The following is a 72089-nucleotide window of genomic DNA, read 5'->3' as shown; positions in this document are numbered from 1 at the left end:
CCTTGAGTGAGGTACTCAGCAGTGATATGGATACTCTCTCCCAACACCTGGAGGAAATTATGAAGTCGTCTATAAAAAAAAAAAAAAAAAAAAAAAAAAAAAGAAATGATGAAGAGGGAAGAACCCGAACCTGGACAGTTTGTGGACGTGACGGGAAGCCACATCGTTTAAGGACAAGTCAGATAGAGCCTTCAAGTCCGCTGAAGTAACGACCTCGTGAGCTCTTTCCACAGCCAAAGACTCGTCATCCCATATGGTGGACGGACGAGTATCAGTCTTCTCCTTTCCTTTGCCAACCACGCGCGGCCTTTTAGAGCCAGGAGTAGGAATCTCTTCTATTGAAGCGGTCGGGGAGGCAGTCCTCGTCGTTTCAGAGGCTATGGAAGGAACAATGCTGAGCGGGATGGAGGCAGAACCCTTCCCGGTAACTCGCACGGTCTTCTTCCCCAAATTGGACAGGGGTTCGTCCTTCTTTGACCTCATCTTTGCATACATGTCCTTGTTAAACTTGGTCGTCATCTCTGCAAGAAGAAAGTGTGTCAAAGAAGTGCTTAAGTGTACAGAAGATGAATCAGCATTGACGAAGTTAAAACTTACTCTTTTTTCCTTCAATGCCAAGCTGACGAAGAACGAAAGGAGATGGGTCAGGACCAAGGTTGTAAAACGCAAGAGATCGAGGGTCAACCAGCTCGTCCCAGCTCTCAATCGTCTCAGCGTACCCGATGGCGGTCTCTATACGTTCCTTATATCGTCTCTTCAGCCCAGGCCGTCTCTTAACTATACCAAACAAAGAAACAAAGAAGTCAGCAAGATCAGAACTTGAAAATTGGCAAGATTGAAACAACGGGGAGAAATACTGACGCACCTAAGGTCGGGGTTCCCCACCGACGGAGTAACCTCGGGATATCACCCCAATCACTGCTAGATTGGGTCTCGAAGTCGTCCCCAGACACAAAGAAAAAGCGCGACTTCCAATACCTGAATGACGAAGGCAATCCCTTGACGATTCTAATCTTTCTCTCCTAAGGGACTAATTCGTAATATCCCCACTCTTTAGACTCTTTCAAACGATACAGGTAGGTGAGCTCACCTATCCTGATCATATCCCCGTTGGAGGCCAACCATATTTGCATACAGTTAATGACGATCCTCCACGAGTTTGGCATGAGCTGTCCAGGGGCTATACCAAAATGATTTAAAAGTTCCATCAGGAACGGGTGGACGGGGAACCTAAGCCCACAGGTGAAGGCTGACTCATAAAAACATATTTCGCCTGGAAAGAAGTGACAAGCCCTATCTTCTTCCCTGGGACGACGAACACGAACCCTAGACGGAAATTGAAACCTATCCTTAAATCTATTCACGGTCTCGTCATCCAGACCACAAATCTCCCTAAGGGCATAAAAAGCCCTAACCTCTCGAGAACCAGAGACGGCGGTATCTCCTTCAGCCGGGCCACCACTGGACGATAGCCCAGTCTCGAGGTCACTAGACCTAACCTCAGACATTAATCTTCTCCCTCCTAAACCCTCAAACCAATTTAGCGATTGACGGAGCAACGGTAACAACTCACTCAAAACGACACTCAGACTATTGCCTTCGTACACAAAATTTTCCAAAAAAGGGTAAGTACCCAAAGATCCCCCTAGACGCGCAAAAAGGAAGGAGATCGACGGGCAAGCTGTCCTAACCTCTAAGCTATCAACCATGGAAAATACAGAAACCAAAAGGAAAACAAAGCACGAAACTGAAACCCCAAAAGAAAAGCAAAAGCCAACACCAGAATAGAAGCGAAAAGGGAATAGCAAATCAGAAATTATACAGTAAAAGAAGAAAAAGAAGAAAGAAAAAGGAAAGAAGAACATACCTCCAATGGCGGAACGGCAGAAGCAGCACAAGGCAGATCGGAGAAGAAGGAAGCCACAAAATATTCAGAGTATCTCTAAAAAACTGGTTTGCTTTTGCTCTCTGAGAAATAAACGAAGAGTTGAAAAGGAGAAGTTTTAAATGTGGGCCAAAAAACGATTGAAAAACCAGCGGGAAACCCAAGGGTCATGCCATTAATTCCACAGACCATCAAGCGCCACGTGGCCATGATTGCGTGTAACGCCGCCACTAAACATTAAAGGCGGAACAGAACCCCAAGAGTCACAAGAAAAACTTTTCAGCTTCTGTGATCGTCATGACAGGTCACCGACGACCCCAGAACCTGGGGGGCAACTGACGGGAATGACAACTCTACATACCGCTGACGAAGATAACATTACTGACGAGAGAACCATCCATGACGAAGTGAGCAGAAACAGCGAAGGAAGCTATCATCACCGACGAGGCAAAGAGTTATTCGATGCGATCAATCAATGATCCGAGTAGTTACCAAATCAACCAAGAAGACCGTTGGAGGGCCTATTAAAAGTCTCATTACTGGCCAGGTGCGTTACAAAAGAAAGCATTAACAGCCTCAACGGCTAGCCCTGATGGGCTCAGGTATAAAACTCTCACACAACCAACAGAAGGGGAGAGGCAAAAATATTCTGAAACTATCTATTCTTTTCTTTATTGTGTTTAACTGTGATCCTAACTTTGGCATCGGAGACTTTGTGGCAGGCGCCACACCGGTGTCTCTCGACGAGCAAACCTTCACGCCTCACGGGTGATTCCATCTGCACATTCACTGACGGATTTGTGTTCCATCAGTCTTCAAGATTGTCTTCATCTTTAAGATCATCTTTGTCTTCAAGATAGTCTTCGTCTTCAAGAAGTCTTGTATTGATCATCTTCAAAGCAATCTTCAAGATTGTCTTTGTCTTCAAGGTCTTGTGTAGATCATTTTCATCTACAAGACGGTCATTGTCTTCAAGATTGTCTTCATTTTCAAGGTCTTGTATGGATCGTCTTCGTCTTCACGGAAATCTTCATCTTCAAAGATTGTTCTTGTCTTCAAGATCTTCCATAAACAATTTTCATCTTCAAGGTCTTGCATAGACAATCGTCATCTTCAAGGAAGTCTTCGTCTTCACTATTGTCTTCGAGATTGTTGCATTGTTAGCTACTTGGCTTAGGGGAACAAAATAAACTCTTGCAAGTTCTTCGTAGTGCCAATAAGTCATCATATGAACTGTTCTATACGGAGGCGAAACAATACAAAACAAAAAAAGAAAAAGAAAGAAAAGAAACGGATATGTAAAAAATACACAAGTGAGGAAGCAAACAAGAATTTACCTCCACGGAGTTGCACAATAGCCTCCTTTTGAAGCTGGACAGATTTGTGTAATTGAAATCTGAAGAAGCTTGATGGAATTGTGAAGTTGAAATCTTTTGAAGCCTAACTTGTGAAATCTTTTGAAACCTAACTTGTGAAACTTATTGCAAAAGTCTTCAAGGACAGTGGGCTTTGAAAGACCAAATGCTGCGTAAGATAGGCAAAAGAATAATTATCAAGAAAATCAAGTCATGCTACACATAAAAGTGAATAAAATAAGAGTTTCAAATTGGTGTTCAAAAAGAGAACAGCTTCATAAAACAAGTTTCATTAATTCTACTTGTTCGATATTGTGACAAAAAAATGAGATAACACATGATTCCCTTAGAAATATTCATGTGAGTGGATCCGTGGTATTGTAAAAAAAGAAAAAAAGAAAGAAAAGAATAGCATGCATGAGACAAAACAAGGATAAAAGAAGGTTATTATACCTGATAGAGAGAAAAGCACCTGCCTTCTGTAATTAAGATACTGGCATTGGCATGGAGGATTTCAAGAAACCTTGAGATTAAATCTGGAACAGCATAATCAAATCAGCATATTGTGCCAAAGAGAAGAAGAAAATAAAAGGAGAGACCTCATACCTCTATTCGACTTGTGAAAAAAAAAATAGTGGGGATTTGCTCACCGAAGTCTTGCTTTTATAGTGGTCACTTTGTTATGAGGCATTACACTTCTAAGTCAAGAAGGTCTCTAAAGTGGAGATAAAGAGCTTGACCAGCTTGGAGAGTGCTGATATTTCAGTCAAAATATAATATTAGAAAGTGCTTATATATCACTTGGCCTCTTCCACGTTTGAATTCTTTTCAAACAATTCCGATTTGAATAAGAATTCTAGCTATTTGATTGCACTCGCTTTGAAGAGGCCAAGTGATGATACTATCATCACATTAAAACTCCTTGAAGTGTGGGTTATCAAGTCACTCTCCTGTTTGGATTTACCCAACCTACGGACTCCACCTTGCTAAATGTTGGTCACACGATTCCAAGGAAGAAGCATGGTGTCAGACACTCTGGAATAATGTACATGGGGAACTTCCTATCATATTGGAAATTATATGGGTTCTAAATTAAGTTTGCTTCCAAATTTTCAAGATTGAAAAAAATATATGTGAAAGGTTTTGAAAATAATAGCATCAAAGCATGAAGTTGTCGAGACTTGACCATTTTCCACACCCAAAATTGTGTACATGTCCAAGTCTCGAGGAGGCATTTGTAGGAGGCAAAAATTTGTCGAGCCAATTACAAAATGCCACATCAAAAATTTAGTGACAAATTCCAAATTAATATGTCATTAAATTAATTAAGTCAAATAATGACATGTGTCATCCAAATTGACATCGCATTGGCATATTAAAATTTACCATGTGTCATTTGGCCCACAAGATAAAGATAAATTTTCTATTCAAAATTTATGGATAATTATCTTTATTAAAAACAAGTAAATAAAATAAAGATAAAATTCCTATTCAAAATTGATGGATTATTATCTTTATTAAAACAAATAAATAAAATAGAGATAATTATTTATCTTTGTTGATTATTATCTTTATCAAAATAGATAAATAGAGATAATTATCTCTAAGAAGAATTTGGGCTAATCAAAAGTCGACTACATACTTTCAAGCATATCAATTCAAAGTGGAGCTTATTCTCTGAAATCACTATAAATAGAGGACATTCTCTCTCATTTTCAAGACCAAGTTTTCAAGAGGCCTAAGCTCTAGAGAAAATTGGTCTCAAGAATCTTCGAAGAACTTGAAGAATCTCTAAAGCTCAAAGCCAGAGATTCGTTGTGAAGACCGTTCAATCCATCTTCTAATTAAAGTCAAGAAGATTTCTTGTTCAAGTCAAGTTTAAAGAAGATAGAATCAGAGAGTATTTTTTTGTAAAAGAATTAAAATAGATATTGTACTCATTATTCATCAATGCAAATTTACATTTGCAAACCATATTTTTTTTTCAATTGTTTGATTTTCTACAATAGGGAAATTTTGTGTTTACACAAACTACTTTAAAAAATGTTGATAAGAAAAATTAAGAAAAATAGTTAATAAAAAATAATTAATTTGTTGTTTCTATCTAAAACATTGCTAATATAATTTAGTAGAACCACTTGACAACTAAGTAGCATATTCATTTGGCATAACCACAAATTTTAAGTACAAACTTTTTTTATATTGTATATGATATGATATAATATTATCTCAATTGTGAACTCTCTCGTTTGTAGTCTGATGGCACAATAACCTCCCAATTTCCAAAGGAAAGGTCAGCCTCTGTGCAACTTTAAAGACATGGCAACCGCCTTGATAGCCTAGGCATAGAACCAACAAGGCAACAATATCGATAGTCGCCATCGTTGCTCCGATTGTTGTCTCTGTCGTGCTATTCTTTCTTGCCTAATGTCTGCCAGGTAAGAAAGTGAGAAAAAAAATGTAGTATAATGCTGTAGAAGGAGAAAATAGTAAGATATGAGCAAATTGGTTATATAATTTGGTTATATTCGTTCTTGGTTAAAATACATTTTGGAAAGTCCAAATTTAGTTTTGCGATCAATTTTCTTAGTATAGTATCTTAGCATTGATTGTGCATATCCTTGATTCATCTAAAATGAAGGACAATCAACACTCCATTTGTTTCGAAGTAAAATATTTTCAAATGTAAAATATGATACACGTAAAATATTTTACTGAAAATATTTTCATTTTACCGTGTTTGATTGCGTGTTTGATTGCGTACAAGGAAAATCATTTTCAAAATTTTTTTAAATATAAAATGTGAACATTTTTCTAACTCACAACCCTCCGGATCAGTGCATTTCTGACCAACCAAATCAGAGAAATCTATTTGGAGCTATTAGAGGATCACCAGTAAATACAAAGCCACAAACCCATGGAAAAAATAATCAAGATCTGCTACAATCATCCTGAAAAACAACGGTAACCCATGAGCAATGAGAAACAATTGAAATCTACCACTAAAATGAAATATTAAGACCCATCAAGCCACCAGATCAAACAACTAAGACCCAAAATCCTTCAAACAATTGAGACCCAAAATCCATCGACCAAAAACTGTACAATCTCATTACTAGATCCACCTCCGATACACTAAAAGCAAGCCCCACCGCAACCCAACCTCTAGAAACCCAACTAAATAATCTTGAAGAATGAACAAGATTGACAATGGTGCCGAGAGATCTTGAGATCTGCTAGTGGCACTGACGACATGGAGCTGGTGATGGGTGGCGATGGTTAAGGGAGAGCCAGTGATGGGTGGTGTTAAAGTCAGTGGAACCGGTGAAGGGTGCTAGAGAAGGGCTGATGGTGGGCTGGGTTGTGGAGAGAAATCTAAGAAAGCATAAAAGTGAGAGAGAGGCAGTGCATTAGGAACAAGAGAGTGCAATAAATGTAAAATATTTTACCAATATTTCAAGTGTAAAATATTTTACACAAATTTGCCTTAGTTAGTTTAATTGACTGAAAATATTTTAATTTTGACTAAATATTTTACTTTAAAAACAAATACCATAAAATGTGAAAATATTTTCCTTCATTTATTAGTTTCAAACACTCAATGAAAATTCAAGGATCCCTTATTCCCTTAGGTCAACTAGTCTAGGTCCTACATATACTGCTCCCTCTCTAAACAAAATACACATGATATATATACAGTAAATACACAAAATAGTTTATTTTGAAATTTCTCTCTATCTTTGTCTCCGTTCCTTCAACAAATTGATCTCTAAAATTCGAATTTAGATGTTTCGATCCCCAAGTATGTTTTTGTTGTGGTCAGTCATTCTGTATAAATCCATTGATTTATTTATCCTGTTAGATGCCATTTCAGTCCAAAAAACTGAGTGTTTCGATGAAAAATCCATAAAAAAATTAAAAAAAAAAAAATTATGTGATAAAGCTCTAATAGACTTGATCTCATCATGTCTTCCGCATCAATATCTGTTGGAGCATTTTAATATTATTTAATTAAAATGAATAAATTTGATAATATAATTATAATGATATGGGAGTTAATATAAAAGATAAGAGATTAGTGAAATGTTTAATCCTACATTAAAAATAAGAGAGACTATTTTATTCTTTTTAATTATGATAATTAATGGGCTGATATGTATTGTTTTAGATATTGGCTAGATACATTCAGAATAAATTTCCATATTTATTGGAGAGTAAATGACCTTTTTATTATAAAAAATGAAGAACCATTCACCCACTTAATGGATTAGCTGTTAGCCTTTTTCATTCTTCAAAAACTCCTTATCTCATCCATTAATTCTGTAACTCCAGCCCATCAGGTTTATGTCCAACAATTAATCTTGTAACACCCACTACATTATAATTATGGACCTAATTAATCATATTAATTTGAGTAATAATTTCATGAGGCCCATTGAGCCTATAAAAAGTCATATTCAGACCTAATCCAAGTTACTGCAATATTACAAAGGTTCTTGGCAAGGAAGGATGTTCTTTCTGGTGGAGATTTGGGCTTGAACACTTTGTGCAAAAGTTATTCTAGTTATACGACATTTGCTGGACTATTGTATTTTGGAGGAGACAAATCAGAGAAGGTTTGCACCGATTACAAAATTTATCCAACTAAGGACTTGAATCTCCTTAAAGAGAACGAGCATTGCGCCTCAATTTAAATAGTGTTGCGTAATTTTTCTCTTCAAGTTAATGATATTCAGAAATATTATTTAGTTTCTCTATATTATTTCCATTATCATTGTATTTGCACTAACAATATCTTCTCTTTCTATCTATAGAATGGAGAGGTTGGAGATTCTACCACCCAAGTAGGGGTAACAAACTAGGCTACACATAAAGGTATATAGGGAAGCTCTAGACTTGATTTTTTTTTTTTCTTATAAAAAGTTTCTAAAAATATTTTATAAATCAATGTCTTTAGGAATAAGATGACTTTTCATAAAAATATTAGAGACCAATTGTGACTAAAATTTAGGGTTGGCAAACTAGCTATCCATGGCGAGTAGAGCAACTTTCATAAAGTCAGTTTCTTCTCAATACCTTTGTGGTTTTTTTTTTTTTTTAATCAATACATACGAATGTTTTTCGAACTTCTGTCATACCTATGACTAAGAGTATATGTGATAGCATTGACCAAAGCCAAAGATCTTTCGTGTGGAGTAGTACTAATTCCTAGCTAAAAGATGTTGGGTGCATGGTGGCGTTGTGGTCCAGCCCAGACTGATTAGTAGGAATGGCAACGGGTCGGGTTCGGGCCGGGTTTTTTCATACCCGGACCCGACCCGCGGGTCTTAGCCCGAAGCCCGAACCCGGCCCATTTACTAACCGGGTTTTTTTCCCGGGGCCCGAACCCGCCTCCTCCGGGCCCTGCGGGCCCCGTTAAGCCCTGCTAGATTTGGGCCCAATCCACAGCCCAACCAAAAAAAAAAAAAAAAAAAATCCAGGCTTCATTCAGAAATCACAAATCATAGCCAAGCCATTTTCATTAATGCGTGATAAGCTAGTAACAAATCACAAGACCCATGCTTTCATTTTCCACACTTCACATCACATTACAGAATTTATCAGTTATCAAACCAAAAACAATACAACCCAGCCCAATAACAGAAATCATGTAAGAATTAGGAAATTAACCCAAAAAAAAAAAAAAAATTTTGGGAACGAACCCAGAGAGGTGGACGTTGGCTTGGCAAACCCAGGAAATTTCACTCTCACGGTCTTACGGTGAGCGGTGACAGATCAGAGAGGGAGGAATGTTGGCTTGGCGTCGATGGCTTAAGCCAAAAACCTCGGGGTGGTGCCGGTGGGACTGAGAGACGGAGACGAAGTGGAACACGACGACGAAGAGATTGATTTTCTGGTAGGTTTCGGCGGCGAGAGAAACGCTCTGATCTTCAGAGACGAGGGAGGGAGGGAGGAGTGGGTTCTGAGTCTTCTGACTTTGAGTGGGTGCTGAAGAACAGAAGAAATGAAGATTAGATTTAGGGTTAGATTATAAGGGTTATATATATAGGAGGGGTATTTTTGTAATATACAGTACCGGGTTTTTATCCGGGTCGGGTTTCGGATTTTTTAATAAAACTCGGACCCGACCCGGACCCGCTTCGGGTTTTTTTTTTTAAAATCCATACCCGACCCTATTCTTAATCGGACCGGATAAAATCCGACCCATTAGGGTCGGACCGGACCGGGTATCCACGGATCGGGTAAAAATTTCCATCCCTACTGATTAGGCACCTCATTAATCAGGTTGTCGGCAAGACACAAAAGTCTTCTTGCCATTTTCTTGGACAGAGACTTTGAGTGTCTCAATAAATGTTAGCTCCACAAGTCAAAAGAGTGATTATACCAATTCAAAATATTATCTAATGCTTTGAGAAAACCAAAAGCTAGTGTACTCTTTTGACCAAATTTACACAGCATTTATATTGAAAAAGCAAAAGGCAAGTCTAGGGAAGAGTAAGTATAGAGAACGGAAGTTACAAAACAGAAGAAGCAATCGGTCATTGTTGAGTCCTTAAAGAAGAAGATTTTTTTTTTTTTTTTTTTTTTTTAAGGTAAAGAAGAAGATGGTAAAAGAAAAATGTGAAGAATAATGAAGTCGAAGTTTTGACGAAGAGGTGATTCTAACTTCATTTTGCAAAGTTATTGTGCATTTTTTTTTTTTTTTTTAACTTACTCAGATTTGCACCATCCTACCCTTAAAAAAATGCCATAATTACCCCAAAAAAAAAAGTAAGCATTTTGTGTTTTGGTCCGATATCCATTTACCGGCCGAAACAGGCGGATTTCGCTGGTACGGTTGATATTTTTTCCGGTACGAACAAGAAGGGTGTGAGTACACAACTTGCCATTAAGCAGTTTTTGTCCACTTTGGGGAGCCAGTCCCTCACGGTTTTGTCCTTGTCTCCGAGTGTGGTCAAGGGTTTTGCCATGAAGTGATTTACACCTAGGCTCACCTTTATCCCACATCGGTTAGAGAACCCTCCCACTCAAGGTTTATAAGCTTCTGGAGCAACCAAGAGTGTACCACTACTACACATGTGTAGTAGTGGTACACTCTTGGTTGCTCCAGAAGCTTATAAACCTTGAGTGGGAGGGTTCTCTAACCGATGTGGGATAAAGGTGAGCCTAGGTGTAAATCACTTCATGGCAAAACCCTTGACCACACTCGGAGACAAGGACAAAACCGTGAGGGACTGGCTCACCAAAGCGGACAAAAACTGCTTAATGGCGAGTTGTGTACTCACAGAGGGTATTTGTACCGGTTTACTAAATTTAATTCTCATTTATGTTGATTTTCCTTACAAAAGAAGGGGGGGGGGGGCTTGGAATGACAAATTTAGTTATAAAATTAATTGTAGCATAAGACTATAATCTTATTCAATATCATTCACATTAATACATATTTTGAAAATCTAACTATTGAATTGCATGTTCTTAACACACATATCAAATTTTGTGTCAATTAGATATTATTTACCATATGATCTATAAGTTACATTTTATGCATAATTTTGAACTGCAAAAATTTACAATTTAAACAATTTATTGATGACATAGTTGTTGATCTTAATTTTGCAAGCATGAAGGATATAAGAAAAAAAATGTAATCCAATGGTAGATTTGTCAAAATATACTTCTAATAAAAAAATATTGAGTAAGGTTGTAATATTAGGTTTATAGTTAAACTTTGTCCGGCTTGAAATTAGGCAAAGTCCTACGAGTAACAATGCATTCATATATTACAAAGATATTATTTCCTACATGTCATTTCTTATATTGCAACAGCCAGGCTTAAGCCTAAAGCCTTCTATACCTTCAAAAATATTACAAATTAGCTGTTGACCCGTGCTTCGCACAATTTTACTTTTTAATTTTTAAATCTAATAATAAGTATTAGTTGTCATTAGATATTTGGTTTAATAAGTCTAGCTTACATCCATATATTATCAAAGAACACAATTCTTTTAAACATTCAACCTAAAATTAAGAAATGCAATTTTTAAAACTTAAACAGATTTTAATCTTTCATCATTTGAAAATTTATTTTGGTAAAATTTTGCTTTGTCAATTGCATTATCAGGAAATTTAAGATAATTCTTAAAATTTTAGATTATTAGATAAAAAGTTATAGAGGTTAGCATATCTTGTCAATGGATCATGATCCCACAAACGGATGTAACAACCAAAATTATAAAAATCTTTAAAACCATGTATTATACTTTTAATGAGTTGGATTATGACTCAACTCTACCACAATCCACATTCTATGTCCTCAAATGACAAAAAAAATAGATTGAGCACATTTAGTTCAATTTCACTACTTTTAAAGAATATCCAAATATCATTTTCCATATAACATATGCCATGAACAAAAAAATTTCTACTTTTTTTTAGAGCAAATTAGATCTTTTTCTACTTTTGGGTACCAAAACAATCTAACAATTTATATTTTGATGATCACTAAATGAATGTTAAAAAAAAATCAAGTCAATCAATTGTTACAAAACTATCTCCCTAAATAAATCTTTTTGCATTTTTTTATTATTTTTATTATCAAAGTATAAAGAAATTAGTCTATTGATTGTGTGTGTATATATATATATATATATATAATAAAACAACATTAGCATCCTCATCTAAAACAATTCCTATCCAAATTGTGAATGTTTCATAAGAGATTAAAAGAAATTGTTAGTCGTAACTAGTCAACAAAGACTACTTATTCTTTTGCCATAAAACCTAAATTTTTGGTGTTCCAAAAAAATGGTTTTAGTACTATGAGAGAGAGAGACAGAGACCATATAAAAAAAAAAAATAAAAAAAAAAAATAAAGAAATAAAGAAGGGTTTTGGCAATAGAAATTTAAGTGAGGGTAATTTTGTAAATCTATTCCTAAGATATTTGTAATGAGGGATCCAAAACCCCCCTCCCCTTAGATCCACATGTTATCTCACTCTATCCCTCTCAATCGAGAAATTATACAATTTTCAACTAAAAAACTCTCACATGTTTAAAATTATTGAATTAGCTTATGATAATTTTTTTTTTTTTTGTAAAACTAACTCAGAAATTTTAAATAGGTGAGAGTCTTTTAGTAGAATAGTGGACAGCTTACGTGGTCCATTATGAAGATAGTATAATTTCTCATTTTGGTCCCTACATTTTAGGGTCACAATTAATTTGGTCCCTACATTTTGGTATCAGTCAATTTGGTCCATGTTATTTTAAAAATACTATCAATTTGATTCATACTGTTAACTTACTAACGGAAAATGCCTACTGTAAGGACGCGATTTGTAACGACCCGTAATAGTGTTGGGTTCGCACGTAAAAAGACCCAAACAATATCATTTATAGAGCGTGGGTTTGAAAGGCTAGGCCCTAGTCACCAAACGGTGGGTTTTTCGTGGTGTTCATATATGGTTTAAATTGTGTTCGCCCTGGGAGTCTTTCTCCTGGAGGCGGGCTGGGAGGCTCTGGTTTTTGGCCATTTTTCCCAGCCCCTGCTCTGGACTGCTTACTTTTCCTTTTATACTAGCATGTGTTCCTTATCCTTCGTCCACGTGTATGATCGACTTTCCAAAACTGATACTTGTCCCATCAGCCCATACCCAGAGTGGTTGGGGGTGGTTGTAAAAGCTGAAGGGTATGGCTCTGTCAGGTGCAGAGTATTGAATGGCAGTAAGTGCAGCTTTCCCTTTGTCCTTGGTCGTTAAACTATCCAGGGTGTCCTTCCCTATTGACATAGATATTTTTAGATATATTTTTTTTAGACTGTTTATGTTCCGTTTTTGTCTTTCCTTCCAGGGGGACCTCGGACATGCCAAGGACTGAATCGTCCTCGGCTGTGTCCCAGGACTATTTTGTACTTGTATTACCTATCCTTGGCTATAACCTTCCTCGGCTTGGGCCTTGGGCCCCAATGAATAAATGGGCCAGGGCCACAGATTATCGGGCCCTACAATAGCCCCTCAAAATCCTGCTGTCCGACCTCTTGGTTGGAGAGGAGGGTTTTGGTAATGCCAAGCCTTTATTGCGGCTCGTTTAACTTTGCCCTTCATTAATATTGGTATCTCTTCATCTACCCAGGAATCATACCGGGCTACGAGACATTCCTTCTGAATTCATTCACAATGCGTTCCTGCCGTTTCGTTATCCAAAACGCGCCTTTAATGATTTCCCTTTATAAGACCATTTAAATTCGACGGTATTTGTCGGTGTGGGGAAGTGGAACGGGTATATTCTAGTTTACAGGTTTTCTTGGAAATCTAGACAGATTAAATACCTCTCGTTTTGCCCTTCATATAAGAAGAAAGGCATGAGATTATTTCTTTCATATAGAGACCCTTTTAATCCTTCTGAAACCAGAAACCCTTAGCCACCTCCAGAGTTTACTTTATCTGCTAGTTACACCTTATATTGTGATACGTTCAAGATAGGAGTGAGTAATGAAGGAACCATACCCTTCTCAGAAATACCATGTTCTTATGAAGCTAAAAATGGCTCGGTCAGGATAGGGATGACAGAGACTCAAGATACTTCTCACCCTTCTTTCAGCCAAAATCCGAAGCAGGGGCTCGTCGCGTAAAACTTTCGGCGCGACTGAGCTGGGGTCACCCATTATCAGTACCAGCCACTCTCTCATGAGCATAGCTAACATGGCACCAGCGTGTTAGGAGTCAGGACTGACGCAGGGACTAAGTGTCCCTGCTTCTTTCTCTCTTCGTTCACTAGTGCCTCATTTTACCTCTCTTTCTTCTTCTTTCCACCACCAGATCCATCTTGGTGCTTTTCCTTATTCCTCTTCTTCTCCTCCTTCTTTCTCTAAAGAAGGTCCTCCTCTCAATATGGGCGTTACTGGGGCAGAGTTTGAAAGGACTTCATAGACGAGTTTAAAAAGACATCTGATTGTTTATTTGTCTTATTGTTGTTGTTGTTGTTGTTGTTTTTTTTTTTTTTTTTTTTTTTTTTTATTGTTTTTGTAATCCACCTTTTGTATAGGCTTGTTTAAACCCTTATTTGTACGTTGTAATACCTCTTTATATTAATAAAAGTCGTTATTGCTTTATTTCACATGTTCTATCTCTTTATTTCTGAAATGGTTACGTTGTGAATAGACATACTATCTTGTGAATTCTTTTTATTTTTACACTTTGACCGATGCCTAGGATCGAAACCCTAAAAAGAGCTTGCTCCGTGCTTATCGAAGTTAGTCGGCGTAAGAATGCTGATTTGAACAAATGACACTTAAGGCAGAAATCCTTACTAGGAAAAAGAAAAGTATATTATGATGGGTTTATTAGAGTTATCTAGCGTAATAATGCCGACCCAAGAAAACGATACTTAGGGTCGAAAATCCTTACTAAAGATAAAAGATACTATTATAAACGTATTGGAGGTATTGTATATAAAAAGACCGACCTGAAAATGGGTTGCATGCCCCAAACTTAAACGAGGTGATGGCGGAATGCCTGATGCCGTGTAAGAAATAATCACCCGAGGATACCCGAAATGAACAGCACCTGCAGGTTGCTGAATAATAAGGCGTTTTGCCATCTTCCTAATAACTTTCGTAGCCTTAACCTTTTTCTGGTGTTTGATCCAAGGACTGAGTAACTTAAAATTCTCCTCGAGTAGTTGGTTTCCCCATAGGTTTGAGTCCGAGGACCATGCAATACCTTGGTTCTGTCCAAAACTTGATTTTGATAAGTAGTTGGTTTCCCCAAAGGTTTGAGTCCGAGGACCATGCAATACCTTGGTTCTGTCCAAAACTTAATTTTGATAAGTAGTTGGTTTCCCCATAGGTTTGAGTCCGAGGACCATGCAATACCTTGGTTCTGTCCAAAACTTGATTTTGATAAGTAGTTGGGGGAATTAACCCCTCGGCTATGGCATGTGACCTTGGTTTTGGGGGAATTAGCTCCTCAGCCAAGCCCCTAGAATCATCCGTGCGGCTGACGTTTCAAAGCGTAGCCCCTAGTAAAGAAACATAGCCCTTAGTGGAACTTTACACTAGAACACTACAATCGGTTGTTGGAAATGATAAAGGGACCCTCTTGACCTACCGCCTGTGCCAACACACAAGCCTTCCCCACAGACGACGCCAATTGTAAGGACGTGATTTGTAACTACCCGTAATAGTGTTGGGTTCGCACGTAAAAAGGCCCAAACAATATCATTTATAGAGCGTGGGTTTGAAAGGCTAGGCCCCAGTCATCAGACGGTGGGTTTTTCATGGTGTTCATACATGGTTTAAATCGTGTTCGCCCTGGGAGTCTTTCTCCTGGAGGCGGGCTGGGAGGCTCTGGTTTTTGGCCATTTTTCCCAGCCCCTGCTTTGGACTGCTTACTAGCATGTGTTCCTTATCCTTCGTCCACGTGTATGATCGACTTTCCAAGACTGATACTTATCCCATCAGCCCATACCCAGAGTGGTTGGGGGTGGTTGTAAAAGCTGAAGGGTATGGCTCTGTCAGGTGCAAAGTATTGAATGGCAGTAAGTGCAGCTTTCCTTTTGTCCTTGGTCGTTAAACTATCCAGGGTGTCCTTCCCTATTGACATAGATATTTTTAGATAGATTTTTTTTAGACTGTTTCTGTTCCGTTTTTGTCCTTCCTTCCAGGGGGACCTCGGACATGCCGAGGACTGAATTGTCCTCGGCTGTGTCCCAAGACTATTTTGTACTTGTATTACCTATCCTTGGCTATAACCTTCCTCGGCTCGGGCCTTGGGCCCCAATGAATAAATGGGCCAGGGCCACAGATTATCGGGCCCTACACCTACATAAGAAACAGTTTGTACTGTTGTTATATTTAATATTAAAAAATTGGATGAAATGCTAATATGTCTAAGTTTTAGTAGCCATGTCAACACTTAGGTGGCAAAAAAAGCCACATCAACTTTAAAAAATAATTTTGTTTTCTTTACCAATTTCATTTTTTTTTTTTAATTTTTTCTTTTCATTTTCTCACAATTTTCTTAACTTGATAGAATTTCATTTTTATTAAATTGATTTTGGTTTTTTACCTTACTTGCAATTTCTTGGTAACCAAAAAATAATTTAGTCCAAAAATCTTAAATCAACACAGGTCATGTTGTTTCTAGCCCCAAAATCCTAACAAAAAAAAAAAAAAAAAAGACCCAAATGCGGATCCACCAAACCCATATTCAAACTAATTCTAGAAATTTCATGCAAAATCCCAAAATTCAAAGTTTCAAACTAATCCCAAAATCCTTTCCTACAAACCCAAATCTACCACAATCCCAACCATCCAACACCATCCTAAACCTAGATCCACCACAAAGCTCGATCTGTAGACACAAACCCCAAAGCAAAACTAGATCCATTCGATCCCGAACCATTTGACTCGGATCTCCTCGTCTCAAGCTCGACTAGCATGGACCCAGCCTTGGTTCTAACTAATGGCTGGTAAAATATATTTCCCCGATATTAGTATAGACTTCCTTAGTCAAGAGTTGGTGAATTCCATAATGATAGATGCATCACCAATTTTGCGAAAGAGTATGCAAAAATTTATCATCCCCTTCTCTCTTTCAATTTATTTTGCTAAATTCTATTTCCAAAAATCTTTATAATTCGGACCACCTTATTAAGTAAACCGGTTTGGAGTTTGCTAACACAAATTCACACAATATAAAAGGGTAATGAACAGTGATAATGTAAATTTTCTAAGTTGACTTGCTTGAGATAAATTTCCTTATTATACATAAAAAGATTTAAACCTAAGGCATTTGTTTTGTTATGAGTACTCTTAATAAATTTCTTTATAGTGTTGGCAAGGTTTGAACTTAAATTTATGTTTGATAATAAAAAACTTTACTAGTTGAATTTATGGAAGCATGAGATAAACTTCTATTGATACAATGAAACTTGGCACGTTATATCTGTAATGAATAATGACTTTCGGTTCAATTCCTTCTGTATTGACTGGATCTGGGTTTGGTTGACAAGTTTTTCAATAAAATTAAAAAAAAAAAGTTTGGTTGGAAAAAATATATATATATATATATATATATTTGATGAAATAAAATATATATTTGCCAACCAAACCTTTGGCAAATATATATTGAATAGGTGCTTACTTCTCAAGATAAGTAAGTGCATGGAACCTACATGTCATTGAGACATAGGTCTCATGGGACCGTCTCACACAAGAATTTTCCTCTCTCCAAATATATTGATACAATGAAACATATTGCAGCAAGTAAAACTTTCAAGACATACACACTTATTCAATTCTAACCATCATCCAAAGAACACTACCTGGGATACAACTCGGTAATTGAAACCTCATACTTAGATACACTGGAATTAATACCCTGTTGTAAGGATTCGGCTGATGGAAGATTTCCCTGCAGGAAGCTTGCAGGTTGTGTAGGTGAAGGGAGATCGACAGAATTGCTATTAAGCATGAGAAGTACCGAAGTCATGTTGGGTCTGTCAGCAACATTTTGTTGAACACAAAGCAGCCCAATGTGAATACATCTCATCATTTCAGCTATTGGACCGCCCCTTAATGTGGGATCTATGAGATTTGAAGTTGTCCCCTCCCTCCAATTTTCCCATGCTTGTAAAAATATATCGATGTCAAAACTAAAAATTGTACCAATTTTTGTTTTTCCTGATTCTCGAAATCCCCCCCACCCCCCTTTCACACAAAATATAGTACCAATTGATATTCATACTCACATATGTTAGAAGGTATTCAATATTCTCTTCATCACGAAAACGAGTAATTTTTTGGCCGCTTACAATTTCCAGTATTAACACACCAAAACTAAAGATATCTGATTTAATTGAGAATTGTCCAAACATTGCATATTCTGGAGCCATATATCCACTGCATAATAATATTAATAAAATTAGTTTGGTTAAAGAACAATCATAAATTAGTCTTGATTTGAAACGTAATAAACCATTAATGATTATGACTTGTGACCATATGATTTAATTCCCATCATTGTTATGCCCTTGGTGTTAGTTCCATTATAATTGAAATATTTAAGTCAATTATCCAAGGCATGCATAATTGTAGCTTTTAGCTCTAGATTGTTGTGATACTTACTAGGTTCCCACAATTCTATCAGTGCTACCTTCAGTTTGATCCACTACAAACATCCTTGCCATGCCAAAATCTGAAATTTTAGGGTTCATTTCTGCATCTAATAAAATGTTGGCAGCTTTGAGGTCACGATGAATAATTCGAAGTCGAGAATCCTCATGTAGGTACAAAAGCTCTCGAGCAACACCTCCTATGATTTTATAACGCCTTTCCCAATTTAAATCTGCACGCTTCATCGAATCTACATTCATGAAACCATATTGTTACCAAATGAAATTATTTTGATTACAATGTACAATGTATAAATGGAAGTGCAATGGTACCAAATATGTAGTGATCAAGGCTTGTGTTTGGCACAAACTCATAGATTAGAAGTCTTTCATTTCCTTCCAAGCAAAATCCAAGGAGCCTAACTAAATTGCGGTGTTGAAGCTTGGCTACTAACAAAACCTCATTCTTAAATTCTTGATCTCCCTGTCCAGAGTTCCTTGATAGTCTTTTCACAGCTATTTCTTGTTCATTGGGAAGTGTACCCTGAATATATATATAAAAAAAAAATAAAAAAAAAAAAAAAAAAAGTCAACTTCAGGAAATTAGAAGTCATCATTTAACACATGATTAAATTATTTTATTATATCAAAATGACTTCCTACCCTGTAAACTGCCCCAAATCCACCTTTACCAAGCTTATTTGTATCAGAAAAGTTGTCAGTGGCTGCTCTAATGGTGGCGAACTCGAATTGCAAGGATTCTACACTTGTTATTTTGTCCACAGCTTCACAAGAGAAATTAACAAGTTAATATGTATATTTTTAAATGATACAGGTGCGTTCTTATCTCCTTGCCTTTTCCTCAACGTACACACAATTGATGTCTATACTTATAACCGCAAACATTTTATGGTGATTATTCAAAAAAATAATAATAAACATTTTATGGGGAGATATGCATAGCCGCCTAAGGATCACATGCCAAATTTATGGGGAATGAGATCATTTGTAAAGAAAAGCATTTTTTTTTTTTTCTCAAAAAACACCAAATGCCGTAACCTACAGTTTTTAAAAAAATGTGAATTCCTACGCTTCACAATTTTAGAAATGTTTTCTTTTTATATAACAGAATACTTTTCTCAAAAGAAAAAAATAATGAGTTAATCCTATATTGAAAAATGAGTGTGATTTATAAAAGTTTAAAACTTGTATTGTGTATCCAAGAGTTATTTGAATATACATCACTTTTAGTTTCTTTAAAACATTCCCCTCCCTTTCCTTGTGTGTGTTAAAATACTTAGTATTATCACAAAAAAAAAAAAAAAAAAAAAAAAAAAAAAAAAAAAAAAAGCAGAATACTTTTCAAATAACTAGCAGCAATTGAACTAAATTTAACTTACTTTCACGACTATCAATTGGCTTTGCCGCTCTTAAACAGATGCAAATGCTGAGGACAAGTATCAAGGCAATAATACCTAGAAGAGCCATGATAATGGCAATTCGAGCTGTGACACAAATTACAACTTATCACCACATAATTAAGGAAAAAAGGAGTTGATAGTGATACTGCAACACACACATATATATATATATATATATATATGTTGCTTTGCGTAGAAAAGGAAAATTATGAAAGAAAATAACAACACATAATACTTTTGAACTTCATAATAGCCTGGATTAAATTGAACAGTGTCAACTAGCCCACTCATAAATACCCTTCCCAAGACATACTTGTAAGAGGGGCAACAAGTACCATGAGGAGAAGAAATAATTACACAAAAAATTCCATGATATATTGTGTTTGGCCTATAATAAAAGCATGTTATCAATAGACAATAATAAGCTTAGGTGAAACTATTGTGAAAGTAATAACTTAATTACTATCTCAATAAATTGTGAAAGAATTTGTGAAATTTTGTGTGTACTGTGTCCAATTTACATGAGAATTACCGCACCTTTTGCAAACATGGGAGGATAAAAAATTGGTGATGGTGGCAGGGGCGGCTTGATGCATTTGGGGGCCTAAGGCGAAAATTGATCATCTTATTTAGATGCAAAATTACTACTAATTAACATGAACTACATAGATTTTTTTTTTTTTTTTTTGAATTTTTAAGACAAAAAAAATTTGACAAAATTTTTCATACTTGTTGATGTGGTAGATTGATAGTGGTAAGTAAAACAGTGGTGTTAGTGGTAGATTTAGATGAAAACTAGTAAAAGTTTGCTAATTAAACTCTTATTATTATTCTTTTTTTTTAGAAGTGCAACATTCATAATATTTTTTACAACAAATCCTAGATTTTAAACTGTATTTTTGTTTTTTATTTGAAAATATCACTATAATTATTTTTTTGCCATCAACAATAGGCTGTAATAACTTGCTACTTAGCATTAGTTGTACAAGTGTTGTGAAAAATATTGTGGATAGTTGTACAAGTGTTGTGAAAAATATTGTGGACGACGTTGCATTTTTCTCTATTTTTTTTTTTTTTTTATCTAATAAAAAAATTTATTTTATTTATTGATTATAAATAATCCTATTGGTTAAAATTTAGGGGCCTTTTTTTTACTTGAGGCCTTAGGCGGTTGCATTTTTTGCTCCACCATAGAGCCGGCCCTGAATGGTGGCAAGGTTGCTTCAGCTCGAGGTTGAAAAAAAAGATAGGTGTCAAACCTAAAATTGCAGCTTGGTGTGTAAAATCTACCACCTCCCTTTCCAATACTATACAGTGGAAGTTGTGAAGAAGTCATTTCTAAACAATTATTGCATTGTTGCTCGGTCAAGTCAGGAGTGCACTGCACAAACCCATACAATTTGCACAAGTCCGGGGCGACTGAGGTCTTGGTAGCAAACTTGAGATTACTAGATGCAGCTTCACTTATCATACTATCTAACAGGGACTTGACCGCTTTTCCGTAGCCATCTACATCCGACACGTTATTTCGGTTATACCTATAGCAAGAAGGAATATCATCCTCGCTGCCAAATATGGAGTGGTTTGAGAAGCGCAAAGTGCAATTGTCGTACCAACCTATTGCCTCCTTTTGATTGGGACAAAGTTGTATGAGAGCAAGTGTGGAGTCATTAAGGCAACTTCGGCAAACATCTTGATTAAGATCTCCTCTACAGAGTCCAATTGCATAGACTTTGTCAGGGTCCTGGCCATAAGAGGCACTGTAAAACCCATTGTCAATTGCGGTGTTGGAGGAGAAGGATGAAAAAACATGGTTAAGGTTCGCTGCGTAGTTACCGTTAGTGGTATAGTTACCCAGGCCAGGTGAACAAGTGTGGCATATGAAGCTTGGCTGAGTAGTGGCTTGAGGAATGAGTATGAAAATCAAACACAGTGAAAAAATTAGACTAGGAGAAACCGGTGCCATGTTTTCATAAAATGGATGGATTTGTGCCTAGAGGCTTTACTGAGAAGGGTGATTTTAGTTTGCTCATTGATGCAATCAAGTTTGTGTTGTTGGCATGGTGTTCAAAGCAAAGGAAGACGCAATGCAATGCGTTTAGGATAAGACCATAAGTGATCTGAGGTTGATGCCAGCCAGTCAACTCTAAAGGAGAGAGAATAGGAAAAAGGAAAGCCAAAGAGACACGAGTTTCTGGTAAAGACTTTTCATCTCCTCCCATTTTCCATACCTAGCAAACAATGGAAAATTCCTCCCCAATGAATACTCTTTTCCTTTCTCCTTCCTCTATCGCTTTCTTTTACTTTTTGCCAAAGATTGCGTCCCAAATTTGATCAGAACATCATTTTTTTTTAATGCATAAATAAATACAAATTACCTAAACAAATATAAAAAGAAAATTGTGAAAATTTTTGTTCATAGGGAAAACGTAATCCATTTAACCACAATTTTTAAAGTTCTTCCCATGTCCAATTCCAATAACGCAAATTCAACTTGCGTGGCTTTCTTGGTTTACCTGCTACCGCCTAAGTTTCACCATCACCAACCACTACTACTTGTACCTAGGGTTGTGTTTGTTTCTACGGATATTAATTTCTGGAAAATATTTTTTGTATTAATGGGTGTTTCAGGTGACTGAAATTATTGGTATAAAAAAGACACCACAGGCAAATAATATTTTACACTTTTATTTGCGATCTTTTCATTTTCCACCTCACCAAAAACTTATCAACCAAACCTCCACACTCCACTATTAGCCACCCAAACATCCCCCCACTAACATCCCTGGTTTTTGTTTGCTGATCATGAATTTTTTTTTAATCTAAAATTTTTCTTTAAAAAAAAAAAAATTATATATGTGCTTGGGAGATGAAAAGATTTGGGAAAGTAGTAGAAAATTTCTTTTCTATAAAATTTTTAAGAATGCAATCAAACACTTGAAAATATTTTTCAGGGCATTTCTAGGAATGCAACCAAACACTTGAAAATTTTTTTTTCCCAAAAAATATTATTTTAGTCTTCTAATATTAATAGGAAACATATAATTTGATTTTGTGAATGTACTTCCTCAAATTTTAAAATTTAGTCTCCTATAAAAAAAAAATTAAAATTTAGTCAATTTCATACTTAGATCTACTATCTACATAAATTTTAAGGAAATTAACTTTTTTTTTTTTTTTTTTTAACGTTTTCTATAATAATATTTCAGAGAATTACACTTTAAATCCAATAGCTTATGGGTGAAACAAATTATACTCTATAATTTCAAAAGTAACAAATTAAGAATAAAGTTTGACTAAAAAATTAGTTGTAGGCTTAGATTACAACCAATAATAGGAAGATATATAACACGTGTACCTGTCATGTGCATTACACCACACTTGAATGTTTGGATACAATTGTTTTAAGTAAGTCATGTGCATTGCACTTGACATGAATATGTGTCATTTTCCTATATTATTGGCTATAACCAAGCTTCTTACCAAACTTCATTCAAAAATTAAATCTCAAATAATAAAAATTAAGTAATTAAACATTATAGTTTCACAAGTATTAAAATTAAATCTCAAATAATAAAAATTAAGTAATTAAACATTATAGTTTCACAAGTATTAAAATAAATCTTAATCTATTGGAAAAATATTGAGTTTGGGGTTTAATATATGATAAAGATTTAATTTATTACATTTTAAAAAATTGATAGACTAAATTGACTCAATGAATATTTGAGGGACCAAATTGAACTTTACATTATAATTAAAAGACTGATCAATTAGTAATTTAATCAAAGAAGAATTTAAATTTAATTGATACAGCAACTAGATTCTAGAAATGCAAAAAACCTCCATAAGTGTCTTTTACAAATTGATAAGTTGTGATTGTTGCACGTCACTTTCACATGAATTCACTTTGTGAGTTGTTATTACTCTTTGTACTCTGATCACAACATAGTATCTCAATACTCTAAAAAATTATGTAATTCTTTTGTATTATCAAACAAAAGAAAACCCAAACTATGATCTTGACCTTTCTGCTTAGCAATGCAATGCAAGTCAGTCAACACTAAAGCAAAGAGAATGGACAAAAGGAAAGCAAAAAAGACACGAGTCTCTGGTAAAAGACTATTCGTCTCCTCCCATTTTCCATAGCTAACAAATAATGGAAAATTCCTCTCCATCGGATATTCTTTTCCATCCTCCTTCCTCCATCCCTTTCTTTTACTTTGTACCCAAGATTGCGTCCCAAATGAACAATAATCATCTCGTGTATCAATCAAATGCAGAAGATAACTTTACCACACAAACTTAATATAAGTTGGTTTCTATATAAGATAATTAATTTCACGTCCTAAGAATATACTTTCAATTTTGATGAATAAGTTTTGACATAATACATTCTTTTAAAAAATTAAAAAATTTACTACTAAGGAGAGTTAGTTAACAAACAATGAAAAGAAGTGTGAAGTGGATTTTCATGGCTAGAAAAATACAAAATAGATTCCTTTTAATTTTACCAAACAAAGGCTAATCAATCGTGTAACTCAACCAATTAAACAAGCAATGAAAAATTTCCACCTTAATAATTACATGAAAATTCTCTCTTTTTAATTAAAAGAAGCAAAATATCATTTCTTTCAACATTTTTTTTTTCAAAATTATGCATTTTGAAGTGAGGTTGATTTGAACTTTAACTATGGCGATTAATAAACCGAGTTGTTTATGAACAAAAATAGCTTGATCTTGATTCAAGAACAAAAAATTATATTTTTTTTATTGGCAAATGAACTACGCTCAAGTACTCCAAGTCCAAGTTTAAACTCAACTATTAAAAGAGTCAAGTTCAAGCCCAAGTCAAATTTTAAATTTGACTATTAACGAGCTAAACTCAAATATAATAATATATTTATAAGCAAATTCATGAATAGGGCTCTTAATTTAAGTATATATAATGTTATATGTTTTTAGCAAAGACAAATTACAATTAATATGACACCATTTAATTTTATATTTCTTTTTCATTTTTTGAGAATCTTATACGGCTTGCCTATATTTATCAATTTTTATATTTATTTTTTGACCCTTTTTTTTGGAGAAATTATTTTATGACTTCTTAAACTTATCTTTAGAATTTTAAAAATATTGTTTTTTATATAACTATGGACTTTAACTAGTGACTCACCAATTAAACCAATGACCCAATAACCTTGACTTTTAAACCAGGTTAATATCTTGTCGAGATTTAATAATTACTGTATTATAGAACCCTCAAGTTGCAGTACGTACCCTACACGCAAATTCAAGTTCCTGAATTGCTTTCGTTGTCCGGAGCGTTAAGCAGACCTCTTGTTCTAAAGCTGCCTAATTAAGTTTGCATCATCACCGCTCCTCGTTTCTAAGCCTCGTAAAAATGTCTTACTTCAGTCTTCCAATACTGCTTCTTTCCATGCTAAGCATCCTCAGCCGGACCTCTCCCTCATATGGCGCAAATTACCTTTATCACTTCTGTGCAAACACCACTATCCCCAAAAATAGCCCCTACAAAGCCAGTCTAAGCTCCCTATTCTCTTCCTTCTCCTTGTACGCCAACCACAACGTAGAATTCTACAGTCCCAGCAGCAGCTCCCTCACGTCATCCCTCTCCTCCAACGCCATCAGCAAAATCCAAATCTCTCTCAACATCTCGGACCCTGTCTATGGCCTCCACATCTGCCGTGGTGATGTCACTGCCCAAGTGTGCAGAGAATGCGTGGAAGCCGCGGCAAAAGACCCAATGTGCATGTGTGAGAGAGAGATAGAGAGAGCAAAGTACCTACGGCTACTCTCATCATAACGAAAACCGGTTGAGCGAATCTGGACGGTGCAATCGGAGGTGTTTTTAGAGGTAAGTGGATCGGATGGCCTCGGCCGGTGGATTCGACTTTAGAGAAGGAGATAAAATGATCATAAGCATTGCCGCAGTGAAAAATCCAGAGAATCTCATAATCCAATACATCATCACCGAATAAATCCCCCTCCACTTCTTCTTCTTCGACTTGAAATCGAAACGCCCAGCTGGAATCGAAGTTATGAACGCTAGGGAGGCATGTGTGAGAGAGAGATAGAGAGAGCAAAGTACCTGTAGGTAACGGTTCAATATTGTTAATGCCACTCTACGGCTACTCTCATCATACCCAGCCAGGCTAGGTTGTATGCGTGGCATTATCCTCCCCGAATTCATGGAGCGCATATTCAGTGACAGTTGATATTTCAATCTATCTTGCCAGACAGGATTGGCTGAGGGAACTTCTCTAATTCGGGTACCTTGCAAATCAAGTTCCTTCAAACACTTTATTTTCCAAACGCTGTCTGGCAGTTTGACAAGACAGAATGTAATGCATACTAGTACCTGAGGAATAGCCTCGCTCTCCGCCTTGTTGGCATGGGCAGGATCCTCAGTGGGGATTGACTCCTTGTGGACATCAGAGTGCTTGGGCTTCCCCGCACAGCCCCCCATCTTATGAATGAATAGCTTTGTGGGGAGAGTTGTGAGAGTGGCTGAAACACCAATATAGGATTTTATATGCAAATTGTGATCAAATAAGGATGTTCAATGAGGCTGAGAAGGGCTATAGGAGATGGTGATTTATAATATAGCCGGCAGCTGCAAACATTTAGAGCAGCTGTTAATTTTGGCAAAACCAATGGCATAGCATATTCTGCCTGGCAAATGGGTTTGTGGCTAAATCTTTGGGTGACTTTGTCATATGGACAGCAAACGTTGTTTCCAAACGCGGGTTTTGGTGCTAGTTTAACGCAGAAAAGACAAAAAAAATTTGTCAAAAAAAGTAAAAAAAAAATCTTAAATAGTACCTACAAAACTGAAAAATGACATAATCTGAAGAAAAAAAAAAAAAAAGATAAAAATTGTATAAGGAAAAAGTGTGATTAACGGGCACCACCATTAACGCAACCCTTTATCTATATACAAAAACTTTTCACTTTTTTTACTCTCTCATATGTGAAAAGCGGAAATTATGACAACAAAACTTTCACATTAATCTTCTATTTAGAATGAGAAAGTATACCATGTTTTGATAATATAAATTTAATATCTATTTCTGTATTTCCTATTTAATAAATGAGTGACATCTGTTTCAAAAAATCACATCAGACTATTCTAATAAATTAATCACAATCTTCTATATTATCGGGAAGATAAATTAATCATTTATTAGAGTAATCTGATGTGATTTTTTAAAATAGGTGTCACTCATTTATTGGATAAGAAATACCAAAACATATACTAAATTGATATTACCGAAACATATTATATTTTTTTTTCGTTTAGGACACTTCTATTCAGGGACGGACCCAGGAAGGGGCCTAAGGGGGCCCGGGCCCCCCCTGGGTCCAAAAAATTTTTTTTTTAGTAGGTAAAGTTTTTCAAAAAACAAAAAAATAAAGGACTTGGCCCCCCCTATCCCAGCCGGCCGGCCCAGTCAAGAGCCCATCAGCCCATGTAAGTCTAAAAAAAAAAATGTAAAGAAGAAAAATTGAAAACCTAGCAAAAGGAACAAACGGAACAAGCGAAAACCGAAAACGAAGGAAAAAAAAGAAAAGAAAAGAAAAGAGAGGCGAGATTGAGAGGCGAAACAGACACAGTGAAAAAAAAGCTCATGCCGCCGTTCACCGGTTCATGCCACCGCTCACGCCTCACGCCTCACGCCGCCACCATGCCTCATGCCTCACGCTGCCACCGGTTCCCATCGCATACCCAAACGGGAAATGGCCACACCAACGCCACCACCGTCGCCATGCCCACGTGAGACCCATCTTGATTCTTGCCGCCGGTTGCTCGATCTGCCCAGCCCAGCTTCATTGTTCCAGCTCAACTCACAAGTATTTAATCTATCCTTTCCTAGTTTCTTTCAAAACCTAATATAATATTTGTGAATCTCAAAATATAACAATCTGTGCTTGTGGACTTGTGGTGTTTATTGATGAGTGATGAACTGAGTTGTTGATTGTGAATTGAATCTGTGTTTTTTTTTCTTCTTTTTTTTGGCTTTTTGACTTTGTGACTCTGTGTTTATGATTCTGTAGAGATTAGAGAATATATTAGTGTAGTGTTTGACTATTTATTGACCAGTTGTTGGGCAATAATAGGGACTACTGAAAAAAGAAAAGAAAATGATTCTACTAATGTGTGGGGTACACAATAGTAAAACCAATTTTTGAAAAAGTTTATTGAAAATTGACCCAATAAAACTTTTTCAAAAATAGATTTGTTAAGGGCACATATTAACTAGACAAAAAAAAGGGTAAAGTTAGGAAAAGTTTACACAGTGTCGATAGTGGGATTGGGTACAGAAAAGTTTTTGTTGCTATTGTAGAATAAAATCGTGGTGTTAGTAGGGGGATTGGGTGAGTCCGTGAGTGTTAGAAATATGGAGACAAGACAAAGACAAAGAGATAAATAAAGGAAAAGACAAAAGACAAAAACAAATCATATAATATAGAAAATTGTCATACAAATTTAAGAAAATAACAGTGATTCACTTGCGCTTATTGTTAACTCGTAATGCTAAATTAGATAAATTGAAAATTGAAAATAAGTGAGAAATACTAAATTTATAATTTGTTTTTTTTATAGGTAATAAGAATATTATTAAAACAAACTGCAAACAAAAACAAGCCAATACAAGGTGTTCATGATGGTGAACACAAGGAAAAGCAACAAACACACAAACAGCAACAAAGAACAAGAAAAAACTTAAAGAGCAATACTTAGAGAAGAAATAAACTCGAATATAGTGGAGCAATCCGAAAAGCCCCAACACCTAGACCAATCAAATAAGGTCTTCTGTCTGTAAATTTATAATTAAATGCATCATGCATATTACCGTTTGTGAGATAATATATATGATTCTTATTTTATTTGTAGATCATGAAAAAACCAACTACAATGTTAGATTTTGTCAAAAGAAAGGATTCAAATTCTTCAGAAGTCAACGTAGGATTGCCAATAACTAATCTTGCTATTCCAATTCCAGAAAATGTGGATGTTCCAATTCTAGAAAATATTCATTTTCCAATTCCGGAAAATGTCGATGTTTCAATCCCAAAAAATATTCATTACCCAATTCCAGATGATTGTATCTTAATAGTGTTTCGTGTGTTTTGTTTTTGTTGGTAGATGATTATATCTTAATATTTGTCTTGGTTGATAGTTTATTAATACTATATGGATGCGTATTTGAAAAAAAAAATTTTGCTTATCTCCGGCCCCCCCCAGCTTGAAATCCTGGGTTCGTCCCTGCTTCTATTGTCTTCCAATTCAAAGATAGGACTAGTACGGTTTTTTTTTTTTTTTTTTTTTTTGGGGAATGGGCAGACCTAAGCTAAGATCAAAGAGAGCTGTAGCCTCTGTCATAACAAAAGAAATGGTCAGAGGAGAGGATTGCGTCCAATGCATAGAACATTTTCTAAAGGTGGATGGTCTAATGTGGCCCAAAAAAAAAAAAAAAAAAAAAAACTTACAACATATATATAAACATTTTCTATAAAATAAATTTCTTTTTTCTTTTTATGTTTTAACTGTTTCATGCAACTAATATTGTTTAGTAAAAAAAAATATATGTTTCCTAATCAGGATAAATTAAGGAAAAACTTAAAAATAAGAAGCTACAAGGCAAACTAAAAAAATGTTTCGAGCAATGTCATTCATATTTTCATGTGTTGGAGCTCGTTGTACTAGGCAAACTTCATTTGAGCACCTCCTTCAAAATGTAAAATAAAATAAAATAATTTAATATATATATATATATATATATATTTTGTTGAGATCAAAGATGTTTAAAGCATGTTTTTGTTCTTTGTTCACCTACAGTAGCTTCCGTTTGTGTTTGTGTGTTAGGCGAAATCACATTTTCAGATTTTCTCCTCTGTGGCTATGTTATATAGTGCATAACTTTTAAATTTGGGTAAATTGTAAATTACACTCATAAAGTTTAGGGGTGTTTAGATTTTATATCCTGAAGTTTCAGAATTTGGAATTTACCACTTAAAATTTGAGAGTGTTTAGATTTTATATTCTGACGTTTTAGAATTTAGATTTTATCCCCTAAAGTTTGGGAATATTTGGATTTTACACCCCCAAATTGGATGTAAAATCCAAATATTTCAAAACTTTAGAGAGTAAAATTGAAATACCTCTAAAATTTAGGAGATAAAATCCAAATTCTGAAGTATTAGAATATAAAATCCAAACACCTTTAAAATTTAGGGGGTAAAATCTAAATTTTAAAATTTCAGAATTGTAAATTCCAAACATTCCAAACTTTAGAAATGTAATTTGTAATTTACCCTTTAAATAAATAATCGACTTTCTAAGACTCTCAAGTCTCAACTACGTACTGGAAACTGATATTAAAATTATCTGTATAATTGCTTGGATGCTCTAGCATACTTGAAACGAGGCAAGATTTGGAAAGCTTAGGCCTTGCCCAGATAGACTCGTTCAGGATGCAATTGCTTCTGCTACAGAGTATCTGAATATGAGGCATTCACCCTTGTCCTGAAATCACAAAATTTTCATAGACATTCTTGTTTCCGTTTTCTTAGCTAAAGGGTTTTTACCTCTTGTGATGTGCATTTGTTGTGCTTGTTGTATAATCTCCTATACTGTTTAAAATAATTTATCTGGCATTTTCACCTAAAAACACCTACAGGTCCTACACATTCACTGAATCATTTTCTAGAAAGCACTTTTCACCGTGGATCATTGACTATAAAGCATGTCACTAAGCCAATATGTTGTTTGTGCAGGTACAAGCCAGATCCCAGCAGTAAAGATAGTCGACATTGTTGCTCCAATTGCTGTCTCTGTCATGCTTTTCTTTCTAGGCTAATGTCTGCCATGTAGAAAAGGAAGAAAGAAAATGTAGTATAATGCTATAGAATGAGAAAATAGTAAGATATATATGAGCAAATTGGTTATATACATTCTTGGTTAAAATACATTTTGGCAATTCCAAATTAATTTTTTTTTGCTATTAGTTTGATCTGTAGAATTTCAAATTTAGTTATTTTGATCCATAAGTATATGGGGTCATGCTAACGAGTACCCTTAGGACACTGGTTAATAATCCAGTTAAGGAAAGTTTTTATGGATAAATAAAAAAAAAGCAATTAATGTCCTGAAAGCTTTTTTCATTTCCCATAAAAGTAATGTTAAATTTTTTCTAAAATGGATTCTTAATCAGTACCCTAAGGGCACTCGTTAGCATTTCCCTTTTATATATTTATGAATGATAGTTTTTCATTTTATCTAGACAATTCCTTTATAGAGTTGATGCCACTGGCAGCTCTATGTACATGTATTTTAGGGTGTTCATTGCACCCCAAAAAAAAAAAAAAAAAAAAAATTATACCTGCAAATTAAAGTTTATATACGTTATTATTTTTAAGCTAACACATGTACACCTAAAAAACAATATTGAACACACAATTGAAAATCTCAAGAATTTGGATTCAATAAAAGTAAAGTAATGCTACGTCTATGATATTTTTACAATAAATTCTACGTAGTAAACTATTATAGGTTTTGAACTAGTTTCACCATTGACATCCCTTTTATATTCATTCACAACAATTTGCCACCAAAAATTGTTGTGAAATATTGTAGATGGTAACATTTCTTGGGCCCACAAACATAATCCTTAACTTCTTAAAATATAAATAAATAGAAGTCCAAATAACAACAATTAAAATTAGTCCAAATAATAGCAAAAAAAGCTCACAACAAGAAGATTATGCCAAACAACAATAATTAAAAAAATATTTAGCAAAAAGTCCATTCAAAAACAAAAATAAAAAAATAAAAACCTCTAATTATTCAAATTCATAACTAATTCAATCCATTCCATGTATAAAAATAACCTATAATTTCATTTCTTTTTTTTAAATAGTACTATGAGAGATATTGTGGCCGTGAATTCTCCTAGATGATGCTGTAGTAACAACAGCTTTGCCTTGCTTGGCAGTTTGGCTCATGGTCGCAACAAGTATCATTTATCCATTGCTCTCTGTCTTTCACTTTCTCAATTTTTTCCGCTCTATCATCATTTTAAACTCTCTCACTTTATTATTTAAATTTCTTAACGATTACCCTAAAAAAACATTTCTAGTGCTACCGCTGGTTGATGCATGAACAACCATCCAGATTCAATATTAATCTTGCACTTGCTCTTTCTTATCGTTTGCTATCTGTGGGGAAACATATTATTAAAAAGGTATGAAAAGTTGAATGAAATCTTGAGATTACCTTTGTCAAAGGGTAATCCAAAAGATAAACTAGTTTCCATTCATTTTCTGAACTTCATAGTGTTTAGAAAGGGTAACATTTATTTCGGTCATAGATGTCTGATAATCAATTAAGATCTAGTTCATTTGTGAGCTCTAAATCTTTATGAACTAGATTATGGAAATTGAAGCGCCCTACTAAATGTTTGATCTTCTTATGGAAAATAATTCACAATGTTTTATCTGTTAAAACTGAGTTGCAAAAGAGACATGCCTGCTGTGTCTTTTGTGAAATTAGTGAAGAAACTACAACTGCATCATCATTTTCTATTATATCCTATAACAAGAGTTAGAGAAGTTTGGTTTGCATCTAATTGTGCACTTTGTTGGTGCCCATTTTTTAACGTTATGGGCCAACAAACAAGGTCCTTGGGCCCGATGACAAAAGCCCATGAAGGAAGGAGGAGTCTAGCCGATCAATTGAGAAGAAAAAGCTTGCTGCAGAAAACTGGGTCTGTGAAGGGCCTAAGACATATGAAGCTTGGCTGAGTAGTGGCTTGAGGAATGAGAATGAAAATCAAACACAGTGAAAAAATTAGACTAGGAGAAACCGGTGCCATGTTTTCATAAAATGGATGGATTTGTGCCTAGAGGCTTTACTGAGAAGGGTGATTTTAGTTTGCTCATTGATGCAATCAAGTTTGTGTTGTTGGCATGGTGTTCAAAGCAAAGGAAGACGCAATGCAATGCGTTTAGGATAAGACCATAAGTGATCTGAGGTTGATGCCAGCCAGTCAACTCTAAAGGAGAGAGAATAGGAAAAAGGAAAGCCAAAGAGACACGAGTTTCTGGTAAAGACTTTTCATCTCCTCCCATTTTCCATACCTAGCAAACAATGGAAAATTCCTCCCCAACGAATACTCTTTTCCTTTCTCCTTCCTCTATCGCTTTCTTTTACTTTGTGCCAAAGATTGCGTCCCAAATTTGATCAGAACATCATTTTTTTTAATGCATAAATAAACACAAATTACCTAAACAAATATAAAAGGAAAATTGTGAAAATTTTTGTTCATAGGGAAAACGTAATCCATTTAACCACAATTTTTAAAGTTCTTCCCATGTCCAATTCCAATAACGCAAATTCAACTTGCGTGGCTTTCTTGGTTTACCTGCTACCGCCTAAGTTTCACCATCACCAACCACTACTACTTGTACCTAGGGTTGTGTTTGTTTCTACGGATATTAATTTCTGGAAAATATTTTTTGTATTAATGGGTGTTTCAAGTGACTGAAATTATTGGTATAAAAAAGACACCACAGGCAAATAATATTTTACACTTTTATTTGCGATCTTTTCATTTTCCAACTCACCAAAAACTTATCAACCAAACCTCCACACTCCACTATTAGCCACCCAAACATCCCCCCACTAACATCCCTGGTTTTTGTTTGCTGATCATGAATTTTTTTTTAATCTAAAATTTTTCTTTAAAAAAAAAAAATTATATATGTGCTTCGGAGATGAAAATATTTGGGAAAGTAGTAGAAAATTTCTTTTCTATAAAATTTTTAAGAATGCAATCAACACTTGAAAATATTTTTCAGGGCATTTTTAGGAATGCAACCAAACACTTGAAATTTTTTTTTTTTCCAAAAAATATTATTTTAGTCTTCTAATATTATTAGGAAACATATAATTTGATTTTGTGAATGTACTTCCTCAAATTTTAAAATTTAGTCTCCTATAAAAAAAATTAAAATTTAGTCAATTTCATACTTAGATATACATAAATTTTAAGGAAATTAACTTTTTTTTTTTTTTTAACGTTTTCTATAATAATATTTCAGAGAATTACACTTTAAATCCAATAGCTTATGGGTGAAACAAATTATACTCTATAATTTCAAAAGTAACAAATTAAGAATAAATTTTGACTAAAAAATTAGTTGTAGGCTTAGATTACAACCAATAATAGGAAGATATATAACATGTGTACCTGTCATGTGCATTACACCACACTTGAATGTTTGGATACAATTGTTTTAAGTAAGTCATGTGCGTTGCACTTGACATGAATATGTGTCATCTTCCTATATTATTGGCTATAACCAAGCTTCTTACCAAACTTCGTTCAAAAATTAAATCTCAAATAATAAAAATTAAGTAATTAAACATTATAGTTTCACAAGTATTAAAATAAATCTTAATCTATTGGAAAAATATTGAGTTTGGGGTTTAATATATGATAAAGGTTTAATTTATTACATTTTAAAAAATTGATAGACTAAATTGACTCAATGAATATTTGAGGGACCAAATTGAACTTTACATTATAATTAAAAGACTGATCAATTAGTAATTTAATCAAAGAAGAATTTAAATTTAATTGATACAGCAACTAGATTCTAGAAATGCAAAAAACCTCCATAAGTGTCTTTTACAAATTGATAAGTTGTGATTGTTGCACATCACTTTCACATGAATTCACTTTGTGAGTTGTTATTACCCTTTGTACTCTGATCACAACATAGTATCTCAATACTCTAAAAAATTATGTAATTCTTTTGTATTATCAAACAAAAGAAAACCCAAACTATGATCTTGACCTTTCTGCTTAGCAATGCAATGCAAGTCAGTCAACACTAAAGCAAAGAGAATGGACAAAAGGAAAGCAAAAAAGACACGAGTCTCTGGTAAAAGACTATTCGTCTCCTCCCATTTTCCATAGCTAACAAATAATGGAAAATTCCTCTCCATCGGATATTCTTTTCCATCCTCCTTCCTCCATCCCTTTCTTTTACTTTGTACCCAAGATTGCGTCCCAAATGAACAATAATCATCTCGTGTATCAATCAAATGCAGAAGATAACTTTACCACACAAACTTAATATAAGTTGGTTTCTATATAAGATAATTAATTTCACGTCCTAAGAATATACTTTCAATTTTGATGAATAAGTTTTGACATAATACATTCTTTTAAAAAATTAAAAAATTTACTACTAAGGAGAGTTAGTTAACAAACAATGAAAATAAGTGTGAAGTGGATTTTCATGGCTAGAAAAATACAAAATAGATTCCTTTTAATTTTACCAAACAAAGGCTAATCAATCGTGTAACTCAACCAATTAAACAAGCAATGAAAAATTTCCACCTTAATAATTACATGAAAATTCTCTCTTTTTAATTAAAAGAAGCAAAATATCATTTCTTTCAACATTTTTTTTTTTCAAAATTATGCATTTTGAAGTGAGGTTGATTTGAACTTTAACTATGGCGATTAATAAACCGAGTTGTTTATGAACAAAAATAGCTTGATCTTGATTCAAGAACAAAAAATTATATTTTTTTTATTGGCAAATGAACTACGCTCAAGTACTCCAAGTCCAAGTTTAAACTCAACTATTAAAAGAGTCAAGTTCAAGCCCAAGTCAAATTTTAAATTTGACTATTAACGAGCTAAACTCAAATATAATAATATATTTATAAGCAAATTCATGAATAGGGCTCTTAATTTAAGTATATATAATGTTATATGTTTTTAGCAAAGACAAATTACAATTAATATGACACCATTTAATTTTATATTTCTTTTTCATTTGTTGAGAATCTTATACGGCTTGCCTATATTTATCAATTTTTATATTTATTTTTTGACCCTTTTTTTTGGAGAAATTATTTTATGACTTCTTAAACTTATCTTTAGAATTTTAAAAATATTGTTTTTTATATAACTATGGACTTTAACTAGTGACTCACCAATTAAACCAATGACCCAATAACCTTGACTTTTAAACCAGGTTAATATCTTGTCGAGATTTAATAATTACTGTATTATAGAACCCTCAAGTTGCAGTACGTACCCTACACGCAAATTCAAGTTCCTGAATTGCTTTCGTTGTCCGGAGCGTTAAGCAGACCTCTTGTTCTAAAGCTGCCTAATTAAGTTTGCATCATCACCGCTCCTCGTTTCTAAGCCTCGTAAAAATGTCTTACTTCAGTCTTCCAATACTGCTTCTTTCCATGCTAAGCATCCTCAGCCGGACCTCTCCCTCATATGGCGCAAATTACCTTTATCACTTCTGTGCAAACACCACTATCCCCAAAAATAGCCCCTACAAAGCCAGTCTAAGCTCCCTATTCTCTTCCTTCTCCTTGTACGCCAACCACAACGTAGAATTCTACAGTCCCAGCAGCAGCTCCCTCACGTCATCCCTCTCCTCCAACGCCATCAGCAAAATCCAAATCTCTCTCAACATCTCGGACCCTGTCTATGGCCTCCACATCTGCCGTGGTGATGTCACTGCCGAAGTGTGCAGAGAATGCGTGGAGGAGGCCGCAAATGACCTCGCCAACAGGTGCTCAAGCGAATTGGTTGCTGTAATTTGGTACGATGAGTGTATGATGCGTTACTCCAATGCGTCTTTCTTCTCCACCGCGACCATAAGGCCTAGAGTTGCCTTACTGAACACGCAGAATATGACCAAGCAAGAGCAATTCAATCGGCAAGTGAACATGACGATGACAGACTTGGCAAGTCGGGCCTCGAACGTTACAGCGGGAGCTAAGAAGTTTGGGGTGAATCAAGTGAAAATCTCGGAGTTTCAAACGTTGTACAGCTTAGTACAGTGCACACCGGACCTGTCCAACACCGATTGCAATAGTTGTCTTCAGGCCGCTATTAACCGTCTTCCTATATGTTGTGGTGGAAAGCAAGGAGGAAGAGTTCTTTTTCCTAGTTGTCACGTGAGGTACGAATTGTACAGGTTTTACAATTTGGTCGATACGGTCCCTACACCTGAGCTTCCGCCTCGGCCTTTATCTATACCTCCAGGTTCTCCAAGTTTACCAATAGGTAAAGTCAAGCACCATTTCATTGCTTTCCATTGTTGGTAATTTTTTATTTATTTTTAGAATTCAATTTTTATCTATGGAGAATGTTAACCAGCACCGCTTGGTGCTGGTTTAGCGCAGAAAAGACAAAAAAAATTTGTCAAAAAAAGTAAAAAAAAAAAATCTTAAATAGTACCTACAACTGAAAAATGACATAAACTGAAGAAAAAAAAAAATGATAAAAATTGTATAAGGAAAAAGTGTGTTTAACGGGCACCGCCATTAACGCAACCCTTTATCTATATACAAAAACTTTTCACTTTTTTTACTCTCTCATATGTGAAAAGCAGAAATTATGACAACATAACTTTCACATTAATCTTCTATTTAGAACGAGAAAGTAAACCATGTTTTGATAATATAAATTTAATATCTATTTTGGTATTTTCTATCTAATAAATAAGTGACATCTGTTTCAAAAAATTACATCAGACTATTCTAATAAATTAATCACAATCTTCTATACTATCGGGAAGATAAATTAATCATTTATTAGAGTAGTCTGATGTGATTTTTTGAAACAAGTATCACTCATTTATTAGGTAGGAAATACCAAAACAGATGCTAAATTGGTATTACTGAAACATGTTATATTTTTTTCGTTTAGGACACTTCTATTGTCTTCCAATTCAAAGATAGGACTAGTACGTTTGTTTGTTTGTTTGTTGTTTTTTTTTTTTTTTTTTTTTTTTTTTTTTTTTTTTTGGGAATGGACAGACCTAAGCTAAGATCAAAGAGGGCTGTACCCTCTGTCATAACAAAAGAAATGGTCGGAGGAGAGGATTGCGTCCAATGCATAGAACATTTTCTAAAGGTGGATGGTCTAATGTGGCCCAAAAAAAAAAAAAAAAAAAACTTACAACATATATATAAACATTTTCTATAAAATAATTTTTTTTTCTTTTTATGTTTTAACTGTTTCATGCAACTAATATTGTTTAGTAAAAAAAAATATATGTTTCCTAATCAGGATAAATTAAGGAAAAACTTAAAAATAAGAAGCTACAAGGCAAACTAAAAAAATGTTTCGAGCAATGTCATTCATATTTTCATGTGTTGGAGCTCGTTGTACTAGGCAAACTTCATTTGAGCACCTCCTTCAAAAAATAAAATAAAATAATTTAATATATATATATATATATATATATATTGTTGAGATCAAAGATGTTTAAAGCATGTTTTTGTTGTTTGTTCACCTATAGTAGCTTCCATTTGTGTTTATGTGTTAGGCCAGATCACATTTCAGAGTTTCTCCTCTTTGCCAATGTTATATAGTGCATAACTTTTAAATTTGGGTAAATTGTAAATTACACCCATAAAGTTTTGGAGTGTTTGAATTTTATATCCTAAAGTTTCAGAATTTAGAATTTATTTCCTGAAATTTGGGAGTGTTTGGATTTTATACCCTGACGTTTCAGAATTTAGAAGGTGAAAATCCAAATACTCCCAAACTTTAGGGAGTAAAATTCAAATACCCCTAAAATTTAGGAGATAAAATCTAAATTCTGAAGTATTAGGATATAAAATCCAAACATCCTTAAAATTTAGGGGGGTAAAATTCAAATTTTAAAACTTTAGGGATGTAAAATCCAAATATTCCCTTTAAATAAATAAAGGGCTTTCTAAGACTCTCAAGTCTCAACTACGCACTGGAAACTAATATTAAAATTATATGTATAATTGCTTCGATGCTCTGGCATACTTGAAACAAGGCTAGATTTGGAAAAATAAGAGCAACCACATCAGCTCGTGGAAAAGATTCCGTCTATTTTACACAAAAAACCTACTTTTTCTATTTTACACCATTACTTTTACAAAACACCCACATCAGTTTATCTATTTTACAAGACTATTCAATAAAATATTCATTATTCATCAATTTTTTATTATTTTCCCTAATGGTTATACTTTTTTAATTTAAACTTATATTTTAAGTAAACTACCAACATCGGTGGCTCGGCCAATAGAGCCGCTTGTGGTGGAGGTCCGATGGCCCACCGGATTGGTGTCTCCGACCATTGTACCGCCATCACCGGTGGGCCGATTGTTGTAATAGTGTCTCTGATGACCGCCGTCGAATCAATGTCTCCGACGACCGTCGCCGAATTGATGTCTCCGACCACCGCCGCCGAATCGATGTCTCCAACGACCGCCGCCAAATCGATGTCTCCGACCACCGTATTACTAGAATAGGTGACCGAATTGATGCTGTTGAATCGATGTCTTCGATCAACGGTCATTTTTTTTTTGACCCAACGGTCATAATTTTTATTGTTATATCCATCGGTCATAATTTTGAAATTCAAACGGTAAATTCAAACCTAACTTTAAACCCAATGGTAAATTCAAACATAAATGTCATATTTTTTTAACTTTAAATCCAATGGTAAATTCAAACCTAAAGGTCATTTTTTTTTTTTAACTTTAAACCCAATGGTAAATTCAAACCTAAAGATCATATTTTTTTTAACTTTAAACCCAAGATACTATGCAGAAAAATAACAGTATGCAGAAAAATAACACTGCAGAACAATAACACTGCAGAAAAATAATTATGCAGAAAAATAACATTATGCAGAAAAATAACACTATGCAGAACAATAACATTATGCAGAACAATAACACTATGCAGAAAAATGATACTATGCAGAAAAATAACACTGCAGAACAATAACACTATGCAGAAAAATGACAGTATGCAGAAAAATGACAGTATGCAGAAAAATGACAGTATGCAGAAAAATAAGAGTATACAGAAAAATAACACTGCAGAAAAATGACACTATGCAGAAAAATGACACTATGCAGAAAAATAACACTATGCAGAAAAATAATTATACAGAAAAATAACATTATGCAGAAAAATGATACTATGCAGAAAAATAACAGTATGCAGAAAAATAACACTGCAGAACAATAACACTATGCAGAACAATGACACTGCAGAAAAATGACACTATGCAGAAAAATAACACTGCAGAAAAATAACATTATGCAGAACAATAACACTATGCAGAAAAATAACATTATGCAGAAAAATGACACTATGCAGAAAAATAACAGTATGCAAAAAAATAACACTGCAGAAAAATAACATTATGCAGAACAATAACAGTATGCAGAAAAATAACAGTATGCAGAAAAATAACACTGCAGAACAATAACACTATGCAGAACAATAACATTATGCAGAAAAATGACACTATGCAGAAAAATAATTATGCAGAAAAATAACATTATGTAGAAAAATGACACAATGCAAGTACAACCACCCGTTGAGAAAGTGCAGAAAAATAGCATATACAACTGATAAAATTAGCAACCAATAAAATAGCATATTTACATTCAAATAACATTTACAACCAATAAAATCAGCAAGTACAACCACCTTCAACAGAGACATTGCTTCACCCAAAATAGAATGACAAGAACAGAATCACAAATTAAATTGAATAATCAAGTGCTATTGTTCATGCACAATACAAAATTTACAACATTGCATCTATTTCCTTGCACAAGAAAAGACTACAAAAATATATCTAACATGATTAGAGATTGAATAATTATGTTCCTTGCACAAGTAAATACTACAAAAGAGATGTCTAACATCAAATCATCTATGTCAACCATGTGCTAGTATCTTTGCACTATACAAAAAATTACTTGATTAGATATTGTCAATAATAATATTCCATTATGATGCATATTTAGACCTTAACCTCTCCAAGATTTCCAAACGACGTAGACGAATGTATTCTTTTTGCTCAGGATCCATAGTTCTTGTATCTTTCATCATAAGTTCATCTTCCATTTTCCTCTTTTCTACTTCATTCTTCTCTTCCTTGATACGAATCAACTCTCTTCGTTCTTCGGATGCAATGCGCATTGCCTCTCTTCGTTCTTCTAATGCAATGTGCATACTTTCCTTTTTCTCCTCATGCATTCTTCTCTTTTCTTCCTTGATTTCGTCCAATTGGGAGGAAAGTGTTGGGATCACGTCATCACAATTCTTTCTTTTCTTTAATTTCTCCTTTTCGGCCTTCTTGCCTATAGGTCTCTCCAAGGTTTCGCCGGAGTTCATCTCTTCATTATCTTCATCTACATTTATTGAGCTTGCAAAGGATTGTATGGTTGGTTGTGTGGCTGGTTGTGTGGCTGGTTGTCTTGTGCGGGCCTTCAAACTATCTCTTAGAATCAACCACTTAGCTTCATTCCTCAAAATTCTCCAACAATGCTCCAATTGAAATGCATTTTTGCAATTAATTTGATACATAGTTTTTGCATCTTCAATCTACAAAAGTAAAAAATTGAAAATAATAAGAATCATAAAACTAAAAGTGCTTTGATGTACAATACATATTAAATGTTGAGTTGAAATACCTTGTCATGCTCAGTTTTATCGCTTTCATTTCGGTTCTCAATTTGGGCCAAGCATCCACAGAACTTGTTGGTCTCCCTTCGAATTGTTGACCACCGACTATTTAAAGAATTCTTAGTGCAGTTAAATTTCTTGTCATTGTGGAAGGTAGACCAAATTCTCTCCCAAAATGTTGTGTGTTTTTGGTCCGTCGATGTCACGGCATCTAAGCTAACATTGAGCCACGCTGACACTAACTTAATGTCTTCATCTATGGTGAAGTTGATTCCCCGTTGACCTCTCTTAGTAGTTGATTTTTTTGCAATAGGGGGTATAGATTGTCCCATTTCAACTTGGGGTGGAGATTGATGGACATTGATGTTTGAATGCGGATTGGACATCAAATTACTACTGTCAAAAGACTCAAAACCTTGTTCATTGTCTTGTAAAATGTCAAGGAAGAAGGGATTTTGATTTTGTGAGTCCATCACCTAACACACACCAAAGTAATTCAAAAGCAGCACTAATAAGCAACAAAATTGAAAACAAAAAAGAAAAGGCATTGAGAGCATGGAATTCAACCACAACCAAGCAATCACAACCAAGCATAGATGAAGCACTCTTATGGTCTAATTCATATCCAAGCACCCTTATGGTCTAATTCATTGACCAATTCATGTACAAACACAAGAAAATCAAACCTCAAAGCAACAGAATTGAGAGCATGGAATTCAACCATAGAAATAATAAGTATTCAACCTCAAACCTCAAACCTCAAACACAAGATAAAACCCACATGAAATTCAACCTTAGAAATTGATGGTGTCACGAATAATCCCAAGTCCATAACTCGTCCACATGTCTCGTCCAACGACAGAAGCTACAATAGGCAGAGAAAATTGCAAGCGTACCAGCGAACCTCGTCCGTATATGGACGAGCTTAATACCTCGTGAGATCTACTCGTCATTTATGAACGACAAGCCTTCCGAGATGATCTCGTCCGTCTTTCACTAAAAGTGGACGAGATCATTCTGGAGGTCTCGTCCATCCTTACTATGGATGGACTAAAAGTGGACGAGCTCCTCATGAAGGTCTCGTCCATCCTTACTATGGATGGACGAGTTCATCGGCCCGTCCAACCTAGGTAACTTCCACAACGGTTATGGAAGTTACTCCCAATTCTTCGGACTCCTCGACACTGGGAACGGTTACCAAACAGATAACCGTTCCACACACACACTATATAAGGCTTCTTCGATGAAGGGTAAGGGGATTCAGACATTTTCTTACTTTTAAGAGAATACTTCTTCGTTACAGAGAGTTCAAAGTAACTAACTTGATCATCGGAGGATTTTTGGCCGGTCCTCACCGGTCCCCTCTGATTCTGTGTCTTTCGTATTACAGGAGGTAGCCCAAAGATCAACGTTCAAGTCTTATCAACCCACTGATAATCAAGGAATCATCAGTTGGCGCCGTCTGTGGGAATCGATTGTTTTACAGTTCGCTTCTCCGTGACAAAGGGTTGATGGTTCGGACTAGATCAAGGGCTACTAGCCTAGGCCATCAGGGAAGCAGCAACCCGCATCGCGATCGCCAGTCTGCGCCGGTCATGCAGTCATCTGCCCAACATGCACAATCTATGGCAGACGCTATGGCGGAGTTGACTCGCCAAAACCAAGAATTACGAATGGAGATTAATATGAGGAGGCAAACACAAGAAGAACGTGAAGGAAGACAAACAAATAGTCATGGTGGAAGAGAGAATACCGAAGTTGGAAGTCAGTTTAGAGGCACCACTTCACGAACGGTACCGTATTTGAAGGAAGAAATGGACCAAATGAAGAGAGGTATGGAGGAAATGAAGGAGAATATGAAAAGGGCGAATCCGATAGAAGACTTGGTTCACAGGACTGATTCTCCCTTTACGGCTTCCATCAACGGTCACCCACTACCATCAAAGTTCAAGTTGCCTTCTCTGGATTCATATGATGGAACACGTGACCCGTTTGATCACATAGCCACTTTCAAGACCACCATGCATCTTCAAGGAGTGCCTGATGAGATAATGTGTAGGGCCTTCCCAACCACCCTTAAGGGTTCAGCGTGAGTTTGGTTTAGCAAAATACCTCCAAATTCGGTGAGTTCTTTTGAAGAGTTGAGTAAGTTATTTGTTAACAATTTCATTGGAGGACAAAGGCACAAGCGTTCCTCGTCCATTTTGTTGACAATAGAGCAGGGAGAGAACGAGAGCCTTCGGTCATTTATCACTCGTTTTAACAGAGAAGCCCTCAGTGTGGACGAAGCAGATGATAAGCTTCTACTGGCAGCCTTCCACAATGGGGTGAATTCAGATCTGTTTATACACAAGCTCTATGAAAAAGAGCCCCAGTCCATGGCCGAACTCGTCCATTCGGCTCAGAATTTCATGAATGCAGAAGATGCAATCATTGCTAAGAAGAGGAAGAGGTCCGAGAGAATGGACGCAAATCCCAATCGTCAGCATGAGCAAGGTACTCGTCCAAAGAAGGGACGGATGGAGGAAAGGAGAGATCGAGAGAGTAAGAAGCCAGGCCCTCCAGTACGGAACCAGCAGTATACCCCTTTAAACGCCCCACTTGAGCAAGTCCTTATGCAAATCAAGGATGATCCTTCCCTGAAGTGGCCGAAGAAAATGAAGGGTGATCCCAACAAGCGCAACAGGAACAAGTATTGTCGCTTCCATAGGGATCATGGTCATGACACGGACGAGTGTTTTGACTTGAAGCAACAAATTGAAAATCTCATAAGGCAAGGGAAGTTGAGGGGTTTCCTTGGACGAGATCAGAGGGACGAGAAACAGAAGGGAAAGATGGAAGATTCATCGCGACCACCACTCGGGGAGATAAGAGTCATCATTGGGGGAAGTACAACTGGCCAGTCGTCCAAGTCCAAGAAAGCATACTTGAAGGTAGTACAGAGCGTCCAACTTTCTGGACGATCACCAAGAGCAAGATCTACGGACGAGCGGGCAATCACTTTCACGGACAAGGATGCTGACAGAATTCATCACCCTCATGATGATGCCCTCGTCATCTCCTTACTAATTGCAAACTACACAACCAGAAGAGTGCTTGTGGACAATGGAAGCTCAGCAGACATTTCATATTATCCAGCTTTTCAGCAGATGAGATTAGGACGAGACCAGCTCCGTCCAGTGAACTCCCCCCTAGTAGGCTTTGGTGGGATGAAGGTGCAACCAGTGGGTACCATTTCCTTATCCGTGGTAGTGGGGGCATATCCACGACAGATTACCAAGGATGTGAACTTCCTTGTGGTAGATTGTCCATCCTCTTACAATGCCATCATTGGGAGGCCAACTTTGAATAGTTGGAAAGCTGTTACCTCTACTTACCACTTATCAGTCAAGTTTCCAACAGAACACGGGGTAGGGCAGGTACAAGGTGACCAACTGGCAGCAAGAGAGTGTTACTTGGCCATGCTGGCCATGGATGAACAAGTTCAAGCAATGAACATTGAAGAAAAGAGGGTTGTAGCAGAACCTACTGAAGCATTGGAAGATATTTCCTTGGATGAAGATAACCCTGAGAGGTGTACCAGGGTGGGAGCAGATTTAGAAGAGAAGATTAAGACGGACCTCGTCCAATTTTTGAAGAAAAACATCGACGTGTTTGCGTGGAGTCACGAGGATATGCCGGGTATAGACCCTAGTGTCATTACCCACCGTTTGAATGTATTTCCTTCCTCCAAGCCTGTGCGGCAAAAGAAGAGGGTGTTTGCCCCTGAGAGAGATAGTGCAATCAAAGACGAGGTCCAAAAGCTGATGGTAGCAAAGTTCATTCGGGAAGTGTACTACTCGGATTGGTTGGCCAATGTAGTAATGGTCAAAAAAGCGAATGGCAAGTGGAGAATGTGTGTGGACTTCACTGATCTGAACAAGGCTTGCCCCAAGGACAGCTATCCGTTACCGCGCATTGACCAGTTAGTAGACTCAACTGCAGGCCACAAATTGCTTAGCTTCATGGATGCCTTTTCAGGATACAATCAGATAAGAATGGACGAGGCTGATCAAGAGAAGACATCTTTTGTCACCAGTCAAGGCTTATTCTGCTATAAGGTGATGCCATTTGGTTTAAAGAATGCAGGGGTGACGTATCAGAGGTTGGTCAACCACATGTTCCGTCCGCAGATTGGGCGGAATGTGGAAGTCTATGTAGATGACATGCTGGTGAAAAGTCAGGACGAAGGAAGACATCTAGACGACCTGCAGGAGACATTTGAGACATTGAGGCAGTATCACATGAAGCTGAATCCTAGCAAATGTGCCTTTGGGGTATCATCAGGGAAATTCCTTGGCTTTATGGTATCCCACAGGGGAATTGAAGCGAATCCAGATAAAATTCAAGCAATACTGGACATGAAGCCACCGCAAAATACCAAGGAAATCCAATCCCTCACTGGACGAGTCGCTGCGCTTAACAGGTTTGTCTCTAAAGCTACTGATAAATGTTTGCCATTTTTCAAGGTTCTCAAAAAAGCATTCGAATGGACCGACGAGTGTCAGAGAGCTTTCGAAGATTTGAAGGTATACCTTACCATGGCACCTCTGCTGAGTCCATCAGTGGAAGGAGAGGAACTATATTTGTACCTAGCAGTAACCCCACATGCAGTGAGCTCCGCATTGATAAGAGAGGAAGATAAAGTCCAAAGACCTGTGTATTATACAAGCAAGGCATTGAAAGGAGCGGAAGGACGATATCCACAAATGGAGAAGTTGGCCTTCGCACTAATCACAGCTTCAAGGAAGCTGAGGCATTATTTCCAAGCACATGTCATTAATGTTATGACAGATTATCCTCTCAAAAAGGCAATGAATAGACTGGAAGCTGCAGGACGATTAATCCAGTGGGCCGTGGAGCTAAGTGAGTTCGATATCAGGTATCAACCAAGGCATGCCATAAAAGCTCAAGCCCTAGCAGATTTTATTGCAGAGTTTACCCCAAGTCATAGAGAGACAGAAGACAGTGAGAGATGGATCGTTCACGTGGATGGTTCGTCTACTCGGCATGCAGGAGGAATTGGTGTGGTCTTGCAATCCCTAGAGGGAGATAAACTGAAACATAAAGTCCGTCTACAATATCAAGCGACTAATAATGAAGTCGAATATGAAGCCCTCCTCAAAGGGCTAGAATTGGCGAAGTCCGTAGAAGCCAAGTCCATATGTGTCATGGGGGATTCCCAACTGATCATGGGGCAAGTGAATGGGACGTATGAAGCGAAGGAAGAAAGAATGAAGAAATACCTTGGTAGAGTGATGCGCCTTGTGAAAAGGTTTGAAAAAGCTGACTTCGTTCAAATCCCAAGGGAGGAGAACGTGGAAGCTGATACTATAGCAAAAGAGGCCTCAGCAGATGAATCATTAGAGAAGTCAGATGAAGTTCAATATATGCCAAGTATCGATGTCTAGGAAGTACAGCAGGTGGATAACAGAGAAAATTGGATGACTCCCATTGTATCATACTTGAAGGATGGACGATTACCAGAAGAGAAAGACGAGGCCAGAAAAGTGAGGGTGAGATCAGCTAGATACGTCCTTATGAATGAAGTGCTATATAAGAGAGGTTTCTCTCAACCTTACCTTAGATGCTTAACTCCGGATGAAGCAAACTACGTGCTGAGAGAAGTTCATGAAGGGGCATGTGGCAATCACTCAGGAGCCAGATCACTTGTCCACAAGGTTGTCCGTGCAGGGTATTACTGGCCGCACATGCAAGCTGATGCTAAAGCATACGTTAAGGTCTGCGACCAATGCCAGCGATTTAGCAACGTCCCCAGACAACCATCGGAATACCTCACCCCAATGGTGGCACCGTGGCCCTTTGCACAATGGGGACTAGACATTTTGGGTCCCTTCCCTTTGGGAATAAGGCAGATGAAGTTTCTAGTGGTGGGCATCGATTACTTCACCAAATGGGTGGAGGCAGAACCGTTGGCAAATATCACACAGCAGAATGTGAAAAACTTCGTCTGGAAGAACATTGTATGCAGATTTGGAGTGCCAAAGGTATTGGTGTCTGACAACGGACGACAATTTGACAATGCACTCTTCAAGGACTTTTGCTTACACTTTGGAATTCAGAACCATTACTCCTCCCCTGCACACCCCCAAGCCAACGGCCAGGCTGAAGTTGCAAACCGATCCTTGTTGAAAATCATCAAGACTCGGCTTGAGGGGGCAAAGGGAATATGGCCAGATGAATTACCAGGAGTTTTATGGGCATACAGGACCACAGTGAGGACCCCTACAGGGGAGACCCCTTTCAAGTTAGCCTATGGAAGCGATGCAGTCATACCTGCAGAAGTACATATGGCTAATCACAGGGTGATGATGTATCAAGACAAGGGCAATGAGGACCAGCTTCGTCTAAACCTCGATCTAATAGACGAGGTAAGGGCAAACGCAGAACACAGGGCAGCAAAGTATAAGAACCTCATGGCAAGGCAGTATGATGCGATGGTGAAGCCTAGGCGTTTCAATATAGGAGATCTCGTCCTTAGAAAGGTCTCTTTGTCAACCAAGAACCCAGCACATGGGAAGTTGGGCCCAAACTGGGAAGGACCCTATAGAGTAATCAACTGTAAAAGGCAAGGATCCTACTACCTGGAGGCCCTGGACGGGAGAAAGTTGGAACATCCTTGGAATGTGGAGCACCTGAGGAGGTACTACCAGTAAGAGTGAACCTATGGACGAGACTGGGTCTTATCTGTCTACTAGCGTACTACTATGAATGATGCTGTTTGTTACTACTATGTTTGGTATTGTTTGTGTGTGAAGTTTGAAACTATGATTTACCTTTTATAGTTGTGTTGTGGTTATGGACGAAGTCATGAAGTATGTATTTATTAAATAAAAAGGCATCAGTGTGCATGTGCCTTGTCTGTAAACAATATTTATGTTATGTACAAAATGTTGTGTGAATTCTCCATGATATTGTCGTCCAATTCAATCCTCAAGAGGGTTGAAAGATCCAAGACGAACAAAATCTCTGGACGCAGAGATGTAACGTCTAAATTTTCTTGAATAAAAGGAAGAAACCACATCCATACTCGTCCAACTCATGGACAAGGTAGAGCCAACTAAAACAATCCAAATTCTGGACGAGAGAAAAAGTTGGCAAAATAAGTAGATGGTATGTAAAATTAGTTTGCAAGTCTTAAGACGAATCAAGCTAATTAAAAATACTACCTGCTAAAACGAGTTAGACTACATGAAAAATATGTATTCTCAACATGGACGAGCTAGGAGTAAAATAGCTTAGCAGCATCCGTCCATGCAAAGGAAACGAAATCACTTGTCCATGCAAAGAAAATGAAATCATTTGTCCATGCAAAGAAAATAAAACTTCATTCAAAGGGTGGACATCCTACGTCCAAAAACCCTTGATTAGTTTGAAAAGCAGAAATAGTATACTTAAAAAACCCGTCCTAAAACCATGGACGAGTATAATGTATTCTTGTTACATAAAGAAGGTCCAAAAACAAAGGACCAAACACAAAGGTTACAACAAGAAAGAAAAAGCAAAGTTACAAAGGTTAAAGTCTCGTCCTAAGAAGGGGGAGCATTCTCAGCAGGCTCGTCCTGAGGAGGTTGAGTACTGGCGTCGTCTTCCACGTTGACGTCATCAGAGCCGGTCTGGAGGAGAGAGCTTGTGGCAGCAGCAAGGTTAAGCTTGATTGTGCTGAAGTCAACTTCAGGGAAGTTTTCAACAGCGTCCATTCTGAAATCTTCAAAACCAGCTGCATAATTGCGATCCAAAGTGTCTGTATACTCTTTGGACGACTTGAACTCAGCCACAGCGTCCTCTCTTGCCTTGGAAAGATGAGCATTCAACTCATTGTTCATCTTTTGTAAGTGATCAATGCGCGTTTCCTTCTCCAATGCATCCGTCCTTAGCTCCTCAATCAACTTGTTACGCTCTTTGACCTCGTCCTTAGCTTTTTCAGCAAACCCAGCCCATTTCTTACAGTCAGCGTTCACCTCCTGAATCCTTGTCTCCAACAAGACTCTCGTCTTGTCCAGCTCCGCTGCCTGTCTAGACGCTGCTATAAACTTCGACATGGCCTGTGAATAGAAAGAACAACATAGAATGATTAAATGAAGAAAAGTTAATAACTGAACAAGGACGAGGGATACTGGCATACCTTGAAGAGGTCATGGACGCCTGAATGTTCAAATTCCTTCAAGCCCATGTTATAGCACATGTTTATATCCTCGTCCTTGACGGCTGTCTGGAAACATTCCCAAGCCAGATCTTCGCTCTCAATAATGTTCGTAGAAGGCTGGGACGAGCCAGGCGTAGTAAACTTGGCTAAAGGAGTTCTGGGCGGAGTCTTGGACGGAGTGGATTCAACTGGAGTGGACGAGTCCACGTCGACTATCTGGACGGCAGGCTGAGACTGAGGAGGTTTTGACTTAACCACCTTAGACGAGCCCTGCTTAACCCTTTTGTCTCTACGACTGGGGAGCCCTTCCAGGTCAATACTCTTTGGCAAGAATTTTCTTTTGTCCCCAGCCGTTGGACGCGTCTGACCCTCAGGACGATCCTGGGCCATACCCTCAGGACGCTTCCCTTCTCCAGCAATTTCCTTCCCTTTGTTCTCTTTCATTGTTGACATTCCTAAGACGAGATAAACAAGTTAAGAAATGTATACAAAAAAGAAAAGGGAAAGGAAGTTTAGCTAAAAACTTACTTTTTCGCACAGTAACTTCGTGGGCTATAGCTTCGTCTGAAGGCTCGGGACCTAAACCCCACTTGGCTAGACGTCTAAGCGTGACAAGAGAATGGAAGCTCCTATCTGTGTGTAGACGAGCCCTGTGGACGCGGTCACGGTGAAATTTGCTCAAGGACGGACGTTTGGCAGCTACAACACAATGAACAAATAAAGGTTAGAAATTGTAAATGTACCAAATAAGAGTAAGAATAAAAATAGACAAGGGGAAGGGACGTACCTTCTGGACGAAGGTTCCCTAGGTCCCCAGTGTAAGGGGGAAAGGGATCCCTGCCAACGTCCACAGGGTTCCCTGCCCAGAAGCCTGAAAGAAAAATGAACTCCGTCTTCCACTTCCTATCAGACGAAGCTAGGGACTTGAATAACCTACAATCATTCCCCCTAGCAGTAAACTGATAAAAACCTTCAGATTGACTTATGGCAGAAGGTTTATAACAATAAAGGAACTCGTCCACTGTAAGAGGACGGTCCCCACCAAAAACTTCCCTCCACAAAATTTGCATGGAGATAATTAATCTCCATGCATTAGGATTGAATTGACAAACACCTAAACCTAACTTGACTAATAACTCCCTAGAGAAGGCATTTAAAGGAAACCTAAGGCCACCTAAGAAGTAAGATTCATAGACGCCTATTCCAAAACGGGGCTCACAACACCACTCTCCACGGACGGGTAACCTAGGGTTAAACTCGTCCGGGATTTGATACCAGGATTTAAGGTTACCTAACCTTTGTTCGTCCGTCTTAGAATGGACGCCTACAGCGCAACTAAAGACGGTCTCTACCTCGTCCGAAGGATTGGACGGAGAACCAGCTTGAGAGCCAGAAGCTCTCCTAAGCTGTTCTTGGACGACTTCAATAGGGAACCCAGGGGCCCCAGAAGAGTAGTTCTCGTCCGTGCTTCCTCCACTCTCATCACTAGCACTGCTAGAGCTAGACTTATCACTAGTATCATCACAATACTCGTCTATAACCTTATTAAGGCTATCAGTAGACGAGGAAGCAACAGACATCCCTAACAAGAAACTTAAACCTAAAGACGAGAAAAAGAAGAGTACCTGGCTCTAGACGGAAGAAGACTCTAGACGCAGAGAACTCCTAGACGAGGCTCTAGACGATGGATGTCAAGGAAGAAAATTTCTGGAATGAGGAGGGTTAAGGGAGGCATTCCACTATTTATAGGATGCTGACCTGGGTAATCGAAACGACCCAACCAATACGGAAGCGACACGTGGCATCTACCTCGGAAAAATAAATCGACGGAATCAGTCTCTAATAAGAAAAGGACACGTGGTACAGTAATTATTAACCAATTGTGTCCAAGAACGTTCAACCCTTTGGACGACTCACATGGATGAGGGGGCAACTGATGGTGTCACGAATAATCCCAAGTCCATAACTCGTCCACATGTCTTGTCCAACGACAGAAGCTACAATAGGCAGAGAAAATTGCAAGCGTACCAGCGAACCTCGTCCGTATATGGACGAGCTTAATACCTCGTGAGATCTACTCGTCATTTATGAACGACAAGCCTTCCGAGATGATCTCGTCCGTCTTTCACTAAAAGTGGATGAGATCATTCTGGAGGTCTCGTCCATCCTTACTATGGATGGACTAAAAGTGGACGAGCTCCTCATGAAGGTCTCGTCCATCCTTACTATGGATGGACGAGTTCATCGGCCCGTCCAACCTAGGTAACTTCCACAACGGTTATGGAAGTTACTCCCAATTCTTCGGACTCCTCGACACTGGGAACGGTTACCAAACAGATAACCGTTCCACACACACACTATATAAGGCTTCTTCGATGAAGGGTAAGGGGATTCAGACATTTTTTTACTTTTAAGAGAATACTTCTTCGTTACAGAGAGTTCAAAGTAACTAACTTGATCATCGGAGGATTTTTGGCCGGTCCTCACCGGTCCCCTCTGATTCTGTGTCTTTCGTATTACAGGAGGTAGCCCAAAGATCAACGTTCAAGTCTTATCAACCCACTGATAATCAAGGAATCATCAGAAATAATAAGTATTCAACAGAATTCAAAAATAAACCAAAATTTAAACCGATTTCCCACAAATTATTCTCAAATGAAGAACTAAAAAAAGACTGATTTTATCAAATTTGGCTTGCAAAAGAGAGACAGAAAGACAAGCAGTTAGCTATATTGTTTGCAACCTATAAGATTAGTCCTAGAATAAAAATAAAAAATTAAAGATTAGTCCTAGATTAAAATTGCTCCACAGGCAGAGACATACGCAGTGAGAGGCAGAAGTTGAAGATTGGACACTGTAGGGAGCTCCTAATCGCCATCTCCGTGTTGGTGGGTGCTTCTAGCTGCAGCTACTTAGTGCTAATACTGATTCTATTAAGGGTTAGTCTTCTTTGTCCTGTTCCACAGCATTTATATGGCTTTCTTTTTGGTTGGGGAAAATGAGTAGTTTAGGCTGTATCTAAGATGAGATGCCATATTATCATATTCTACTCATTAAAAATAAAATGGAGGTCACATAACTCAGAACAAGATGACATTCTAGATACAGCACTATAATTATTTGTATAGTGTTCCCACTTCCTACTTCCCACTAAAGCTTATTCAATACCAACATATTAAGCCTAGGTTTTGAACCAGTTATCCACAGAGAACATTGATCCTTATAAATGGAGAACAGCAATAAACAGAAAAAATCACCAAGGGAATAAATAATGTGTCTCCAATATTTGTAAATTGAAATTAATATCATATAGCTTAACACAACAAACATCTCTAGACTACCTTATGTACTAAATTCCTTATGATCTGCAGTTCTAGGAATTTTGAGAGAGACAGATGTTTACCAGCATGGAAGTAGTTGTTACTAAGACTTTTGCAGTTGAGGTTGAGGTTGACCCTTTTGAAAGAGCTTTCAAATTCAGTTACCTAACTTAAAGATTTGATTATTTCAAACTTTAGGGGTTGAGAGTTTCATTCAATCTATCACCATAACCACCCCCAAAGGGGGTCCCAAAATTAATAAATCAGTTAACAATCACTGTTTAGTATTCACTTGTCTTTTTTTGAAAGTCTCTCAAGTCATCAGAGTGTTCATTCAAGAAGAACAACCAGAGACTTTTTGTTGCATATCTCAATTAAAGTTCCACTACCACCTAAACCAACGAGAACTGGCATGTCTTGGAATTATCTTTATCTATGACTATAAGCATGTGATATATACATAATCTGAAAATGTAGTAAAAGAAAAACTATTAAAGAACTTGGACAAAGAAGCCCTCATCTCTTTTTATTCTCAAACCACAATCCCCACCTCCCAATTCAGATCAGACCCATGGGGGATGAGATATGATCTCTTGATTCATTGTCATAGATTCAGCCAGAAATGCAACGATAAATCATTAACACAACATAATTGCACCTTAAAAAGAGATACTGCCAATAATATGCGAATAAGAAAATGTTAGTGGAAATGGAAAATGACTAGTTTACGTTGCCCAGACAAGACCCAATACACTCGCCCGATAATCTAGTGACTTTTGCTAAGCAACAAAACCAGCCACAACAGCCAAAGGCTACAATACAGGGCAAGCTACCCCAAACAACAACTTGACAAAGCCAGCTAAACTACACAGCCAAGTCCAATTATACATACACACTGACCAGGCACAAAATCTCAGCAGTTAACTAACCAAATACAAGGTAATCACAACAATAAAGCTAACAACCAAATATCCACACAATAAATCAGCTAGAACTCTGTAACTATGAACATCAAATAGAGCAAAGTTCATAAATTAAAACATAGATTGAAACTTTTTTGACCTATCAAGAACAAAGTTCATAAATTAAAACTCGTTTATGTAGAACTATCCCATGGAGGTACTAAAACAGCACACCAGCTCTCAAAAATAACTTCGGGTGTGCTCCGAAGAATCCATAAAAAAAAAAAAAAAAAAAAAAAAAAAAAAAACCCCAAACCAGAAAAAATTTGAAACAAGAAACCCCCAAAAAAATTAGTTTAGAGAAACTCCCAAGAATCTTGATTGAAACCAAAAAACTCTAAAATCTCAATGAGAAAAACCCATACCTTTTTTAGAGAAATCAGCCCCAACATCTGTCAATAGAGAAGATTCCGTCAACCCAATGATCCACCCTCCTCACCGGAACTGTAAAACTCCTAAACCGATCACATTTTATTTCCCGTGGTGATGAGAATGAGCAAAAGAATTCGGTGATGAGAATGAGCAAAAGAATATGAGAGGAAGAACTCAAGAGGGAGAGGGAAGCTGAGAGTGAGAGAGGCGTTGGTGTGCTCAGTGAGATGAGAGAGAAAAAAAAGAGTGAAAATGAGGTTTTGTTTATTGTACATATAATATTATTTTAAGTTATAAACGGGCTACAGTGCCCGTGTAAATTTACACGGGTACTGTAGCTCGTTGAAAATTATACACGGGTTTACACGATTTTACAAAGACTGATGTAGTGTGTTTTTTGCTTCAAAATGTGTAAAAATGGTCAAAATGTGTATTTTACACATTTATACACAATTATCCAAGAGCTGATGTGAATGCTCTAAGGCCTTGCCCAAATAGACTCGTTCATATAGACTCGTTCAGGATGCAATAGCTTATGCTACAGAGTATCTGAATATGCGGCATTCATCCTTGGCTAATGTCTGCCATGTAGAAAAGGAAGAAAGAAAATGTAGTATAATGCTGTAGAATGAGAAAATAGTAAGATATATATGATCTGTAGAATACATTTTGGCAATTCCAAATTTATTTTGTTTTGCTATCAATTTGATCTGTAGAATTTCAAATTTAGTTATTTTGATCCCCAAGTATGTAGTTCTTTTTTTTTTGGTGAAAAGCGGGAGGTTTTATTTAATAAATTGAGTTCATACAACACCTACAACTGTGCTGGGGTTACAAAGCCGAGTTTCCCCCAGGCCAATCAAGTCCCTCACATATGATACATAAACAAAAGTGGGACATTCACTATACACAGTCATCCTATTTCGGAGATGGGTCCCCCGCTTTGCTAGAGCATTTGCACAGCCATTTGCCTCACGGTACACGTGTTGCATGTGCACTTCCCATTCCTGCTCCAAAAGGTTCCTGCAATCACAGATCAAGGGAAGAATATTAGTGGGAAAATTTAAATTTGAAATTGTTAGCCAGTTTAGGACCACTTTGGAATCTAGTTCCAGTTGAAGGAGCGTTACTCCCATATTCCATGCCATTGCCAGTCCTTGTCTAACTGCCGCCAACTCAACCATATTGTTTGTTGCGAGGCCCACATGCATTGAGAATCCTGCAATCCATTGGCCCTGGTGATCTCGAAGAACACCCCCTGCTCCGGCCAATCCTGGGTTATCTAGGGCACTACCATCAGTGTTGAGTTTAAGAAAGGGGTAGGGGGGGCTTGCCAACTGATAATCTGAGGAATCAGATCCAAGGGTCGATTGGTGGTACCGGCGAGGAAATGAAATTCGATCGCCGCTTGAACAGAGGAATAGATTAGGCTATGTTGGGATCAAGATTTGTTTGTAAATATTCTTTCATTCCTTGCTAACCAAAGTTTCTAACAGGTGAAGGGAAAATAGACCTGCCAAGGGGGGTGGTGGGGTAAGGAGGTCCTAACCACCGTAGCATTATATCTTAGCCAGTCTTGTAGTGGCAACTGGAAGAAAGACAAGGGCAGTCACGGAGAATGTGTATAGTCGTTTCAGGTGAATGGCATTTGGGACAGCGGGTATCCATATATGAGCGACCAAAGGAGAGGTATGTTTTGGTGGGGAGATAGTCCCGCATAGCCTTCCACAGAAAGATTTGGATCTTTTTGGGACAAGGGGATACCCAGATCCATTGCCAAAGGGCTTTGTTCCAAGGGACTTGATGGCGCTGAAAAAGGATTTTAGACGCAGATTTGATGGAACACGTGCCCTTGTTGTGGGGCCATAGAAAAGAGTCGGTAAGGCTAGCAAAGCGAGATACTGGAATGCCTTGAAGAAGGTCTTGGAGTTGGGTGGGGAGGGGAAGATTTAGAGAGTCGAAAGACCACTCCTGGTTTGACCAAAAAGAGTTGACACGGCGGTCGTCCTCCTGGGGGAGGAGTGGACCCTTAATATAGTTCCGTAGGGATCCATTAGGAAGCCAATGGTCTTTCCAAACTCGTATGGACCTTCCATCTCCTATAATCCATCTCATGCCTTCAAGAAGAAGCTCAGCCCCAAGTGAGATAGCGGTCCAAATGTGAGAGCCTTTTGAAGTTCGGGGACTGGTAAACACAGTAGTATGAGGAAAATATTTTGCTTTTAGGACCCTCGCCCAGAGCGTCGTGGTATTGGAATAGAGGCGTCAGGCCTGATTCATGAGGATAACTTTGTTTCTATGCCTGGTAGAGGACATACCCAATCCTCCAGCCTCTTTGGGGAGCGTGACAGTCTCCCAGTTGACAGTGTGGCAACCCCTGTGTTGATCGATGTCTCCCCAGAGGAAGTAACAGCTCATTTTATCTATGTGGTGGCAAATTTTTTTGGGAGAAGCGTGGTTTGCATGGCATAAAGCGGGACAGAGGTGACCGAAGCTTTGATGAGGGTGGCTCTGCCAGCCATCAAAAGATACCTAGCTTGCCATCCTTCAATTCTCTTACGGATATTATCCACCAGATATTGATAGGAGCTAGCTGTTCGACGGGTGGTAAAAATGGGTGTTCCAAGATAGGTTCCTATGCGGTCCGTGGTAGGGAGGCCAAGGATACTTGCCACTTGATCTTTTATCCGCCTAGGGGTTCAAGGAGAGAACCAAGTTTTAGATTTGGTGGCACTCATAAGCTGGCTTGACGTCACATAGAAGTCAAGCAGGAGTCTGCTAAGATTTTTACAATCCCTGGCTGTGGCTCTTGTAAACAAGAAGATGTCATCAGCGAAAAATAGGTGCGAGAAGCGGACCCCAGTTCGAAAGTTTATTGGGTGGATAAATTTGTCATGGACAGCCTCATTAAGCTTGATGAACAGTCTCTCCAAACAAAGGATAAACAGGTAGGGGGAGAGAGGGTCGCCCTGTTGGATGCCTCGGCTGGGCACCACTTCCGGGAGAGGGGATCCATTCCAAAGAATGTGGAATCTCGTAGGAGAAATCATATTCATGATGAGAGTAATGAGATTAAGAGGCACCTAAAAGTATTCAAGGGTTTCCCGGATAAAGGACCACTCAAGACGATCATAAGCTTTTTCGAGATCCAGTTTAAGAGCAACGTATCCCGTCCAACCCCGTCGAGAAATAAGAGTCCGAATAACCTCCTGGACAATGATGATATTATCGCTCGTACGACTGCCAAGCACAAAACCCGCTTGACAAGGATTGATGACTTCTCCCATGAAGGGTTTGAGACGATGAACAATGATACGAGAAAGTAATTTGTAGAGAGTATTGTAGAGACTGATAGGACGAAATTGCGTGATCACATCAGGATGAGCAACTTTCGGAATAAGGACCAAGTTTGTGATCCCCCAGCTAAGAGGGATAGTGAGATGCTCAAAAATTTCTTGTACAACTTGAATAATGCTCGGACCCAAACTAGACCAATTTGATTGGAAAAAGAAAGTGTGAAAGCCATCCAGTCCGGGGGCCTTTAAGGGGGGGAGAGCCTGGAGGGTCTGGAGAATTTCATCAGGTTGGAGAATCCTGGTAAGTAACTGAGCGTGGGTATGGAAGGGACTATTGGGACAATAACTCCTTTCATTACCAGGGGTGGTGCGGCAATATGATGATGAGGCCTAGAACAAAGTTTTGAAGGCATTGTAAATGTGATGGGTTAGAGGCTCTCCAGTGAGCCATAATCCCGTGCCATCCTTTAAAGTTATCACTCGTAAGTGATTGCGACGTTGAACGGTTTTGATGTGAAAATATTTAGTATTGGCATCTCCATAGTTTAACCACATGATGCGAGATTTGAGACGCCAATATAAATATTCTTGGTGGAAAGCAATATTGTACTCCTGAGTGAGCTGACTTTCGAGGGAGTGCAAATAAGCAGAGGGTTTCCTAGCTAAGGCCATTTGGATACCTCTAAGTCTGGCTACCAGGCGGTTTTTACGATGAAACACATTTCCAAAATGAGTTTTGTTCCAGGAACGAATGTTTTCCGTTAACGCTTCTAGGCGCCTAGGGAACCTAGACAAGGATAAGGAAGTAGTAGGGATAAGTTCCGAGGCTTGCCAGTTGTCCTCTACAAGGGATGGGAATGTGGGATCGGTTAACCACATTTGCTCGAATTTGAAGGGTTTGGGGAGTTTAGGCTCCGATGGGTCAGTGTTCAGCAAGATTGGGCAATGGTCAGACTTGACCCTAGGGAGATGGTGAATTTTAGTGGTAGGAAAGAGCAAAGTCCAATTGGCATTTCCCAGACCTCTATCTAACCGCTCCTTTATGGTGGACTGCCAAATCGGGCTCTTGTTGGTCCATGTGAATCGAGGGCCATGAAAACCTAAGTCTATAAGCCCACATTTATCCAAGCAGTTTCTAAAAGCTGCAATGCGGGTTCTATTTACAGGAAGACCTCCAAGTTTTTCATCCTCTGAAATCATATCATTAAAATCTCTTTGAAGGATCCACAGAAGAGATATATTTCTAGCAAGATTTTCTAAGTAATCCCAAAACGGTTTTCGCTTATTAAAATGGGGAGGAGCGTACACAGCAGTAAGTAAAAAAGAAAGGGGTGGAGAAGGTACCTTCACAAGGGTGTGAATACTGTGATCACTACAGGTGATAATTTCGACACTGAAGGAGGGGCCGTCATTCCAAAGCAGCCAGATTCCACCAGAGAAACCAACCGGGTCCACACGATGAGAGTGAGAGTACGGGAGTGTGTCTATCACCCCTTGAGCCCTAGCTTCAGCAATGCAGGGCTCAATGATAATCAGGATATTAGGGTAGTGCCTACAGTGGAGCTCATAGGCATGGGCACGAAACATCTCATTTTCGGCGCCTTGACAGTTCCATGCAATCATCTTCATGGATGTGGCAAAGGGGGTCAGGGACTCATTCAGGACTTCCCATGTCGAGGAAGTCCTCGCTGTCGGCAGAGAGAGACCTTGATGCCTCGCTGTGGTGGTCATGATGCGATACAGTGCTTCCACATCGTTGAGCCTGGCCCAATGCGTGCCGGACACGACAAATGGTAGGCTACGGTTTGAGAACATGACTATGTATAGGTTGGGTTCGTCTTCCCGCATGGCGATGTTTATTTCGCCTCGATCTAGGAAGCGAAAAATGGCTGCTGGCAGTATGTCCGGGGAGTCTGCACTGGAGGAGCTCATCGGAATGCTCTGCTGCCTGACCAGTGAAGCTTGTGTCTGCCTTGCTTAGGCGTGATAAGGATGGCTGGACCTGTTGACTCGGACATGGGATTGGTGGCTGCGATGGGGGTTGGAGTAGGGAGGTGGGTCGAGCCTCAGAGGCAGGCTCGGAGTTTGAGTTGTTTGGTTCCAGTTCATGGCTGTCCACAGATGAACCGGTATACGGACATAGCTCACTGTCCCTTCGAGAGTTTGTTCTAGAGACAATCCGCTCCAAAGCTTTCCTAGGTTCTCCATCTCCTGCTCGTAGGCTTAGAGAGGAGGGGGATGGTTGTTCATGAGGGGTATGGTTGAGATAGGTAGGGTGTCTTGAAGTGTTGGTGTGAGTCGAAGGTCGGGATCCGTTGGTGTGGGTGAGGTTAAAGCTTGGTTCGATGAGAGAGCCATATGTTTGATTTGTGTCATGAGAGATTGGGTTGGTTAGAGGAGTAGGAAAAATAGCTTGCCCTTGCTGCATGGTGTGAGCTAGAGGAGATAGCTGAACTTCATTACAGCTGGCCATGCAAGGAGTGCGCATGCGTTCACAGCCACATCATTCAGTTGGAATGGAAGACGTGAACAACCGGCATCTCTTGGATCCTGCATGGACTGCTGCTCTATCTCATGTGACTGCATGAGCTGATCTTTTTTACCCTTGGATGCCACCTCACCACGGTTAAAACCTGGTGCCTGTGTTCGCATAATTTGATTCAAGTCTTTTCACCGACCCGGTTAAATGAGTGTGTTGCCCCTGTGTGTGACCCGTTGATGCTTGACCACGTGGATGAAAAACTGGGTAAGTTTCGGTCAAATTAATTTTACTGCGTTGTGTGATCTCGTTTGGGCGTCCACGTGTTCTGCAGCGGCGATTTAGGACCGTTTTCTAGGGGGTTGACACGTGGGCTGGTTCAGGCGGTGAAGCTGTTGGGGTGTGGGTTTCTGTCTCGTGAGGTAGCACGGTAGTTGGACATGGCAAGCTTTCTGTGCACTGTGTTTCCCTGTGTCCGATCCAACCACATTTGTAGCAAAGCATTGGGAGGTTCTCATATACAATGTTCTGCCAAAATGAACCTATTTTCACACGTTTGGGCAATGGGTTGGCTACATTTATTTGGACACACACTCTAGCGAATCTTCCTCGAATGGCTGTGCTAGTGATGGCATCAACTTTCAATAGTTTTCCTAATTTTTTGCCCACGTGTTTGAGAAACTCTGGATGGTAATATTCAATGGGTAGTTGTTCTAGACGGATCCAAACCGCCGTGGTTGATATTTTGGTAGTTTGCGGATGAAAATCTGCTTCCCAGGCCTGCACATGCAGGTAATTATCTCCCACAAACCATGGTCCATCCATGAGAGCATGTTGGTAATCTTTAAGCACATCAAAACGCATAATGAAATATCCGTAACCAAGGTCAATTAAATGCGTTGTACCTGTGGGGCGCCAAATACCGACTAACCTGGTTTGGAGTGCCCGATATCCTAGTGGCCTTCCCATAATCTTGAGGATAACGCTCATTTTCCACGGTCCCGCTAGCTGGTTCTTCAATTCTGGAGTGAGTTGGATTTCCCAGGTTTCATCAGTGTGTTCCTCTTCAGTTCCGAGTTGGGTGTCTTCATTTTGTGTCTGCTGCTCCACGGTCTCTTCCTGGTTGGGTTGCTCTTCATTGTCTTCTTCGCCCACTTCATGTCGTGCTTCTAGCATATTGGCATCTTGGATCACCTCTGCGTATGTCTTTTTGCGTGAGTTATCGCGTAGGTAAATGTTTTCAGGATCGTCAGGGTCATGGGGTAGAGCCAGGGAAGATGAGTTTTCTCTGGAGTCCATTTTTTCCTCTATGAAATCGTACTGTTATGTAGTTCTTTAACGTAGTCATTCTTTCTTGCAATGCAATGGGATTGCATGCTCCTGAATTTTTTAATACTTGTTGATATTTTTATATATTTATGAATGATAGTTTTTCATTTTATCTAGACGATTCCTATATAGAGTTGATGCCACTAGAGGCTCTATGTACATGTATCATTGCACCCAAAAAAAAAAATTATGCCTGCAAAATAAAGTTTATATACATTATTATTTTTAAGCTAACACATGTACACCTAGAAAACAATATTGAACACCCAAATGAAAATCTCAAGAATTTGGATTCAACAAAAATAAAGTAATACCACGTCTATGACATATTTACAATAAATTCTAAGTAGTAAGTTATTATAGGTTTTGAATTAGGTCCACCATTGACATCACTGTTTTATTAATTAATAACAATTTGCCACCAAAAATTGTTGTGAAATATTGTAGACAGTAGCATTTCTTACAAAAATAATCTTGGGCCTCCAAATATAATCCATAACTCCTTAAAAAATAAATAAATTTAAGTTAAAATAACAATAATAAAAATTAGCCCAAATAATAACAAAAAAATCTCAAACAACAAGAAGATTATGCCAAACAACAATAATTAAAAAAAAAATATTCAACAAAAAGTCCATTAAAAAAAAATAATAAAAACCTCTAATTATTCAAATTCATGACTCATTCAATCCATTCCATGCATAAAAATAACCAATAATTTCTTTTTATTTTTTTTTTAAATAGTACTATGAGAGATATTGTGGCCGTGAATTCTCCTAGATGGCGCTGTAGTAGCAACAGCTCTGCCCTGCTTGGCGGTTTGGCTCATGGTCACAACAAGTATCATACATACATTGCTCTTTGTCTCTCATTTTTTTCAATTTTTTCTGCTCTATCATCATTTCAAACTCACTCACTTTATTTTTTTCATCTCAATATACTCAAATTTCATTTTATCTCTCACAAATTCCTTTTTGGTTTTTCATTTTATTAGAGAAAAAATTTGTAAAACTTCATGTATTTGATTTTTTTTTTTTTTTTTTTTGGGTGATATTATCAATTCAACTCTTTTTTTTATTATAAAGATTCTGTATAATTTAAGTTTATTAATGATTACCCTAAAAAACATTTCTACTGCTACCACTGGTTGATGCATGACCAACCATCCAGGTTCAATATTAATCTTGCTCTTTCTTATCATTTGCTATCTATGGGGAAATATATTATTAAAAAGGTACCATAAGTTGAATGAAATCTTGAGATTACATTTGTCAAAGGTAATCCAAAAGATAAACTAGTTTCCATTCATTTTCTGAACTTCATAGTGTTAAGAAAGGGTATCATTTATTTAGATCATATATGTCTGATAATCAATCTATGATCTGATAATCAATTAAGATCTAGTTCATTTGTTAGCTCTAAATCTTTATGAACTAGATTATGGAAATTGAAGCGCCCTACTAAATGTTTGGTCTTCTTATGTAAAATAATTCACAATGTTTTATCTGTTAAAGCTGAGTTGCAAAAGAGACATGGCTGCTGTGACTTTTATGAAATTGGTGAAGAAACTGCTGGATCATCTTTTTCTGTTAGAGAAGTTTGGTTTGCATCTAATTGTGCACTTTGTTGGTGCCCATTTTTTAACGTCATGGGCCAACAAACAAGGTCCTTGGGCCTGATGACAAAAACCCATGAAGGAAGGTGGAGACTGTCTAGCCGATCAATTGAGAAGAAAAGGCTTGCTGCAAAACAAAGACTTAGGAAAAATCACAAACCCGCGAAAAACTTGGCCCGTGAAGGGCCTAAGACATAATAGGAAGGAAGAAAAGATGAGGCCCATTAGAAAAGTCCTGCCAGCTGGCCCACAAACTTCGCCCAAAATCCAGAAAGAGGGAGTCTTCGACTATAAGCAAAGGCTTATTCTGCGGAAAGCACCAGGCCCAATCCTGCCACTGTTTACAATTTCATTTCAGCCTTTTCTTTTCATTCCCTCTGCCTCTGGTTTCCTAGTTGGACCCGCTTGCAACCCAAACCAAATCCACTGCTTGGTTCAATGATATTTAAGTTTTTTTTTTTTCTCTCTCCCTCTCTGCAATATATGAACGATTAGTTATTTTGGTTCAATTTGTATTACTTACAGAGTCCTGGTGGAAGAACTTCCTGCTGTTTTGTGGTAGTTTGAGTTGCTTTGTGAGTAAAGGAAAATGCTAAGCTCCACGTAGGAATTAGATTACATTTAAGGTACATTTTTTTTTCCTTCATAGATTTTGTTTCTTGTTATTTCTTCAAAGTTTTGGGATGGCTTCATTAGGAAGGCAGCATTCTGTTTGTTTTGCTTTCTTTTATTTAGCATTCTGTTTGTTTTGCTTTCTTTTATTTTTCCATAGATGTTTTCAGGATGAGTAAAGCTTCCTTGTTCTAAATTTTTTACTTGCATTATAAATTTGATTTGTCTACAAGGTGGTCTCAAGTGCTATTTTCAGTATACCTATAACATGGTGGTCTCAAGTAATTAATTTCAGGATATGTTCTTGTGATTACATTCATATATCAACCACTCAATCGATTAATTCAGGATATGGTTTTTTTTTTTTTTTTTTTAATCAAATTATTATATTGTACTAGAATTACATCAACACAAACTGAAAGGTGTTCGTACCTTGTTACTTGTTAGATACAGATATTCCTTAGAGAAGAGATGTAATCTTTGGCATATTGAGCAATATATAAAGCTTGTGTGAACCATCTGTGTTATTTCTGCCTCATTTCTCAGTGGAAATTCCATCATTTGATCTCTTTCTCTCTCTCTCTCCCCCCATCCCAAGGAGAGGGGGGGATACACCCTGATTTTTATTTTGGTTTTGAAGGGGAAAACTTTATTCTTTCTTGTTTCTTTTTTCTTGTAGTTCTTCATCAGACCATAACTGTTACTTTGGTGGATCTAAAGATTCTAAACAGAACTTCTATCTTGCTATGCCAACCTGCTAATTATATGATTCATTTCTTTGTGGACAAATATTTTGGCTGAGATGTAATTTGACATCAAATTGATTTATTGTTAACAATAACATTAGGACTGTAAAAGGATGACGGTTTTAAAGTGATATGTGCTCCAGTTTTTCATATCTATAAAGTACATCACAGCAAATGTGGTGGACAGAAATAATGGACGAATTGTTGTTACGGCATCAACGGTTGAACATTCTATCAAGGACTCACTTGAGTGTGGTTGATCTTGCAATGCAAAGGCAGCTGCTGTTGTTGGAGAGGTGCTGGCTATGCGACTTAAGGTGGAGGGTCTTGAACAGGGGCAGGGCAGAGGGTTTCATGTTGATTTAAACAAGGAAGTAGAGAAGAAAGGCTTTAAGAACCGCACTAAGATCTGGGCCATTGTCAATTCTTTTAGGAACAATGGAGTTAAACTTATTCTAGATGGTGATGATGATAGTACTTCCCGGCCAAGTTAATGAAAAAAAGTTCCTGCATTTTTCCTCTTGGTATTATATATAGAAGATAGCTTTACAAATGCTTTGTGATAGAAACTTTTGTTTTCGTGCAAAGAAGAAAATGCATATAGGAGCATGTCTTTAGAATTTTAAATTTGATATGCAGCAAAAATGTTAATAGAGGTAGCTGGCTAATCTAGCTGGTAATTATAATTCTCACTTCTGCTTTACACCCACATCTTCTATTTTGAAAGAGTAATCTTGTACCATCAAAATTGGCACAACTTTATGCCATAACTCGTCACATGGCGAGTTGTGATTGGTGAAATTATGTCCCCACATGGCCCACTGACACACCTTCACCAAACACAACTTGCCATGTGGCGAGTTGTTGCACAAAATTGTGTCAATTTTGGTGGTACTAGCATTACTCATTTTGAAACCATAATTCTATTTTGCCTATCTTGAAATAGGAGAAAATGGGCCTAGGCTCTGCCTGTGTTTACAGGGATGTTAATGAAGGAATGGGCTTGGGCTCTGCCTATGTTTCTCCTGGGGAAAAATGGGCCTAGGTTCTACCTGTGTTTCTCCTTGGCAAATCACTTAATTCTATTTCTCCTATCTTGAAAAAACATAAAATATTGCTGGAATGTGGTGGTCTGTCTCTATGTGATCTTCAAATTTTAGACATTAAGGATAGCATGGGGTTATTACATATGGGAATTCATAGGACAAAATTGGCTTCTGCCCTTTTCAAGAAAAATAAATAGCATTCTATCATCTTTCTCAAACTAATTAGGGAAATGTCCCTCTTTTGAAACTCGACTTTCTCCAAATCGAGTTAAGTCTTATAATGACGTTTTAAAGGACTTATAGTGACGTTTTTTAAAGATCTATAGTGACGTTTTTTAACTCAAGCTTCATGAACTCGAGTTATAGGTAAAAAACTTGCATAGAACTTGAGTTCATGGAGGTCGAGTTATAAAACGCCACTATAAATCTTTAAAACGTCACTATAGGCTCCTTGAAATGCCACTATAGGACTCTAGGAATTTTTTTTTTTTTAACTCGATTTTGAGAAAGTTGAGTTTCAAAAAGGGGCATTTCCCTAATTAGTTTGGGAAAGAGGGTAGAATGCTACTTATTTTACCCGAAAAGGGCATAGGCCAATTTTGTCCGGAATTCACAACAACATACTTGAGCTGTTATGGACATTTCATCTCATCTCATGAAGAATCTAACCTAACATTGCTTTCTAGCTAAATTAACTAAAATTCTTCTAAGTGAAAGTGGGATTTGATGCATCTCGATTTTTTAATCTGACTTTGTTTCAATAAGGCTAGAGGTCAATTTAGCTTCAATGAAAGATGAGTTATTGTGGGACTCAGACGATCAGCTAATAAATAAAAAAAAATAAAAAATTGGCATGAATTGATGAAAGTGGTTGAAAATGCTGTTGGAATAATAAATGAAACAAAAAAAGTTGGCTTTATATGCACATTCAAAGAAATTTCGAACTGTCTTGTAATCAACTAGACTTTTTTTACCTTCTTGTGATGGAAAGGGAAAAGGTACAAGAATGGACCATGGAAAATGCCTTTAAAAGAAACTTCTTTCATTTTCATGGCTTTGCCTTTTCCACACAATTTCACTAATACCCAATACAAAAGGTTATTTGTGTGACTGTATGAGCCTCAATTTGTCACGAACTAATTATAATAGCACCTATGAATACACTTTTATTTTTCATAAGAATTACAAACCAAACTTTTTCTCTTGGTGAAACTTTCACACAGTAAGAGATGCGGAAACTTTCGAGAAACATGGAGGAAAAGAAGTGAAAAACAAAGCGTCCATGATTGCTTGAGTAAATTACAACATTACTCTGGCAGAAGGATAAGGATTATGATAAATGCATCCTGATTATTTATTCTCTTTTTTGTTTTATGAGTGTGTTTTTTTCACATGTAGATAATTATTAAACTCATCAACGACCAAAAGAAAATTTGAGGCTATTTATCTTACTACAAGCTAGGGTGTTACATCAAAGTTGCATGCACTCATATAGGATATATTAACTTCTAAGTTCTCCAAGTGAAATTTCTCAGTACTATTAAATCATTACATGCAAAAGATACCAGCAAGATATTTGTTGTTTTTAGACCACTTAAAAATTAAAATTGACACCTCTCCCCTTTTTTACTTGAATTAACTACTATAGTAATAATTTTGGACAAAGAATTCGAAGAAATTAGTTTAAGGACAATTTTGATGTTACCTAAATTATATGATACCATTAGTGTTTGAGAAAGTAAAAATGTTTATATGTGGAAGCCTGGAGCCACCTAAAGGCCTAAGGATGTCATCAAATCATAGTTTTTTAGTGCATCCAAATAGAGATATGTTTATTATACAGTCTTACACAAACCCTATTTTTAAACTGAAACCATGACTTGAACTCACAAATTTGAACTTGGAAGTCACAATTTCAGCTCTTCTCCAAAAAAATTTTTTTTTTTTAAAAGTCACAATTTTAGTTAAAAAATAGGGTGTGTGTATATAAAATTATGTATAAATGCTTATGTGCAACAAGTATTACCCGGTTTAGGGTAGTTTGTTTAAAGAGAGACTTTGGGTGAATTGCCACCATTTTGGGAGACCAACCCACATAGGCTGTGCTATTATCTCTTTTTGGAGTGTTTTGTTTTTGCCATGGACGATTTCATCTTGAGTCATTCTGCACGGTGCTTTGGGCCTCAATCCAGCAAAGGCTCATTCTGCGCCCTTGACCCAGCAGACTTAGTCCAAGCAAACGCCAATAGCACTCTGACACGTGTGCTTTGACAAAAAAGGCCCCACCACACTTAAATATAATTTGTTACAGCCTCAATTAATTGGATTCTGGCTAGCTAGACCAGTAGATTAATGCTTATTTTGAGGATTTAGTAGTTAACTCTCATTTTATTGTAATACTTGTTGGTGTTTCATGGTCTGTTTGAATCTTCAGGAACAAGGTTGCATCCGGAGGGATGACTTTCTTGACCGAATTCTATATATAGCTGAGTGTAACAGATCGAATATGGGCCACTAGTTGTGAAACTGTTTTGACAGCAGGGAATGTTTTAGTAAATGTAATGGCTACTAGTAGGAATCAGAAGTTTTTGATTATGGTAGTTATGTGGGACGAAAAGCTATTTTGTTGGTTGCAGGTGTTAAAATCAGGAGAGGGAAATTTAGTGAGGTTGCTTTCGAATGTAGGGATGGCTGTTTTTGTGGAAGTGCAAAATCAAAGCCTGAAGCTCTTTTAGCAGTAAGCGAAAGGGGATTAATCTTCCCTCTCTGCCTTTCTGAGTCACGATTTGTGTGCAACAAGAAGGTCCTTAAAAACGTAGCTAGTGATCACACTAGTTCAAAATCGTTAGTACAAACTAGACCTCCTCTCAATATAGCAGTACTCTAGTATAAACGTATGCTCATTCCTTATTCATTTCCAATCGCAAGACGTAATATCTTAAAAGAAAGATGGTTTGTTTTTGGTACCGCGCGAGTAGTTGGTCTCTATGTGGAAACCATGTAAGAATGGTGAAACACGCTACTGTCAAATCAAAGCATATTGGATTATATGATAATCCTAGCAAAATATCTTTGAGGGAAGCCCACTTAAGACTGGATTTGTGATGGCCTTGTCATGTAGTGACAGACAATAAAAGAAAGTGACGTATAACAAGGATAAGTGATATTTATCTTACAATTGAAAGGGATTGAAAAGAAATTGAGCACTTCTTTCTCTGGTTGAGAAAAAGCTCTACTTCAAATCATCCTTGTCAGCTTGTTTTATTATACTCTTGAATATGGAAAAAATAGTACTACAGCAGAAATTTCATCTGCTTACGATATATAACAAGAAATTCCAACTCTCACTTTCCCCTTCCCACTTTACATCATCTTCACTTGCAAATGCACAATATATGATTCTAGCTATGAGACTATCGCCCAATTTATTTGATATCGGATTGGCCTAGGCTCATGTCTCTGACGTATTTCCTCTAGGAGGATTTGAGTCTCACGTCTGTCACTATTGCAACTGTAAGAACCAAGTACAAGAACTCTGGGCCTTAGATCCCTTGGGCTCACAATTTATTTGTAGTGGGTTTAAGGATTTCCTACAATGGGTCGTTCTCGGCAGAGAGACTACAAGCAACACTCAGCTGAAAAGCTCTCTCTTTGACTTCTTTCTCTCAATTTTTCTCCCTCCCTTCTTTTCCCAACTTTCCTCTATTTATAGCCAAGGTTAGTGGGGAGACCATGATTATATTCATCGTTAGTGCTATTGAAGGTCCAGTATTATCTGGTTAAAGTGGCTGTTTTAGGTGAGAGGGCGGTGCAGCATTTATGATCTTGGAACTTGGCTCCATTTTCACCGATTGTGTTCGGCGACTCACGTTCCCGTGCATATCATGACCTTCCCGGGTATTGACTCATGCGCTCTACCGGGAAATGTTAACCGGTCAACCCCGGGAGCTTAATAACCAAAACTTGTTTTTGGCCCTAAGGCAGTTTTAAGAAGGGCATAAAGTAACGGGAACTATATGCTGGGCCTGCGCCCAAGGCTGGTATGGGCTTGGGCCCGGGGCCTAGATGGGTCTGGGCCCAAGGCCTGTATGGGCTTTGGGAGCTCGGTGCCGTACAATAGCCCCCCCTTGATTCATACTCGGTTGCCGAGGAGAATCAAGGAGCTGCCTGGGCTTCTTGACCTCGGGAATCTTTTAGTCTGGGACTTCTGGCTGTCATTTCTCATTAATAGCCATCTCAAAAGACGCGCCGTTTCGCGGCGCCAGGCGCAGACGTCATTATTGCCTGACGGTTCGTGAACCGAAGCGGTGCGCAAATCGGTTACGCTTGGCATTTGCTGGGGCGCTCGTTCGCTGTGCCCATTTATTGTTTGATCAAGCGTTTCTTCTTTCCCCATTTCTTCTGGCTCTATAAATAGTTCTTCTCCAAACGTCACTCCATTTTTCCTTTGCCTCTGATTTTTAGCGCCTACTCTCTGCCGACCACATTTCTGTGTGCTTGCTTGCTCAGCGTTCTTTTCCTCCTTAGAACCCAACGTAAGTCTCTTTTTCCCTTCCTGTTCCTTCAGCTTTGTTTCTTTGATTTTATTCTTGTAGTTTTAGGCTTTATAGATGGGTTATTCTTACCTTCTAGATACCCCGGCTGCTTTGGCCAACTTTAGGAGTAAATTTAGTATCCCCAGTGACGTGGACGTGGCTTACTGCCATGAGAGTGATATGGAACTCCACCGAGGGCATGGTACGGCCTTCTTTCCTTTGATGTCCATCTTAGAAGGTGGGGTTAGGTTCCCGGTAGATCCCCTCCTGATAAGCACACTTACCTACTATGGGCTGTGCCCCGACCAGCTTCCCCCCAATTTTTACCGGGTAGTTAGTTGTGTCGGCCAGTTGAACCATACCTTTAACTTACAACTAGATCACCATGATATTAACCAAATGTACAGCCTTTGTGGGAGCAAATCCACAAATTACTACTTAAAGACAAGGGATGCTCGGGTACGGCTGATATCGTGCCTACCCGATTCGAACAGGAACTCCGCCGGGGAGTTTGTCAGGGTGCGCGGCAATTGGTTTGCCGGGGAGATCCCTTGCCCCCTCACACGGCGTGAAGTGGGTTCGTACCTTCCCCTTCTTATAATTGTTTGAGTAAAAGAAAATCTTTGATTGTTAAAAGCTAACGTGTTATTTGTTCTTCTGCAGAAGGCAAAGTGTTTACTCAGGACCTCAGAGCCGTCCACGTCAAGGACTTAAACTTCGTCCTTCGTTCCGAGATCTACGTGCACTGGGACGGGCAACTCCGGGCCTCACACCTGATCCTCGGCGTGGAACCGGTTTACTCTACTTGGCAATCATTCAAGCAGGCGTTGATAGTTGACAGCCCCCTGCTCTCGTACATAGACGTCCGGTACGTGAACTTCTTGCCGCCGAAGCTTACAACCGGGGAAGCGAGGGAATTTGGTAGGCGGTTCACTGCCGCGGACGAACTAGTTCCCCTTCGAGACGATTCCGCGGAGCAAGTATCCCGGCGCCTTAGAGAGAGAGCCCACGAAGCTATACAACAAGGGGACCAAGCCCAAGAGCAGACCCATCCCGAGGATCCACCCGCCGAGCATCAACAGCAAGTGACAGACGCGGCTAACCTGCTAGCTGAAGCGATCCAGCCCGGTGCAAGCATGGTGGCAAGGCGAATAATGACCCTAGACAGGTTCGTGCCTGGTGCCCGGCCGACCAACCAGCCCTCGCCTACCCAGGGTCGGGGTCCAGTTTCTCAACCTCCTCCAACCTCACAGTCCGGACGTGCCCGGAAAAAACAGAAAGTGGCCGAGCCACATTCCACGGCCCCGGGGGACGCCGCTGTCCGGACTCCTCCCCGACCAACAGGGGGGATTGTCATCCGCGAGCCGCAGACCGAAGCCGGCACGGGGGGCGCATCCTCCTCCCAAGTGGCTCCGGCGTGGGAGCCAAAGTTCCTTCTGGATGGCAAACCATTGCCATCAACGGCCTCTGTTCGGATATGGGATAAGGGCGAGGGCGGCCGCATTGCCCAAACCTTGGCCGGAGCTCTCCAACTTCCCGAGGACGTGCACGCCTTTGAGGATGGGTCCGAGGAGTCCGTGGGGCGCCGGTTAGAGTGGCACGCCATTGCGGTAATTCTTTTGTCTATTTGCTCCATGTAAATTTCCTTTTGCCACTTTGCTAACCTTCACGCTTGCTAGGCCGCTCAACTAGCTCACATTGTGGCTGCCCGGGCACGGGAGCTTGACGAGGAAAATGAGCGCGAGAAGGTGGCGCGGGAGGCAGCAGTAAAAACGGCTAAGGAAAAGGCCAAGATTGCTGAGTCTGCCGAGAATAAGGCTGCTGCCGCGGAGAAGTTCCGAGCATCTGCCGAACAGAGGTGTACTGACCTCCTGGCCAGGCAAAATGAGACGGAACTTAAACTGGCCCAAGCCCTCAGTCTCAACACTTCTCATGCCGAGGAGATAGCTGATCTCAGGGCGGGCTTGGCGGCCGCGGAGCAGAAGTGGTACGACGTGGGCTTCGCCGACGCCGAGAACTCCGCAGAGCCAGTGGTGGCTCGGGCTCGGCATATGGGTTTCGAGGCCGGGTGGTTTGCTGCTCTTCAAGCAATTGGAGTTCCTGAAGACTCGCCGCTGAGAGACCCCGGCCAGATTCCATTTCCGAGTCCTGTACCTGCCGTCCAGAACGCCCCGGCTGCTCTAGATGAGGAGGAGACGGCCAGTATGAGGGAGTTGGTTGAGCAAATAGACTCTCATGCTGAGCCCGA

At 38.1% G+C, this 72089-nt stretch overlaps 6 protein-coding genes across 6 annotated transcripts in view; 2 read left to right on the top strand and 4 right to left on the bottom strand.

The window, feature by feature from the left end:
• Window positions 1–17418: 17418 nt before the first annotated feature.
• On the bottom strand, window positions 17419–21995 carry LOC126724782 (cysteine-rich receptor-like protein kinase 44). Its single transcript, XM_050429171.1, has 8 exons — window positions 20991–21995; window positions 20313–20354; window positions 19755–19859; window positions 19018–19139; window positions 18688–18898; window positions 18368–18605; window positions 17992–18142; window positions 17419–17870 (listed from the first exon to the last, which is right to left on the bottom strand). The coding sequence occupies exons 1-8, from the start codon at window positions 21739–21741 to the stop codon at window positions 17562–17564; spliced, it is 1929 nt and encodes a 642-aa protein (XP_050285128.1). The 5' UTR covers window positions 21742–21995; the 3' UTR covers window positions 17419–17561.
• A 14050-nt stretch (window positions 21996–36045) lies between these two features.
• On the top strand, window positions 36046–36954 carry LOC126725142 (cysteine-rich receptor-like protein kinase 25). Its single transcript, XM_050429678.1, has one exon. It carries the CDS (start codon window positions 36046–36048, stop codon window positions 36952–36954), a length of 909 nt encoding a protein of 302 aa, XP_050285635.1.
• A 3691-nt stretch (window positions 36955–40645) lies between these two features.
• Window positions 40646–41796, bottom strand: LOC126725136 (glutathione S-transferase T3-like). Its single transcript, XM_050429669.1, has 2 exons — window positions 41332–41796; window positions 40646–41242 (listed from the first exon to the last, which is right to left on the bottom strand). Exons 1-2 carry the CDS (start codon window positions 41794–41796, stop codon window positions 40646–40648), a joined length of 1062 nt encoding a protein of 353 aa, XP_050285626.1.
• A 1164-nt stretch (window positions 41797–42960) lies between these two features.
• LOC126725123 (uncharacterized) lies at window positions 42961–46773 on the top strand. The gene is made up of 3 exons (XM_050429653.1): window positions 42961–43156; window positions 45452–45534; window positions 45832–46773. The coding sequence occupies exons 1-3, from the start codon at window positions 42961–42963 to the stop codon at window positions 46771–46773; spliced, it is 1221 nt and encodes a 406-aa protein (XP_050285610.1).
• Window positions 46774–60312: 13539 nt separating this feature from the next.
• LOC126725081 (uncharacterized) lies at window positions 60313–61257 on the bottom strand. The gene has a single exon (XM_050429588.1). It carries the CDS (start codon window positions 61255–61257, stop codon window positions 60313–60315), a length of 945 nt encoding a protein of 314 aa, XP_050285545.1.
• Window positions 61258–68452: 7195 nt separating this feature from the next.
• The window catches only part of LOC126725079 (FCS-Like Zinc finger 17-like), a 12161-nt gene continuing 8524 nt past the window's right edge, over window positions 68453–72089 (bottom strand). Inside the window, exon 4 of the mRNA XM_050429583.1 lies at window positions 68453–68817. Within this exon, the coding sequence (XP_050285540.1) occupies window positions 68712–68817 (106 nt within the window). The 3' untranslated portion in view covers window positions 68453–68711. The remainder of the gene's footprint in view (window positions 68818–72089) is intronic.

This window comes from Quercus robur, chromosome 5 (assembly GCF_932294415.1).
Source record: "Quercus robur chromosome 5, dhQueRobu3.1, whole genome shotgun sequence".
Taxonomy (NCBI): domain Eukaryota; kingdom Viridiplantae; phylum Streptophyta; class Magnoliopsida; order Fagales; family Fagaceae; genus Quercus; species Quercus robur.
The sequence above is the reverse complement of the archived record's forward strand: the minus strand, read 5'-3'. Positions and strand labels throughout refer to the sequence as shown.

What these genes read in the sequence shown, in the direction of transcription:
- LOC126724782 (XM_050429171.1), bottom strand. Translation starts at nt 21,741, where the DNA reads ATGGCACCGGTTTCTCCTAGTCTAATTTTTTCACTGTGTTTGATTTTC. An exon ending in GCCAATTGATAGTCGTGAAA is followed by an intron (nt 19,140 to 19,754) that starts GTAAGTTAAATT and finishes TCTCTTGTGAAG; the next exon opens with CTGTGGACAAAATAACAAGT. An exon ending in TTGAATACCTTCTAACATAT is followed by an intron (nt 17,871 to 17,991) that starts GTGAGTATGAAT and finishes ATATTTTTACAA; the next exon opens with GCATGGGAAAATTGGAGGGA.
- LOC126725142 (XM_050429678.1), top strand. Translation starts at nt 36,046, where the DNA reads ATGTCTTACTTCAGTCTTCCAATACTGCTTCTTTCCATGCTAAGCATC.
- LOC126725136 (XM_050429669.1), bottom strand. Translation starts at nt 41,796, where the DNA reads ATGGACTCACAAAATCAAAATCCCTTCTTCCTTGACATTTTACAAGAC. An exon ending in ATAAAACTGAGCATGACAAG is followed by an intron (nt 41,243 to 41,331) that starts GTATTTCAACTC and finishes TTACTTTTGTAG; the next exon opens with ATTGAAGATGCAAAAACTAT.
- LOC126725123 (XM_050429653.1), top strand. Translation starts at nt 42,961, where the DNA reads ATGGCGGAGTTGACTCGCCAAAACCAAGAATTACGAATGGAGATTAAT. An exon ending in AATGGACCAAATGAAGAGAG is followed by an intron (nt 43,157 to 45,451) that starts GTATGGAGGAAA and finishes TAAAGAATGCAG; the next exon opens with GGGTGACGTATCAGAGGTTG. An exon ending in TCTATGTAGATGACATGCTG is followed by an intron (nt 45,535 to 45,831) that starts GTGAAAAGTCAG and finishes CCATTTTTCAAG; the next exon opens with GTTCTCAAAAAAGCATTCGA.
- LOC126725081 (XM_050429588.1), bottom strand. Translation starts at nt 61,257, where the DNA reads ATGGACTCCAGAGAAAACTCATCTTCCCTGGCTCTACCCCATGACCCT.